The 72,089-nt window shown below is 35.7% G+C and overlaps 3 protein-coding genes, 1 long non-coding RNA gene and 1 pseudogene across 17 annotated transcripts in view; 3 read left to right on the top strand and 2 right to left on the bottom strand.

Annotated features, from left to right (window-relative positions):
* The first annotated feature begins 28,360 nt into the window (after positions 1-28,360).
* LOC112015037 (probable serine/threonine-protein kinase PIX13) lies at positions 28,361-32,386 on the top strand (annotated as a pseudogene).
* An 8,248-nt stretch (positions 32,387-40,634) lies between these two features.
* On the bottom strand, positions 40,635-45,260 carry LOC112015038 (putative disease resistance protein RGA3). Of its 8 annotated transcripts, XR_010628779.1 has the most exons (5): positions 45,148-45,243; positions 44,692-44,752; positions 41,969-44,571; positions 41,433-41,545; positions 40,635-40,864 (listed from the first exon to the last, which is right to left on the bottom strand). XR_010628779.1 is itself a non-coding variant. In XM_024047395.2 (2 exons), the coding sequence occupies exon 1, from the start codon at positions 43,872-43,874 to the stop codon at positions 41,973-41,975; it is 1,902 nt and encodes a 633-aa protein (XP_023903163.1). In that variant the 5' UTR covers positions 43,875-45,124; the 3' UTR covers positions 40,635-40,864; positions 41,969-41,972. The 8 variants fall into 8 exon arrangements, 2 of the variants coding, with proteins under 2 accessions (XP_023903163.1, XP_065629038.1); XR_002883135.2 differs by lacking the exon at positions 44,692-44,752 and having other exon boundaries at positions 45,148-45,260; XR_010628778.1 differs by having other exon boundaries at positions 41,969-44,752.
* Positions 45,243-50,157, top strand: LOC112015040 (probable serine/threonine-protein kinase PIX13). 2 transcript variants are annotated; one of them, XM_024047399.2, is made up of 7 exons: positions 45,243-45,353; positions 46,078-46,119; positions 46,263-46,600; positions 47,777-47,912; positions 48,030-48,172; positions 48,766-48,889; positions 49,405-50,157. In XM_024047399.2, exons 3-7 carry the CDS (start codon positions 46,343-46,345, stop codon positions 49,818-49,820), a joined length of 1,077 nt encoding a protein of 358 aa, XP_023903167.1. In that variant the 5' UTR covers positions 45,243-45,353; positions 46,078-46,119; positions 46,263-46,342; the 3' UTR covers positions 49,821-50,157. The 2 variants fall into 2 exon arrangements, with proteins under 2 accessions (XP_023903167.1, XP_023903164.1); XM_024047396.2 differs by having other exon boundaries at positions 45,272-45,353; positions 46,078-46,168.
* Positions 50,158-53,863: 3,706 nt separating this feature from the next.
* LOC112016130 (probable serine/threonine-protein kinase PIX13) overlaps positions 53,864-72,089 on the top strand; it is a 24,349-nt gene continuing 6,123 nt past the window's right edge. Inside the window, exons 1-6 of one of the 3 annotated variants that reach the window (XR_010628781.1) lie at positions 53,864-54,062; positions 54,208-54,545; positions 55,733-55,868; positions 55,989-56,131; positions 66,462-66,585; positions 69,730-70,129. Coding sequence is in view for 2 of the 3 variants with exons in the window: in XM_065772970.1 (XP_065629042.1) it covers positions 53,996-54,062; positions 54,208-54,545; positions 55,733-55,868; positions 55,989-56,131; positions 66,462-66,585; positions 69,730-70,036 (1,115 nt within the window). In the remaining variant the exon portion in view is untranslated. The remainder of the gene's footprint in view (positions 54,063-54,207; positions 54,546-55,732; positions 55,869-55,988; positions 56,132-66,461; positions 66,586-69,729; positions 70,130-72,089) is intronic. The other 2 variants (XM_065772970.1, XM_065772971.1) reach the window with 2 other exon arrangements.
* Positions 62,461-65,547, bottom strand: LOC112037057 (uncharacterized). Of its 4 annotated transcripts, none has more exons than XR_010628775.1 (5): positions 65,502-65,547; positions 64,102-64,192; positions 63,273-63,350; positions 62,972-63,070; positions 62,461-62,651 (listed from the first exon to the last, which is right to left on the bottom strand). It is a non-coding gene; the product is annotated as an uncharacterized LOC112037057 (long non-coding RNA). The 4 variants fall into 4 exon arrangements; XR_010628774.1 differs by lacking the exon at positions 65,502-65,547 and adding an exon at positions 65,212-65,495; XR_010628777.1 differs by lacking the exon at positions 65,502-65,547 and having other exon boundaries at positions 63,265-63,350; positions 64,102-64,293.

Below are 72,089 nucleotides of genomic sequence, written 5' to 3'. Positions count from 1 at the left end.
TCTAAATTTCCATGATGGTCTTGCAAATGAATAGTAAGAGCATCCACATCAGTCTGTGGAAAAATTTTTCCATTTTACAAGTCTAAAACCTACTTTTTCTATTTTACACACTTATTTTTACAAAACACCCACATCAGTTTGTCTATTATACACATTATTCAAATAAAATATTCATTTCTTTAACCCAATGCTACAGTGCTACAGTGCCACAGTGACAGGCAAAGACATGCTATAATACTGAAGAGAGAGAAAAAAACTATTAAAAAATCATATACACATGCTACAGTGCTCGTGTAAATTTACACGGGTACTGTAGCTCATTGATAATTTTAGAAGATTTTGCAAGATTTTAAACAGACTGATGTGAGCTATTTTTGAACAAAAATGTGTAAATTTGAGCTTTTTTTCTATTATACACACTTATACACGGACTGATGTGAATGCTCTAACCGTGGAAATATACACGGTTACTGTTCATCGTGTAAATGATTTTTTTAATTCTTTTTTCTCTCTCCTTTGTCAAACTACAACAAACTAGCGCGGCAAAAGGAAGAAGAAATCTCATACCAAGAGAAACCCAAAATCAACAACAACAAACTATTCCAAAATCAACAAAAAATTAACCCAAAAACATACTCAACGAAAAACACACCTGAAATGCCCAACGGAGCCAGATCTGCCGCCCAATCTGCTGCCGTCGGGTCTTCCATTGCTACCATCGGATCTTCCATTGCTGTTGTTGATTGGGGTTGGGAGGCGAAGGGTCGGTGATGGAGGAGAGAGGGAGGGCGAAAGCGAAAGAGAGGCCGAATCGACTGATGGCTGAGGCCGCGGTGGCGGCGAGTTGGGTCGGCGAGCTGGGAGTGAGTGAGGGAAAGAGAGAAACGGGTGAGTGAGCTGAAAAAGGAAAGGGAAGGGGAAAATAGATTATGAGGGAAGAGAGAATGGGTGAGGGAAAGAGAGAAACGATTATTAATAAATTATAATAAAAAAATAATAAATAATATTATTTAATTAGCATAGATTTGTAAAATAAATGAATTGATGTGGGTGTTTTGAAAATGTGGTAGTGTAAAATAGAAACAGTAAGTTTTTAGTGTAAAATAGACGAAAATTTTTAGATGAGCTGATGTGGTTGCTCTAAGAATGATTAATCGCATGATGTGCAATGGACAAGACGCAGGACACACAAAAAGCACCTTAAAAGCCTTGATTTGTCCTTAGATTAGAGTCTTGTGGTTTGGTAGATTTTTGCTGAACGAGTCCTTAAATGCCTTTGTTTTGTCCTTGGTCGCACCTTTAGGCTTTAGCCTTGGTCTTGCTTTTCCATTTTATAATTTTACCCTTTTGGACTCTCAAGGTATTTTTAGGACAAATATATGGCTTGATCTGACGATGTCTGGGCCAGGTGGGTGGCCAGGATGGGCCCACTTCATTAAGGGTGTAGTGTCTGTACATCTCTTCCTTAAATGGGGATTCAGAGGCTTTAAGCTTGGGTTGGGAAGTAATAAATTGGGATAGGGATTCAGGATGGGCCCACTTCTTGTTCTTTAGTATTTTTATTTTTTGGACTTTGTGGCCAAGCGGGTAATCTTCTCCGTGAACAGACAAACAAACAAACAAAATTCATTTAATGGGCAAATGGAAGACTTGTTGGGTAGTTGGACCCATATTGATTACCATTGCGAAGTTTCCGGATCTACCTGTGTTCTCCTGACTTTGAGTTTGACACAACAACAATGGTCTAATTATCATCATAGTTACTCCCATGTTCATTGTCCTCCCACTCGTTTGTATTATCGCCGAAGAGAATGCTTCATCTCTTCATAATACTAACAATATGACCAATTCATTTTATATTTGAATATTGCCTCTCCAAATAAAACTTAAACTAGCCACTGATTTCAATTCTTTTGGCCATACGCTTTTTTTTTTGCTGAATATATGCTACTTATTTTTAATTTTTTTTAGTAAACAGTAATTGTGCGCGCCCGATACCGAAACCCGTCGGACTGGGCCTCAAGTTGGGCTCACAACTTACTTGTATAGTGGGTTTGGATTTCCAACACTGGGTCGTTCTTCTCGCTGAGACCTAAGGCCCTTTCTTTTCTTTCCTCGTGGGTCTGGGTCACCTTCTCTTTTTACTCACTCTGTTCTTATACTCTCCATACTGCGCACCATTTTTTCCAACCCCCTTCTTCTCCAAACTTCCTGCATTTATAGGCCATAGTTTAGTGGAGAGGTCATAATTACTTGCCAACGAGTGCAACCGGCGGTCCGGCCCGGGGATGGGCTGCCGGGTATAAGGGGATTGGCCTCATGGGCCATATACCCAGGCCAGGGCCCAAGGCCCAATGTAGGATATGACGCGGGGCCGTACAAAACTATATGCATCAATAATGATAATCGCGAAAATGATGAAACCAGGCAAGTCAAACAAGTATTTATACTCTCCCTTAATTTTCCCAAATGAAACCGCTTTCTCATAAAGGCAGGAGATCATGCCGTTTAAAGTGGGAAACGTGGTGCCGTCATAAATTTAATGTGGGCACCCATTAATTCTCGAAACGCTAAAAACGCGCATCGGGCAGTCAAGAAGCCACCAGCATCAGTATAAACTAAAGTGAGGCCATTCGTCCAGTGGATCCGCATGTATCAAAACCCTCCTCCTCGTTCGAAGGAACGTGCAGCAGAGTTTTGAGGGCTATTGTGGGGTCCGTGGGCCTGATAGCCTCGGTCCATCATATAGCAGGCCCGAGGCTCATGCCGAGGAGCGCAAGCTATTTCTGAGGAGAAGGGGGAAGCCTATTCTCTTGAATCCACGCCGAGGATACCTTGTCCTCGGCCTGACAAGAGTGATTTCAGGGAGTGGCTAACCCAAAGTAAGCTGTCACTCTCGCATTTAATGCATTCAACTAACCCTCCTGGCCGCATTAATGGAGAGGTAACCCCTTGGCAGGATAACGTTGGTCAGAGTGAGCCACTTGAGTATCGATAAAGCCTCTGATGGGATGGACGACCAGAAAAAAGGCGAATAGACAATCAACAGATGGAAGCAAAAGATAGGAAGATAAAGACTATAAAAGAAGAGCTAGTAGAGCCAAAAAAAAGGGGGGGAAAAGAAAGGCCTCCTCGGCCACAGGCCGAGGAGCATTCCCTCATTTGTAAGAAAACACTTAGCCATTTTTAAAAATAAGTTTGGGCATGGTGATCAACGGCCAGCACCTAAGCCTGTCAGCCCACTCTCTATAAATGTATTGTTTGGGCTTGTTGGGCTGAAAACCCAACACTCAATTCAAATTGAGTCCTTACATTAATCAATGCAAAATTATGTGTATAACATCATAAGAATCTAATGTAGTGCCAAGGGCGGCCCAACAAATTTGGAGGCCTAAGGCGATATAATTAAATGGGGCTTTTTTGTTATCACTTAAATAATATTTAATTAGTATTTAATATCATAATTTTTTTAGAACAAAAATCTATTCCTTTCATTTTGTAATATCCTTTTTTTTTTGGGGGGGAAAAATGCTAAAGCTATAACAAATTTTACTAAAAAAGACTTTCAAATGATGTAGAAATGAATGTGATTAATGACACCTTAAGAAGATAATAAACAAGCATTTGAATGAATGATGTTAGAGATATTATAAATTTTATAACATGAAGCTTACAAAGATGTATCACTAATCACAAAAAATAATTCAAAAATGCATTTAATAGGTTATTGATGTCCATATATCATATTAATTGTCACATCAATTTATAAGGTTTTCAAGTAAAATTAATAATATTTCTAACATTTTCCTATCTAAATTATTTCTTGTGATTAGGGAAACATATATTTGTAAGGGAAAATGCTAGATATACAAATTCTTTTACAAAAACTTTTACAATCTGATAATGTGGCAAATGATTATAGATAAATAAAAAAATGATGTTATCGATGGGCCTAGATGAGAACCAGTAAGAAGTTGGCTATAACAACAATTTGTAAAAATGTTATAAAATAGTTTGTAACTGTATCATTACTCTATTTGTAAGACCCATATATTTAAAATTGTATTATCTCTAGCATTATTCAATTCTTTGGGACTTCTTAAAAGTAAAGGAAAAATATAAAACTATTTTTTTTTTTATATCTCCAATTTTTTTTTTTTTTTTTTAAATATATCAATTTTCCCCCCCAAATTTGGGGCCTTCCTATAATAGGGGGCTCTAGGCGGTGGCCTAAGTGGCCTAGGCGGCTAGGCCTAGGGCCGGCCCTATGTAGTGCATCCAAATAAGTAACCATATCTAAGTTTTGTCATTCTTAATTTGATGGGTGAAACTTAATATGGTTGGGGTCCAGATTTCCTAGAAAAATAAACCATCTCTGGGGGTTAAGATTGAATGTCGATGCAGCGATGACACAAAGCTTGCATTGCTGTGATAGCAAGGAACTACCATTAAATTATAAGCTTATCAAAGCATGGATTAATCACTTTAAAGCAGTGACAATGGAGGTGGCAGCAGAAGCTTTGCCTATCAAAAAGGGCGGTGGAGAATTTAGCAGTTTGTAAATATTGAAGGTGACTTGCAAGTTGCAGTCGGTGGTTTTTAAACCCGGACAGGACCGTACGGTCTGACTGGAAAACCTCGAACCGCTCGAAATTACGGTCCGTTTAACATCAAAAACCGCTCAATGCAAAAAAAAACAGGGACTCGTACGAACCGCGGTCCGACCGTGAGCGGTTCTGTGAATCGTGAGCGGTTCTGGCGGTCCAAATCAGAGCTATTTTTATTTAAAAAAAAAAAATTACAGACTCACAGCACCAAATCACCATTGTTGAAGCTTCAACCATAACATTCTGTCAAACGTTAAACTCGCATCAATGTTCTGGATATTTTAAGACGAAAATTTCTATTCAGCAATGAGAGTTTTTGCGAAATTTTTTTTGACAAAAAAAAAGAAAAAGAAAAGAAGAAGAAAGGAGTAGCCACTGCACGGTGACAATGTAATGCTCTGCAAGATTTTTTGACAAAAAAAAAAAAAACCATGATTGTTTCCGTGAGTGAAACTGAGAAGGAGGCAGAGGAAGAGTTTTTGTGAAGAAGAAAGAGTGAAGAGGTTAGAGGGCTCATCAAAAATGAGAAAGTCAGAAAGATGGAACACTCAGAAAGATGGAACACTCAAGAAAGTAAAAGAGCATTGGGAAGGCAAAATTTTTAAATGGGTGGATGAGAAAAATTGAAGATATTAGTAAAAAAATAAAAGAAAAAAGAAATAGATAAAGATGTAGAATTATTAACGTGGAGGAGATAAATCAACCAATCAAACGGTGGAGAAAAAAAGAAAGAAAAAATAAAAGACACAGAAAAAGGAAAAACAGATTGTACTTAGGCAATTTGAAAATGTGAAATGCTACGTCCACGATATTTTTACAATAAATTATAAATGATTAGTTATTATTGATTCAAATTTAAATTTAACATTGAAATTACTTTTTTTAACTTAACAATAACAACCAGTAACAATTTGCCACTTAGGGTTTGTTGTAAAAATATTGTAAAAATGTTATGGACATATCATTTCTCTTTGAAAAGTAAAAGAAAATTAAAAGAAAAATGAAATGTCTACAATATTTTCATAACAATATTATAGTGGATGATATAATGAATATAAAAGTTTTATACTTATTATATCATCCACTATAATATTGTTATATACTTATTTATTTGTTTATTTATTAGGTTTGCTTAAGATTTAATATTTTTTATGTGTCTTATGAAAATTATGATATGAAAAATATATTTGAAAGATAAATCTCATATTTATTTGGAGACTATTTTAGCTAATTTTTCTATTTTTACTAATTTAATGTATTTATTTATATTTAAAATAATTATTAAATTAATTATGACGTCATCACGGTTTGACCTCGGTTCGACCTCAAAAATCTTGAACCTCTCATTTTTACGGTTTAATGAACTGTCCGAGTTTCAAAACCTTAGGCCGGTGATGCAAGGAGTTGGTATTATATAGTAAACATTCCAAGCGAGTCAACTGGGAGGAGATGCAGCTGGCATGTCAAAATTCAAGGTTCAAATTTGTCTTAACTCTTTTAAATTTATAAATACTCATTGTAAAGACTTATGGAGTCAATAGATGTCGCTATTAAAATCAGTCATAATCGCCTTATTAAACACGATTTCATTATCCTCTTGTCTTTTCTTTTTAAAGAGAATGTCCTCTTTTCATCCATTAATTAAGATAAGGTCATTTGAGGTTCCAATTGATGATCGTCTAGATAACTTCTATGCAAAGAGTCTGTAGCTATGAATTGACTCATCTCCCCTTATTAATAACCTCTACTCATCTTAACAACTATGTTTTATTGACTATTGACTTGATAGAGAAGTTTGCTGGGATACCATATGGAAAATAGAAATTTGGCTTCCACATTAGCAAGCAAAAGTCTAGTATGGAAAAACTTTCAAGGACGAAGAGAGGACTTGGACTTAGGGGACGAAAATATATATATATATATATATATATATACATATATATATATATATATATATAAATTCATTATGAAACTTCAGATAAGTATTTATTTAATATTAACAATCTGTCAACAAAGAAGAAGATACTAAATTATTGTTTCTTAATACAATATGTAATGGTAGCGTTTTGGTTCTTGAGCCCAAAGGGTAGAAGGATTCAGGCCCAAAGAGCCCAACACAATAAATTTGTAGAGAGTGGGCTTAAAAGCTAGGCTTCAATGGGTCATGCAACACACATAGTGGGTTAAAGATATGAAGAAAGCGAAGAAAGACATGTTCTAAGTAAGGAAATCCTTCCTCGGCGAAGTCTGAGGAGTGTGATTCTTGGTTATAATTCTTTTAGACTTGAATACAATCTCAGTTCTTGTTGCTACAACGTGTTCTTTATATTTTACCAATCCCCTCTCCCTCGAGGATCTCTTACATTATATACTCCCCTTGGATGATCCTGAGCCTCCATTTGTTGATTGTCAAGGCCACTACTTGAGTGCTTGTCCCATTAGACACCTTTCCAAACTCCTTATGAGTTGGGGTAGCCAAGACAATACTATTCAGGGGTCTTATTCACATAAATGCAGCTAAAGAGTTTGGTGGATGCATTAATGTGGTGGTAGCACCATTCTTTCAGTCATGTTAGGGCTACCCCTCCTAAACTCTTTTCTACAGTATGACCTCCTCGATAATGTGCCACTGACGTGGCCTTATTGTCTGAGCTGTAACCTCCTTGGCGCGATAATGGCCTCCTGGCCATGGGTATGACACATGGTGCAAATAACTTATTTAAATTCTTGTACCCCACAATAGCCCTTCAAAACTCCCTTTTTTTCTCTTATCCGAGGAGGAAAATGGGGTTTTGACCTTGGATAATTAATTCCACACGTTTCTTTGATTTCCACATGTGAAAGTGTCACTTCGCATGCCCTGTAGCCGTTCTGGCGCTTCGGAGTCCGCAACGTCTCATTAAATGCTCTAGGCGATGCTTTGTTTCCCACGTCCTATGGTGAGATGGAGATCCTACGGTTGGCATTTCTCCTCAAATTTTGGGCGGGATAACTCCCACCCAATTCCGCCTCCTATATAAGGCGCCTGGGGGATTCATTTCTCTCCCTTTACCAATCTTCGAACTCTCAAGACTTCCTAAATCTCCAAACTCTCAAGACTTCCTAGATCTTCAAGCTTTCGAGAAGCTTTTGAAGTGACCCTTGTCCTTATTCTCGTAAGTTTATTTGTTCTTAGGCTATTTTCTCCTCGGCCAATCTTCTCGGCCAGTCCGTTTTCTATTTCTACCTTTACATAAGTTTCTCTTTTTTCTCCTTCGTCCACCTAGATGGGTAGGTTCACTCATTTAATAGATTCCCCCGCTGGTATGGAGGGATTTAGAGCCTTGTATCACATTTTCCAAGGCGTTTCCTTGCGGTATTGCCCTTTGGTGAGTGGCTTACCCACCAAAGGAAAGGGGAGGTCGTCATTCCTATGATTGCCTTCATAGAAGGGGGAATGAGGCTATCCATATGGAGGGTGACTAGGAACTTCCTGATAGCCCATAGGATTACCCTCAACAGTGCGCGCCTAACCTATTTAGAGTCTTGGGTAGCGTAGACGCTTTCAACGAGCAAATAGGGTTGAACCTCACTTAGCACGACATTGTTTGCACGTACGAGTGCCACTTGCTGGCAAACTCGAGCTACTACCTTAAGTCTAGGTCTTCAGTGGTTAGGCTTGTTTAGTGTCTTCCCAAGTCCAACAAGGGCATGAAGGATGACTACTTGATCACCTCTGGTAAATGGCACGACGGTCTTCACTGCCCAACTCGGGAGGGAGAACCAGGTGGGAAACCCTAGGTTTAGGTCTTTTAACATAGGCATTAGTTTCTTAGTTTTGCTGCTCTCTTCTTTTCTTTAATATTTTGTATCTTTCTAATGGAGGGCTTCATTGTTTTGACCATGGTTTTGCTTCTTGGCTATTTTTGTAGATAAAAGATACGTGGCCCCTAACATCAACTTCGTTAATGTTATGGACCTCAATAAAGCACTAAGGTCCAAGGTGTTTGTAAGCAAGGACAGACAGTTGAGAGTCGTCCATCTCATCCTCGACTTCCGACCCTTATCCAACAAGTTCCAGGATATAGGCCATGCAATTAGGGTAGGCGATGCTTGGCTAGCTAGGATAGACGTCTTGGTGCCCGGATTTTTAGCCTGAGAAGATATTGTGCTGGTTGAGTTGCCCTCCTATCACTCTCCCCACGAAACTATAGTCTTAAGAGAAGAGACAGCTTCATCGCGGCTGTCACTTGAGGCGGAGATAGATTAGTTTCGCCTCGAGGAAGAGGGAGAGGAGTAAGAAGAGTTTATGATTCAGGTCTCAGTTTCAGAAGACGAGCCCGATAAACTTTCAGGTGTTCGTACCTTCGGTCTCGTCATCGCACGCGTAGACAACAGCTCTGAGGAAGAAGAAGATGAGATGGCCCTAAACAGGAAGAAGGGCTTGCGTGAGCTCCTCGTAGAAAGGGCTAAGGGGTTAGCATCCAAGGACACCCCAGGGTCCCAGCCCCTTGCTACTCTCCCCCCTCCTTCTCCTATAGTTAACCCGTTTGCCGTGGCCAACCTGAAGAAGATAAAGAAGGAGAAGGAGGTGCCCGAGGAGGGGGAGGTGGTCCCCCAAAAGGAGTCTAAGTAGTAGAAGATGGCCAAGGGCTAGGGGAGGGCCTTCTTGGTTGAAAGTAAGGAGGCTGAGCACTTTGCTGACGTGCGCCATCCAACTTGGAATCCTCGGTTAGAGTTGGATGGTGCGGCAATACCCTAGAACTCTTCAATCAGGGAGTTCCAGAGAGGCCACACCTATCACATGGTCGAGGCTCTAGAGTGGCCTCTCCTGCTGCCCAAGGACATGGACGCCTTAAAGAACATGAGGCAGCCGAATATCTTCATGTGCTTGAAAAGGGACTTAGCCTTGGTGAGCTTCTCAACTTGGCCCCATTGATCTTGCGCTAGTCCTTTATTTACTGATCTCACGAAGTGTGTTTTTTGTTGTTGTTGTTGTTGTTGTTATTGTCTTTACGTAGGCCATCCAGGAGGTTTTCACCGCCGATGAGTGGGTGAAATATGCCCATAACGAGGCAAGGCTTGCGGATAACCTCTGTGCGGAGGCAAGCAAGTCCCTCGCTGTCGCCGAGGGTAGGAACATGGAGCTGACTCTAAAGCTAGCTACTGCAAATAGGGACCAGAGGAGTGCAGAGGATGGCTTTAGGAACGCCGAGGCACAAATGAAGGAGCAACGCCAAATGCTCCACTACATCGAGATAGAGTTGGCCACAACTAAGCAGCAGTTGTTAGAGTTGAAGGCAGAGCTGTTTAAGGCCAATGAGGCTTAGGCAGCTGTAGACACTATAGGACAGAAGTTTTATGACCTCGGAGTGCAGGAAATCGAGGCCTGGTTGACTGAAGAGTTGGCTGGGGTTTGTAGGAAGTACTGTCTCGAGGTCTGGACTGAGGCCCTAAACGTGGCTAGAGCTCCTGCGGACTCAAAGTAGAGGAACGCTGAGAACTTCTACTATCCTAAAGACCTTCAAGAAGCCACTGAGGCAACCCCCAAGGAAGCCGTCCCTACTCTAATTGCGGCTGAGTAGCCTCCTTCCACCTAGGCCCTTCTTCCCCATCCCGAAGCCACCAAAGGGCATGGTAAGGCTGGTGACCAAGGTAGTGGGGTAGAGGTGGCCAAGGGTAAAGAGGTTGGCTAGAGTAGAGCCCAACCAGAGGACAAAGGCAAAGGCAAAGAGGTTGCCCTTAAGGCAAAGGAGTCCGAGTTGGCCAAGCCTCAAGCCGTGGTCCAGGAGAAGAAGGTCGTTGATCCTTTCGTTCCCCCGCCGGTCAGCAAAGAAGACCCTCCTCCGGCGAAGGCTTAGCTTAAGATTTTTCTTTCTTTCTTTGTACTTTTTCCTTCAGATTTTTCTTTCTTTCTTTATACCTTTAGCTTAGGATTTTTCTTTCTTTCTTTGTACCTTTAGCTTTTTCCTTTGGTTAGGGCAGTTTTCCCTAGTCCATGATGTACTTTTCCTTTTGTTGAATGAAAAGATATTACTTTTTTACCTTTGTGAACTTTTGTTTTTCTTGCAATGTTTGTCTCTGGTTTGCTGTAGTTATTGTTTTGCCTTGTGCTGAGACTTTAAATTGATGGTGCTCCTAAGGGTGAACACCCCTGCTTTGACAAAAACTAACAATAATGACTGGTTGTTAACTCAAATAAATTGCTCCCTTGTAAACAGTGAGGAAAATGATTATCACCTTGATTAAGGTATATTCTAACCCCTAAAGTTAACAATTGCTCATGTAATTAACAATTTGACTATTACCTTTCATGCAGTTAGCAGTGTAGTTGGAAAACTTTACCTTGTTTGTGGCACTTGGCATCTAGTAACTAAATCTAAAAAACAAACTTTGTATACCTTAAGTAAATAGCTCAATAGATGAAGTGTACTTCTGGATTTTCTTTTTAACCTCAAATGATAGTGAAGTTTGTGTTTATCCAGAGTATATGATCCAAGACGGCCATCATACTTAGAATTTCACTTAGCACTCCATTCCATCGTAGGCTTATATAATTATAAGTGTTTATTTACCCCAAAGCATGTGGTTCGAGGAACCCAACATTACCAAGGTCCTGTTTAACACTTAAAAGAATAATGGGCAGAATTAATTTACCCAAGGCATGTGTCTAAGGAGCCAAGCATGACCAAGATTCTGTTTAACACTTAAGTAAATAACCAAGAATATTAATTTACCAAAGGTACATAATCCGAGGAGCCAGGCATTACTAAGGTTCTGTTTAATATTCAAACAAGTAAATAGAGAGTGTTAATTTACCCAACATGTAGTCTGAGGAGTCAGACATAACTTAAGGTTCTGTTTAACACTTAAGCAAATAACCAAGAATATTAATTTACCAAAAGTATATGATCCAAGGAGTTAGACATGACTAAGGTTCTGTTTAATATTCGAACAAGTAAATAGAGAGTATTAATTTACCCAAGACATATAGTCTGAGGAGTCAGACATAACCAATGTTCTGTTTAACACTTAAGCAAATAACCAAGAATATTGATTTACTTAAGGTATGTGATCCAAGGAGCCAGGCATGACCAATGATCTGTTTAATATTCAAACAAGTAATAGAAAATGTTAATTTACCCAAGGCATATGGTTTGAGGAGCCAAGTATAACCAAGGTTTTGTTTAACACTTAAGCAAATAATCTAGAATATTAATTTACCCAAGGCATGTGGTCCGAGGAGCCAGACATGACTAAGGTTCTGTTTAATATTCAAACAAGTAATAGAGATAACACGTAATGCTAGAAAGGAGAACATGGTAGATCTGCCTTTCATTAATAATAGTACCTTTGCAGTTTACTTACATTCTAGGAGCGTGGTACAACATTTTCATCTAAGTCTTCCAAGAAATACGCACCTATGCATGCTACCGAGGTAACACGGTATAGCCCTTCCCAATTGGGCCCCAATTTTTCCCATGTTGGGTTTTCGTAGTACCTATAACCTTTTTTAGCACTAAGCCCCAGGTGATAATGGCCTCAATCTCACACTTGAGTCATACACTTGCCTGAGCTTCTGTTGATAGTATGTCATCTGAACCATGACATTTTTTCTCTGCTCTTCAACCAAATCCAAACTCTTCTCCAACAAGTTGTCGTTGCTGCTTGGGGTGAACGAGTTTGTCCTCAGCGTTGGGAATCCAGTCTCTAGAGGAATCAGAGTTTCGACCCTATAAGTCATTGAGAAGGGTGTCTCTTCTGTTGAACTACGAGGAGTGGTGCGATACGTCCAAAGAATATGTGGCAGCTCTTCTACCCATTTGCCCTTTGCCTTCCAACCTCTTCTTGAGTTCGTTCACTATGACCTTATTGACAACCTCAGCTTGCTTGTTCCTTACGGATAAGTCGGAGTTGAGTACCTATTCTTGATGCCTAAGTCATAACAGTATCTTCTGAAAGCTTTACTATCAAACTGAAGCTCGTTATCCGAGATGAGGGTATGAGAGATCCTAAACCGAGTGACAATGTTCTTCCACACAAACCTTCTGGCATCCACATCCTTAATGTTCGCCAGTGGCTCAGCTTTAACCCACTTGGAAAGTCAGTAGTCAGTACCGACCAAAAGCCATCTTTGGTTTCCTGCTGCTTTAGAGAAGGGCCCTACAATATCCAAACCCCTTTGAGCAAAAGGCTAGGGGCTGGACAGAGGGTTGAGGACACCCCTTGGCTGATGGATATTCAGAGCAAATCTTTGACATTGGCCACACTTTTTCACGTATTCTTGTGCTTCTTTCTTCATATTTGGCAACCAATACCCTTGAGTGAGGGCCCTATGGGATAGTGACCTGCCCTGTATATGACTCCCACAAACCTCCTCATGTAACTCTTCTAAGAGTAGCTCCATCGCTTCAGGATGAAAACATAGCAAATAAGGCCCAGAAAAGGAGCGCTTATACAGCTTTTGATCCTCAGATAACTAGAACCGAGGAGCCTTTCTCTGCACCTTATTAGCTTCCCCTTTCTCCTCAGGCAAGATATCAACTTTAAGAAAGAGCACAATATGGTCTATCCAACTAGGCCTCGCCTTAATTTGGTGAATAGGGATCCCCTGCTCTTTGACCTCAACAGGCTTATACAGGTCTTCAACCAGGATGACTCGGGATAAACACTGCGCCAAGAAGGTTGAAAGGGTGGTGAAGAAGTCGGCACGCGTGTTTCTGCTCCTTGGGACTTGTTGTAAGGAGAAGGATTCAAACCCTGATTGCAAATGCTTGATTTGACTCAAATAGTTCGGCATTCTCGCGTTCTTGGCCTCTAATTCTCCCTTTACTTGGCCTACAACTAATCTTCAATTGGAGAATATTTCCACTATCCTTGCTCCTATTCTCTCCAGCAAAGCCTCATACTCAGCTTCATTGTTTATGGCAGAGAAGCCCAGTCTTAAGGATTTCTCGATAATGATCCCTTTGGGAGACGTCATAACTAGCCCCACTCCAGATCCCCTTTATTTTTCCGCGCCATCGACGTACATCTTCTAGGATAAAGGCCATTGCAGGGAGATCATGCCAACTAACTTTCCATCCATGCTTTGCTCTTCCTTGTCCTCACCTATCGGGGACTTAGCAAACTCGACCACCAAGTTCGCGAGGACCTAGCCCTTAATGGAAGTGCGAGGCATATATTTGATATCAAAAGCTCCTAAGATCGTTCCCCATTTTGCAATTCACCTCGTGCAGTTAGCCCTTCGAAGTAGTGATTAAACGGGAAGATGGGTGAGGACCACAACGATGTAAGCTTGGAAGTAATGAGGGATCTTTCGCGTAGCGTGCACCACTACCAAATAGCCTTCTCCAAGGGTAAGTAGCGAATCTTTGCCTTATGTAGCGATTTGCTCATATAATAAACTAGCCTTTGTACTCCATCATCGACTTGGATCAGTACCAGATTCACTGCATGTGGGGCTGTGGTGATGTAAGCAAATAGGACCTCCTCCTTGTCGGGCTTGGATATAATAAGTGGTCGAGAAAGATATTCCTTCAATTTTTGGAAGGCCAAGGAGCATTTTTTCATCCATTCAAATACCTTCTACTTATGCAACAGTTGGAAGAAAGGCCAGCACCTGTCTGCTGATCGAGAGATGAATCGATTCAAAACGGCGATCATTCCTATCAACCTTTGGACTTCTTTGGGGTTCTGAGGAGGTTACAGATTGTTGATTTCTCTAACCTGATCCGGATCAACCTCATTTTCGCGATAGGTGACCATATAGCCCAGGAATTTTCCAGAGCTGACACCGAAAGAACACTTAGAAGCATTAACGCTTAATTTGTGTTTCCTCAGCATTCCAAAAATATTCTTGAGGTCGTTTACGTGCTCAAACCCCACCTTACTATTTAGTATCATATTGTCTATGTAGACCTCAATATTTTTGCCCAGTTAAGGCTCGAACATCCTGGTCATTATTCTCTAGTAAGTAGACCTTGCATTCTTTAGCCCAAAGGGCATCACTTTGTAATGATAATTCCCATGGGCATAACGAAAGACGTCTTCTCTTGATCATCTAGTACCAACGGTATTTGGTGATATCCTTGGAAAGCGTCCAAGAAACTCATCCGAGGGTGGCCCACGGTCGCATCTACCAGTTAATCTATTTGAGATAAGGGAAAAGGATCCTTTGGGCAAACCTTATTTAAATTCATGAAGTCCACACACACCCGCCATTTCTCACTTTTCTTCTTTACCACCACTGTATTGGCCAGCCACTCGAGGTAGAACACCTCATTTATGGCACCAGCCCGCTTAAGTTTGAGTACTTCATCCTTGACAGCATCAGAATGTTCCTTGGATGAGCATCGATGTGGTTGCCTTTTGGGGATGACAGATGGATTGAAGTTTAAATGGTGACAAATGAAGTCTGGATCCACCTCAAGGGCCTCGTATGTGCTCCGTGTAAATACGTCGATATTTTTTCTAAGGAAGTCTATCAGCCCTTCCTTCTCCTGAGGAGGCAGTTGAACTCTGACCTGGAAGAATTTCTCCCCATTGTCGCCTAGGGGTGTGTAGAAAACCCACTGACCTGCCAAACCAGACTCGACCCAACCCGACCCGTCGGGTTGGGTCGGTTTTTAGGGCTTGGTGGGTTGGGTTGGGTTACAAAATTTTTTTTATAGCAGGTCGGGTTGGGTTGGGTCATAAAATTACAAACCTGCCAAACCCAACCGACCCACCTATATTTAATATATATTTAAAATATATTATATATTTAATATTTTTTAAAACCAGCTGTAGGACACTTATATATATATTATATTTAATAATTAAAAAAAAAAACTAGCTGTAGAGTAGCACCTCCTTGGTTCCTCAAGCTAATACTAATTTAATATATAATATTATATAATTAATAAATTTTTTAAAATAACCAGCTCCTCCTATTTTATATAAAAGCTAATTAGTTCACACAAACCCTAGTAAATTACTATTGCTGTTTAGTCATTAGTGTTGTTTGCCTTTAAGGAATTACATTGATACTAATCTATGGGTTTTTTAATATATTAATATTAATATTTTTTTTTCTACTCAATTTAATAATAATAATAATAAATTGTCAAACCCATAGGTTCAACCCGACCCAACTTAACCCATGTGGGTTGGGTTGGACTCAAGTGATGGGTTGGGTTAAATTTTTTTTGACCCAACATGGGGGGTTGGGTCAAAAAATCCCCTCAACTCGACCCAACCCGACCCATGCACACCCCTATCGTCGCCAATGACAACTCTTTCCAATTGCTCGTATTTCACCTCTTCTTCCTCCACCTTTATGGACAGCACTGGTGCCTTTGATTGTTATAAGTCCCTTCCTACAAAAGCTGAGGACTCACCCTCGGTCTGATGTCTAATTGTGGCCACCATGCATTGTCTGGCCATAGATTGGCTCCTCGCCAGCTCCTCAACCCGATTCTCAGATGGATACTTCACTTTCAGGTGCATGGTGGAAGGCATGGCCCCCATGGCGTGAAGCCAAGGCCTTGCTACAATAGCCGTGTGGGGGTAGTAGGCATCTACCACGATGAAGGTCACCTCCATGACCTCTGTCCCTGTCTGAATGAGTAGTCGGATTTGGCCTTTTGGAAAGACAACCTTTTCGTCAAACCCTATTAGAGGGGAATCATAGTAGGTCAGGTCCTTGGTAAGGTAGTCAATACCGTACTGGTACCGGTCGTACTGGAATATGTACCGGTATAAAAATATCAACATTTCGTACCGGTTAAATNCTTCTAAGAGTAGCTCCATCGCTTCAGGATGAAAACATAGCAAATAAGGCCCAGAAAAGGAGCGCTTATACAGCTTTTGATCCTCAGATAACTAGAACCGAGGAGCCTTTCTCTGCACCTTATTAGCTTCCCCTTTCTCCTCAGGCAAGATATCAACTTTAAGAAAGAGCACAATATGGTCTATCCAACTAGGCCTCGCCTTAATTTGGTGAATAGGGATCCCCTGCTCTTTGACCTCAACAGGCTTATACAGGTCTTCAACCAGGATGACTCGGGATAAACACTGCGCCAAGAAGGTTGAAAGGGTGGTGAAGAAGTCGGCACGCGTGTTTCTGCTCCTTGGGACTTGTTGTAAGGAGAAGGATTCAAACCCTGATTGCAAATGCTTGATTTGACTCAAATAGTTCGGCATTCTCGCGTTCTTGGCCTCTAATTCTCCCTTTACTTGGCCTACAACTAATCTTCAATTGGAGAATATTTCCACTATCCTTGCTCCTATTCTCTCCAGCAAAGCCTCATACTCAGCTTCATTGTTTATGGCAGAGAAGCCCAGTCTTAAGGATTTCTCGATAATGATCCCTTTGGGAGACGTCATAACTAGCCCCACTCCAGATCCCCTTTATTTTTCCGCGCCATCGACGTACATCTTCTAGGATAAAGGCCATTGCAGGGAGATCATGCCAACTAACTTTCCATCCATGCTTTGCTCTTCCTTGTCCTCACCTATCGGGGACTTAGCAAACTCGACCACCAAGTTCGCGAGGACCTAGCCCTTAATGGAAGTGCGAGGCATATATTTGATATCAAAAGCTCCTAAGATCGTTCCCCATTTTGCAATTCACCTCGTGCAGTTAGCCCTTCGAAGTAGTGATTAAACGGGAAGATGGGTGAGGACCACAACGATGTAAGCTTGGAAGTAATGAGGGATCTTTCGCGTAGCGTGCACCACTACCAAAAGCCTTCTCCAAGGGTAAGTAGCGAATCTTTGCCTTATGTAGCGATTTGCTCATATAATAAACTAGCCTTTGTACTCCATCATCGACTTGGATCAGTACCAGATTCACTGCATGTGGGGCTGTGGTGATGTAAGCAAATAGGACCTCCTCCTTGTCGGGCTTGGATAAATAAGTGGTCGAGAAAGATATTCCTTCAATTTTTGGAAGGCCAAGGAGCATTTTTTCATCCATTCAAATACCTTCTACTTATGCAACAGTTGGAAGAAAGGCCAGCACCTGTCTGCTGATCGAGAGATGAATCGATTCAAAACGGCGATCATTCCTATCAACCTTTGGACTTCTTTGGGGTTCTGAGGAGGTTACAGATTGTTGATTTCTCTAACCTGATCCGGATCAACCTCATTTTCGCGATAGGTGACCATATAGCCCAGGAATTTTCCAGAGCTGACACCGAAAGAACACTTAGAAGCATTAACGCTTAATTTGTGTTTCCTCAGCATTCCAAAAATATTCTTGAGGTCGTTTACGTGCTCAAACCCCACCTTACTATTTAGTATCATATTGTCTATGTAGACCTCAATATTTTTGCCCAGTTAAGGCTCGAACATCCTGGTCATTATTCTCTAGTAAGTAGACCTTGCATTCTTTAGCCCAAAGGGCATCACTTTGTAATGATAATTCCCATGGGCATAACGAAAGACGTCTTCTCTTGATCATCTAGTACCAACGGTATTTGGTGATATCCTTGGAAAGCGTCCAAGAAACTCATCCGAGGGTGGCCCACGGTCGCATCTACCAGTTAATCTATTTGAGATAAGGGAAAAGGATCCTTTGGGCAAACCTTATTTAAATTCATGAAGTCCACACACACCCGCCATTTCTCACTTTTCTTCTTTACCACCACTGTATTGGCCAGCCACTCGAGGTAGAACACCTCATTTATGGCACCAGCCCGCTTAAGTTTGAGTACTTCATCCTTGACAGCATCAGAATGTTCCTTGGATGAGCATCGATGTGGTTGCCTTTTGGGGATGACAGATGGATTGAAGTTTAAATGGTGACAAATGAAGTCTGGATCCACCTCAAGGGCCTCGTATGTGCTCCGTGTAAATACGTCGATATTTTTTCTAAGGAAGTCTATCAGCCCTTCCTTCTCCTGAGGAGGCAGTTGAACTCTGACCTGGAAGAATTTCTCCCCATTGTCGCCTAGGGGTGTGTAGAAAACCCACTGACCTGCCAAACCAGACTCGACCCAACCCGACCCGTCGGGTTGGGTCGGTTTTTAGGGCTTGGTGGGTTGGGTTGGGTTACAAAATTTTTTTTATAGCAGGTCGGGTTGGGTTTGGGTCATAAAATTACAAACCTGCCAAACCCAACCCGACCCACCTATATTTAATATATATTTAAAATATATTATATATTTAATATTTTTTAAAACCAGCTGTAGGACACTTATATATATATTATATTTAATAATTAAAAAAAAAAACTAGCTGTAGAGTAGCACCTCCTTGGTTCCTCAAGCTAATACTAATTTAATATATAATATTATATAATTAATAAATTTTTTAAAATAACCAGCTCCTCCTATTTTATATAAAAGCTAATTAGTTCACACAAACCCTAGTAAATTACTATTGCTGTTTAGTCATTAGTGTTGTTTGCCTTTAAGGAATTACATTGATACTAATCTATGGGTTTTTTAATATATTAATATTAATATTTTTTTTTCTACTCAATTTAATAATAATAATAATAAATTGTCAAACCCATAGGTTCAACCCGACCCAACTTAACCCATGTGGGTTGGGTTGGACTCAAGTGATGGGTTGGGTTAAATTTTTTTTGACCCAACATGGGGGGTTGGGTCAAAAAATCCCCTCAACTCGACCCAACCCGACCCATGCACACCCCTATCGTCGCCAATGACAACTCTTTCCAATTGCTCGTATTTCACCTCTTCTTCCTCCACCTTTATGGACAGCACTGGTGCCTTTGATTGTTATAAGTCCCTTCCTACAAAAGCTGAGGACTCACCCTCGGTCTGATGTCTAATTGTGGCCACCATGCATTGTCTGGCCATAGATTGGCTCCTCGCCAGCTCCTCAACCCGATTCTCAGATGGATACTTCACTTTCAGGTGCATGGTGGAAGGCATGGCCCCCATGGCGTGAAGCCAAGGCCTTGCTACAATAGCCGTGTGGGGGTAGTAGGCATCTACCACGATGAAGGTCACCTCCATGACCTCTGTCCCTGTCTGAATGAGTAGTCGGATTTGGCCTTTTGGAAAGACAACCTTTTCGTCAAACCCTATTAGAGGGGAATCATAGTAGGTCAGGTCCTTGGTAAGGTAGTCAATACCGTACTGGTACCGGTCGTACTGGAATATGTACCGGTATCAAAATATCAACATTTCGTACCGGTTAAATACCGACTGTACCGGCCATATCGGCCAATTTCAAGCCATACTAGCCGATACCGGGTGTACCGGCCGGTATAGAAATTTTTTTTTTTTTTTTTTTTTTTTTTGTTTTTAAGTTTTGTAATTTTTGAATTTTTGTTAGGGTAGAATAATAACTTATTTGCATTAACTTATTAGTATTATTTGTTTTCTTAGTATGCAATGGTAACTTTTAAACTTTCTATTTTTTATATTGTGTTTTTCTTTTTCTTTTAATTGATACTAAAGTCTAAAACTATGAATAATTAGTTATGAATTGAGGAAATGTTTTATGGTAAACTTTTATATTTATTATAATACACACACACACACACACACACACATACACATATATATCATACCGCTGGCCAAACCGGTACAGTCTTTGGTACGATATTGACTCCCTTAGACTCCTCAGACCTCAGCTTCAGTCTCTTATATAGATCAGGATACATGATCTCTGCGCCGCTACCCTGATCCACCAACACTCTTTTCACATCGTACCCACTTATCCTGAGGGTGACCACTAGGGCATCATCATGTGGCTGTAAGGTTTCAATCTTGTCCTTATCCGAAAAACTCAAAGCCTGTTGGACTTCCATTCTACTCCTTTTCGGATCAGGGTATGAGTCATTCGCGGATGGCTGGGCTATAGACATCACCCTGGATGGTTGAGAACCAGTTTTTCCGAAGCTGCAAGAATGATACTGATTGTACCTAAAGGTGGTCTTGTGGAAGCATCTCTCTTAGCCTTGACCTTGCTTGACCACCCTGTCTATTGGGTTAATATAGGAATTTCTTCAATTTTCTCACCTTGACTAATTGCTCCAAGTGGCTCCACAAAGTCCCACAATCTTAAGTAGTGTGTCCCCGCTCCTGGTGGTATTGGCAGTGAAGACTTTGATTGCGCTTTGTGGGGTCTTCTTCCATCTTGTTTGGCCATTGAAAGTGTGACTCATTCTTAATTTTCTCCAGGATCCGGTGTACTGGCTCTCGGAACACGGTATTGACTACTTGAGTAGTAATAGACCCAAAATGCCCCGTGAAATCTCTCTGAGGTCGGTTGTTATTGTATCTATTCGACCTAAAATCCCTTCTATCCTGAGGGACTGCTTTAACTTTCCCCTTTCCTTGTTGTTGGTCCTTCTCGACTCACTTATACTTATTAATACAGTCCATGAGCTGACGCATACTTCTAATCGGTTACCTGGTCAAAGACTTTCTCAGATCATGCTCGGTGGGCAGGCCAACCTTGAAGGTCCTTAAGGCTACATCATCAAATTTCCCATTTATCTCATTGAACACCTCCCAGTACCTATCCGGATACGTTTTCAGGGTCTCCCTCTCTCACATGGTCATGGATAGCAGGAAATCCAAGGGTCGAGAAATTTTACTGCAAGTCACAAAACGAGCCCCAAAGGCCCTAGTAAGCTCCTTGAAAGAGCATATAGAGTCTTCTTTCAGACCGTTGAACCACCTCATCGCCACGGGCCCCGAACTGGATAGGAATACCTTGCACATCAAGGCTTCGTTCTGGGAGAGAATGGCCATTCTCTGGTTGAAGTGGTTGCTGTGCTTCACAGGGTCCATCCTACCATTATACATGGTGAATGTTGGTTTAGTAAACTATCGAGGATGCTTTCTTCCTTCAATTCTATGCATAAACGGTGATTTAGATATCTGGTTAAGAGCCCTACTCATAGCATCATTGCCTCGTCCTTCGTGAGATGGACTCTTACTCCTCCGTCAGTAATGACGGTCCTCATCATACGAAAAAGACCCACTAGGGGTAGTCCTGGACCTGGGCCTGCAGTTACCACCTTCATCATCATCAGAGGAGGGGTCAGAATTTGGGGAGTCTTTCTCCGTTGCTTACGGTGTAGCCTCTTGCGAAGACGGTCAATCTCCAACTGCATGCTTCTGGTATTTTCCTCATGGCAGATATAACTCCCACCTTAAGACTGGCTTCTGCTAGTATGCGTGGTGTGCACACTAACCTTGCGGTCCCTCCTTTGCTTAAGGTTGAGGAACTGGTCCTGGCTTTGGGAGCCAATAGACTCCTTCCGGTCTTGGCTTAATCCTACCATGGTTGGACGTTGAACTCACTATAGCTCAAGCTTTCCAACAGACGACGCTAATTGCAAGGGCAACGTTTTGGTTCCTAAGCCCAGAAGGAAGAAGGATTTAGGCCCGAAGAGCCCAACACAATAAATTTGTATAGAGTGGGCTTAAAAGCTAGGCTTTAATGGGTCACGCAACATGCATAGTGGGTTAAAGATATGAAGAAAGTGAAGAAAGACATGTTCTAAGCAAGAAAGTCCTTCCTCGATGAAGTCCGAGGAGTGTGATTCTTGGCTATAGTTCTTTTAGACTTGAATACAATCTCAGTTCTTGTTGCTACAGTGCGTTCTTTACAATTTTTCTTATCCCCTCTCCCTGGAGGATCTCTTACATTATATAGCTCCCTTGGATGATCCTGGCCCCCATTTGTTGATCGTCAAGGTCACTACTTGAGTGCTTGTCCCATCAGACACCTTCCAAGCTCCTTGTGAGTTGGGCCAGCCAAGGTAGCATTGTTCAAGGTCTTATTCACATAAATGCAGCTAAGAGATTTGGTGGGATGCATTAAATGTAGTGGTAGCGACCATTCCTTCAGTCATGTTAGGGCTAACATCCTCCTCAAAACTCTTTCTCTATTGTATGACCTCTTCTGGTAACATGCCACTGACGTAGCCTTATTGTCTGAGCGTGTGACCTCCTTGGCGCGATAATGGCCTCCTCGGCCATGGGTATGACACATGGTGCAAATAACTTATTTAAATTCTTGTACCCCACACAATACAATGCATTGATTTATGAAAAGGGAACTTGAATTTTTTTTTTTTTTTTAAATTTCAAAATTGTTTATGTTTGAATCAATACTAATTGTCACAATGATGTCCCTTTCAATGAATAATATCATAGCGTTCATCAAAAACTTATCTTACTTTTTGTTGCAAAGCTCAGTTTTGGTGATATTCATAGTTGAAAATGCTAGCTTCGTAGTTGTAGTAGAAACTAGAAGAGTAAGTATAAGTATAACCACTCTACAAACAAGTGAGTAGTATTCTAATTTTCTAGTTCTCACCATCCACTCAACAAGTATGACCACTCTAGTTCTATTTAAAATTTTCTGAAGAACTGGGTTGTTTGTTTTGGGTAAAATTAGTTGATTGAATTTAATTTTTTTAGCTTTGCTATTGGTAATTTTTGCTGTTGGGTTAATTTTTTTGGGGCTTATTAATTTTGTTTTAGATTTTAAATCTATAAATTTTTTATGGCCTTTAAACTGATTAATAATATTGTTATGCGGCTAAGTTGTAATTTTATTGAACCTAAAATTAATATCTATATATAATAATACTTATTAAAAAAGGGGGGGGGGTGGGGAGGGGGCGGCTAGGAATAGCTCCATCCCTTGGTGCAGTCTAGTTTGGGAATTTAATAAAGTCTGGTGATATAAAAATGTTGAGTTTGAGTTACACCTAGGGTAACTTTAAGATATATTACACAACTCAATATTTCTTTATGAAATTAATATTTCAAAAATCTAATCATTATTCTCTATATTCTTAACACGCATATCCAATTTCTATGCTAATCTAATGCTATTTATTATTCGATCTGGAAACCAATCTTTTATGCACAATTTTCAATATAAAAAATTGACATTTAGACACTAGATTGATGACATATATAGTTATTGATCTCAGATCATTTTGAAATTTTAAATTCATGTAGAGTGTACCAAAAAAAAAAAAAAAAAAAAATTCTAATCTAACAGTAGATTTGTTGAAATTTGCTCCCAATAAAAAGCTATTAAGTGGTATAATAATGCTTAAAGTTACATTAGATATAACTTAAATCTAACCCGATATAAAATATTTCATAATTTTTAGGTGATATATTGTGATTAGTGTATAATAAAAAATATTAATGATGAATATATGTAAAAGTAATATTACTTTAATCTTAATAAGTAGCAAAAAATTTGAAGGAACTGTAGCATCATTCTGAAAATTTTTGTTTATTGAACTTGAAACTTCTATAGTTTGCCTCACGTCCTATGAGAAGGAATTATGCAAAAATTTTATTCAATTCTACGAGAAAGCACCAAATTCAATCCTTTTCTTTTCCTGAATGCCAAGTTGATGATATGATAAAGAGATTTCAATATGCCTTGGGCTTCAAGTTAGCCTGACTTGGACATTTCAACTGTCACTGAAGAGACCTTGTTTCCCTTCTAAATGCAAGTTCAATGACAAAGCTACACATTCAGCTTCCAGATAGTTTTTCTAGTCTATGTTGGGAAATTACCTATGATCGATGTTTTTTCTTTTCTAAATTATTTAGCCATTTGGTTTGAATATTTTGCCTTCTTGCTAGCCTGTCAGAAGACTCAGAACGATAATTTTTTTTTTCGTCTATTTTTTGTGCAAAGAAAAAGAACGATAATTGGTAATGCTTGACAGCTTGAGGACTATATTTCTTCGGTGACCTTTCCATTTGTCCACTAAATTGACAATTGATAAAGCAAATGCACACATGACACAACTATAAGGTCAACACCCTGTGTACAAATATGCGGTTTTCTTTATCTTTCGTGCTGGTTTCAATGCTTGATCATGGCAATGGTTTATTAATTTCAGCCTTTTCAATCCTATCAGTGAAATCATGAGTTCATTGATTGATCTATGCATCTCGAGTCCTCGACAAAGTACCTTTTCTTCAAGGTAATGTGCCTCAGAATTGGTAAGATGTAGCAATGCAGCAATATGTTCTTTTCCTAATATATATACATACTTACCCAAAAAAAAAAAAAACACAGATGGTGAAATTTAACATGTTTAGGTGATGAGGATGTTCCCAACTTTCCTTTCCTTTTCATCATTCCTAAAATTTGCAAACAAATGCAAAAGCTGACTGATTCCACTATTGGAAATACAGTTGGATAGTGAAATGTCGCCAAAATTGACAAATTTGGAACTAAATCGGTTAGTCCCTTGAGAAGTAGTGGGTACAGTACGTAATTGTACCCTTTCCTTTTATGAAGTTCACAAAGAAAAGGTCATCTTTGGTTCATCCCACTATCAGTAGCATTATAAGAATTTTTCTTGATTCTTATATAGGCCTCTTTCTTACGTAAATGTATACACATAAATAGATATTGTTGACCAAGAATTTTATAATTTAATTAATAACTTTTGATGTTTCAATTGACACGTTCGGGAATTCAAATTCTCAATATTCCTTCAATTATTGAACTACTAAAAAAAAGCACATTGTTCTTGCAGAACTAGATTATTAATAAGGTTGAAACCTGGGAATCGGAGGGCTTGAGTCTTTAACAAATGTGTTCTATCGAGCTTCAAGTAGACTGGGTCCAGCACCCAAGTTAGATAAATATTAAAGCCAGTGGGGTATCCATCTATTTATTTTTTTCATTTTCTCTTTGCATTGGTAGATATATAACAGTGAGCCAGACCACTACAGCTAACATTCATTTGGGTACTTACTAGGATAGAGGCCTCTCTAAGCTTAGAATTCACATGTTCGTCACACTAGCTGCTAGGTGGCAGGTGCCATCTGGATCTCCGTTCTCATAAAGCTATAAATTTAATATTTTATAATGTTTTTCATTACTGATGAAATAGTGTTTGTAATCTATTCATAATAAAAGTGGTATCAATGTAAACCGTTTAAAAGTGACGTTATTTGAATCAAAATTTGTCACGATATCAATATGTGAAAAAGTTTTGCGAAGCTCATGCATCAAAAGATACTATGATACTGACATAAGAGAAAGAGCTTTTGTCTTTGCAAGTAGGGTCGAGTTGGTGAAAAACACTGCAAGACTAGAAGCTAAATAAAATAAATGATATTCATCAAACTGATCAAAGTCAGTGAAACCGTGTATGAAGGTTTTGAAGTTCCACAGAGGACTTCGGATCTGGACTGGCCACGTATGTCGTTATCAATTATTTATCACGTTTCCACTACTTAAGCAGAGACGAAAAGAGAGTGATTGTGTGACTGTGTTTTTTTAATTAATTATTTCTTTTATGAATGGTAAACCCTTTTTTTTTTTTAAAGAAAAAAAAAAGACCAGCTTAGATAAAGAGTACTGGAAATCTGGTCCATCTGGATGGCCGCTGATTTTTTTTTTTTTTTTTTTTTTTTTCCCCCCTCCTTTTGAATCAGATGTTGATACTGTCAAGGTTTAAAGAACTAGCCTCTAGTGAATCTAATAACAGCTAGTATGGAATTAAAAGATGATCAAGCAATAACAGGACATATAGGGTTTGATAAATTCACCGTCTGAAGAGACGATTTTGAGTATAAATCAATATAACTGTTTATAAATGCAACTTTGATTGCTACAACATTTCTTTTCTCTATTTTTCCCTATCCCTTTCTCATGGGAAGTCTTTCACATTATATAGTTCCTTTTAGACTATCTTGATCCTACACTTGTTAATCATCTAAGCCTTCACTTGAGTGCATGTTCCATTAAACATCCTCTTTGGCTTTCTGTGAGTTGTGGTAGCTGAGACTGCACTGTTCAGGAGCTTTCTCCACATAAATGCGGCCAGAAAAGTAGCTACATTGCATTTAATGCGGTGGTAGCAGTTTCTCATTTAGATATTTCTGAGTTCTTATCACTCCTATACATGCATGAAGCTCATCCTTATCGTGGAAACCTCCTGGAAGGTCACCTAGATTGCTGAGATACATATTTGAACGGTATTTATCACATCCGAGGAGTAGTTCCCCCTCAGGCTGGCCTCCATCCGCTCCTTCCTTCTATGACTCTAAACTTGGGATCTCTCTCGATTATTTACCCCTCCTCGGACATGCCCACGTCCTCAGATAAGACTCAAGGCCCAATATACAAATTTGGGCCTTTATCCCTACAAAGGATATTTTTTAATATAATATAAAAAGAATAAAGCTTCTTTCATTATCAAAGTTATCATGCACAATTAGCATATTTTGTTCAGGACAAAATTTCAGTATCTTTGAACACAATTTTACAACTTTTTAAAATTTGCTATCTTAGAAATTATGTTTTCACGATTTCAAAACTATAATACATTCCTAAATATTTGAGTTCTGTACTTCTACAAATACTTTAAAAAAAAAATTTTTTTTGTTTTTTTCGCAAAAGATCTGATGTTATTTGGTACTTGGTAGTAAATTGTGCTGTGGTTCATGTGGATTTGGTACTCCCTAACCAATACAAATAAAGTACTAAATTATTCTGGGTTTATGAACTCCTTGAAATTGATTTTCAATAAGAAATAGATTATTTTGTTAGAGATAACAAGATAGTCCTCATTGTTCTATGCCTACGGTTAGAATTTGAAACCCTACCTCCCCTTTCCCTCACAATCTACCTAAAAAAAATCTCCAAAATCAGATTGATGAACTTACATTCAATGTGCGGTATTTCCGTTTTCCTGACCAAAACCAACTACGAAGGGTAAAAATCTCACAGGTGAGCTTAAACGTAGGTAATAGTTATGGAATATAATTAAAGGTTTTTAATAAATACCAAAACTATAAAATGTTATTCATTAAATTAAATTTGACTTTGAGAGGTTGATTCATAAAATTGGAAAGCACCAACGATTGCTTAAATCATGCAAATTTTTTTAAAAAAATGTTATAGTTTAGTAAAAAATTACCTTTTATTCTAAAAAGAAAAGAAAATCATGGACGTACCATGGTATCCTTATATTAAAATTTAGATAGATCCTTTGCAGAATAAGAGATTAATTAGTGCCCTAAGGACACTAATTAATAATCCATTTAAAGAAAGTTTTTATGGGAAATAAAAAAAAAATAATTAATATTTTGACAGCTTTTTTCATTTCCCATAAAAGTGTTATCAAAACTTTCCTAAAATGGATTATTAATGAGTGTCGTAAAGACACTCGTTAGCATGACCCATATCTCTCCATATACATCTAACAATTATAAAAATAAAAAATCATAAAAAATAATACATATCTCTCTTAAATTTAAAAATAACAAATTTTAAGGAGATATAATTGTTTGTGTAAAATATTTCCTAAAATAAATGTTAAGTTTCATTCTAATGTTATAATTCACAATCAAACTAATGAATAGGTTTAATTATTACATTACAACATACTTTATTACTAGTAATAAATATTACAATTTTTGTCGTAATCCTCATTCAGTGTACCAAACGTACCCATAGTTGTAATATATTGTAAATCTCTCGACTCGAACCTTTTGTCTCTTAGACCCTCAAGCACTTGTGAACGAGAATGCGTCAATTAAGTTGCAAGACTCTTAGTAATGTTAAACACTTTAACTCACACAAATGGCTATAAAATGAAAATTTACTTTAATTTTAATAGGGTCTCGTTGACTACCATTTTACTGCAAAAATAGGGTCAACCATTTTACTTCATAAATAGCTGCAACCATAAGTAGAATGGTTAAGACTTGAGAATAGAAACTAACACATGCCTATATTATATAAATTGGACCAACCATAAAATAACACAACATATGGTGGATTCCTAGTAGGAAGCAGAAACTGAGACGGAAAAGGTCTCATCAAACAAAGAGAAGGCCTCCTCCATCGTCTCCACAAGAATTTCAAGTCCACTTTTCCAATTGTCTCCAACATATCTCCCTTTTATCTTGCTAGCTTCCACCTTTTGATAGTCTATTAGCATTATTAGCAAGCCTGTTGACCTCAAACAAAATCATAGGTTGACATGGGTCTTCGCTTGGGATCTCTAGCTTATGATACAGAAGATACTACAACCTCAACAGCTACTTCATGTACAATTCCACAGTAGCTATTAATTACATGTTCATCACCTGGGTTCTTTTTATTTTTAATATTTATTATGTTCTTTTTATTTCTACTGATTATTAGATTTTTTTTTTTTAATTTTTTTTTCAATTTTATAGTGACACCTTCTAGTAAGATCACACATTTTCCAGGCAGCAGCAGCGCCAGGAGTCAATTTTCAGAGGAAGCAAGTAGAATAAGCATGGATAATTCATATCCTGATGGGAAAATCTTAGAGGCACCCAAATTGAAAGAATTCAGTTTCACAGATTTGAAGACTGCCACTAAGAATTTCAAGTCAGATTTTGTGTTGGGTGAGGGAGACTTTGGCAAAGTTTTCAAGGGTTGGGTGGATGAGAAGACCCTTGCACCCTCTAAGGCTGGTACTTGAATGGCAGTTGCTATCAAGAAATTGGATTCAACAAGTTTGCAAGGTCTTCAAGAGTGGCAGGTATTAATTTCAACTGCGAATTTCATTTACAAAGTCTCTATTAAGCATTTATTAATTGATTTTTTTTAAAAAATTCAATTGATACCGTTGAGCTACAAAGTTTTTGGTACTATGATCTTGATTAGTTTTATTTCTATATTTTGCTGCAGGCAGTCAAAATTATTTTTCATGCTCTTTCATTTTTATGAACTAACTAGTTGCAAACCTATGCCACACAACGCGGGGGAATGAATAATTATTTTGTATTGTAATATAATATATAATTTTTTTCTCTAAAATTTGTTGAAAATAATTTGTTCTCCCTAAAAATGATAAAAATTAAACAATTTCTATTCAGTCCTATTAGGTCTACTTCAGTCCCATTCGGTCCAATTAGGTCTCTAATTTAATTTGGTTCCAATTCTTTACAAGTTACATTAATTTTGATATGCGCAAGCAAAGTCTGTATGAGACAATTAGGTTTGTGTTTGGAACCCAATTAATCACAACAAATGAGAGATAGAAGTTCTACTAATCCTTAAGGACATGCAATCTTCTAATCCTTGGGATACCAAGCAATAATTGAGATAAATCAGTATTTTGAAGTCATTATTAAAGTTTAGTAGTTTGTAATACGTGTTTTAAAGTGCACATATACTGAAGATCAGCTTGATGCCTTTGAGTGAACTAATAATCCATTTGTGACTTTAATTTCTTTCAACTGCTCAATTGTCACTTTGTAAAACAAATGCATAAACAGGCTACATTATATGGTGGGAACCATATTGTGTGTACTTTAGAAAGTTAAGACATTTCTTGTGTTGTGATATAGAAAATGACATTTAAAATTCGGTTTACAACCCTAATAGTGTATGGTTTAGACCTCTAGATTTATGCTTAACCAGTTTTCTTATTTGAAATGGATCCATTTCATGAATCAGATTTAATATTACAAATTTAAAGATGTATCCAGTGTTGTGTTATTAAAATTTTGAATGACGTGCCTTTGTACACTGTTTAACCTAGGAGATTAAATCTTGAGCATGAAATGGAGAGGATCATGTTCCTCAAATATAACCATTCTACTGATACTAATAGTGTTTTTCCATTTCAATTTGATTGTGCAGTCGAAAGTAAATTTTCTAGGAAGACTATCTCACCCCAACCTGATCAGGCTATTGGGATACTGTTCGAAGGATAAAGAGCTGCTTCTTGTGTATGAGTTCATGTTGAAGGGAAGCTTGGAGAATCATCTTTTTAGAAGTAAGAATCTGAGAAGAAAATTGAAATTCTTGATCATGAATTAGTTGTGTTAACTTAAGGAGTTTTATTTATTATTCAGCAAATAAAATAAAAACTAAAGGAGTTTTTTGGTTGAGCAGGGAACCCTATTATTGAACCAATTTCTTGGGACATAAGACTCAAAATACTTATTGGAGCAGCTTGGGGCCTGGCTTTCTTACATATTTCAGAAAATAAAGTCATATACAGAGATTTTAAGGCCTCACATATACTGCTTGATGGAGTTTGTCTTTCTTGACCCATATCTTCTTCTTAGTTACTTCTAGTTTTAGCATAATGCTCCAATTTGTTCTTGAGAGTATAAGAACTAAAGAGTGTGTTTGGATGCAATTTTTGGCTGGCAACTTATTTACTTTTTTGTTGAAAATTGGTTTAAGTATAGCGATACCTAGAAATAGTGTTGTACATAAATAATTAAGCTAAAAAACTAAAAGAAATGTCGATGCCAAACATATAAACTCATAACTACATAGGAAGGTAGCTTATTCCAAATATCGTTTTGTTTCCTTTAATGTTTATAAATGTCTCCATTTTGCTTTGTTTGATTAATGAGACATAAATGTAGTTTGAGGTTGGAGCATAGAATCAAATAGAGCACTAGTATTCTAGACATGAAAACTGGTTGAAGAAACTCACTTGATTATCACCCACCCTCACTCACAAATAGATCAAATCTCTTTTATAGCAAAACTCAGGTGCTGCTTTCCAAGATATAGGAATATAAACTCATCACCTATCTTGCATAGATATTTTAACAACATTGCATACATGATAGTGATATATTCCACTTTTTTGTTTCTTCTCCTATAGAATTACAATGCAAAAATCTCAGATTTTGGCTTGGCAAAATTAGGGCCTTCTGGTGGCGACTCACATATGACAACCAGGGTTATGGGCACATATGGTTATGCTGCTCCTGAATATATCGCAACAGGTAATGCCGCCTCTAACAAATTTTATATATGAATTCTGAAGTCCTGCAATTTACTTAGTCGGGAGCAGCAATGAAATCTTTGTAGTTTTATGTTTGAGATCAAGTATTTCTAAAAACATCCTAGTCGTGTTTAAAAAAAAAAAAAAAAAAATTGAATGAATACGTTTTAAATGAAACAAAAAGAAATTTGGGCCTTAAACTTCTCTAGCTTCCTTAGAAATAACACTGCTTGGGAGCTCTAAGAAGTTTGAAAGAATCAAACTTGTTACAACAAAAAAATCCACTTAGCTAAATTGTGGGCAACAAATTAGCTTCTTTTCTAACCATAGACATCCTAGCCATTTAAGTGTGCGAGGAATGATTATAGCAAGTGGATTGATAAAGGATACAAGAGAGCTTAAAAATTCAAATGAATGCTTAATAATATGGTCATTTGAAAAGATAATTATGCCATAATTTAAAAAATGGCAGTCTACCAATGCTTGTTATCAAGGAAATCTGCTAACACGCTTGCCATTGTATCATTCTTCAACAGGTCATTTGTATGTAAAGAGTGATGTCTATGGTTTTGGAGTGGTGCTGCTCGAAATGCTAACCGGCTTGCGAGCAATTGATGAAAAAAGGCCTAGAGGGCAGCAAAATCTGGCTGAGTGGCTCAAGCCATCTCTCTCTAGTAAAAGAAAGTTGAAGAGCATTATGGATATACGGATGGAAGGCCAATATTCAACTAAGGCAGCATTACAAGCAGGACAACTCTCTCTAAAATGCCTAGAATCAGATCCTAAAAACCGGCCTGCCATGAAAGAAGTGGTGGAGGCATTGGAAGGGCTTGAAGCAATCAAGGAAAAATCATAGGATTGTATCATAATAATGAAGGAAATAACAGATTATTGTTAGAAGAGAAGACTGAAGAAAGCAAAGTTTCTTGTAAAATGAAGAAGAAGTAGCAGTGAATGACTGTAGCTTTCTATCATTACATTGAAACTACATGTAGCTTAGCTGCTAGTAATAGTTAGTTTTAATAGTCACGTGTTTTACTTAAGAAGTTAGTTTTGTTAGTTTTCAGTGGTTGGTTAGTTTTTCTTGATTTCTGTATAAGTACAGATAGTGTATGTATTATTATCAATAACAGGATCATTTTTCTCCAAATCTCTCTCTTTTAGTTTTGATATGGTATCAAAGTGAAATATCTAGAAGCTTCTAGGTTTTTCTTTTCTTTTCTTTCTCATTCTCATTCTCATTCTCAGAAGCTCGAACCTCTTCTATGGCTACTGCTGCTACAATCAATGTTTCAAGTTCTCAATCTCTTTCACATATACAAGATTCTTCTATGTGACCCTCTGTTCTTGCATAATGGAGAAAATCCTGGAGTTGTTCTTGTTTCTCAGCCTTTGATTGGAGAAAATTATCTAGCATGAGCTTGCTCAATAAGGAAAGCTTTGATTACAAAGAATAAATTAGGGTTCATCGATGGTTCTCTCACTTTGTCTTCTTCTCTAGTAAAGACACCTTCAACTTTTCAAGCTTGGATTCGTTGTAATAACATGGTTGGCACATGGATCATCAACTCGGTTTCACCCAAAATTCAAGCTTGTATCATATACAAAGATACAACTTTGGACATTTGGAATGATTTGAAAGAAAGATTTTCTTGGGGCAATGGACCAAGAATTTTCAATCTACAAAAAGAAATAACAGAGATTACACAAGGTGAACTCTCTTTCACTGATTTCTTTACTCAATTGAAGGTTTTGTGGGATCAATTACAAAATTATAGCCATTTTCCTATGTGCACTTGTGGTAAATGTGTTTGTAGTGTGAATCCAAAACTCACTGATCAGCAAGTAAGAGAATCAGTAATGAAGTTTCTTATGGGTCTCAATGAATCTTTTGCCTAAGTCAAGGCTCAAATCTTGTTAATGGATCTACTTCCATTTATAAATAAGGTGTATTCCATATTGATTCAGGAAAAAATGCAAAAGGGTGTTGGTCATGGATTTGGTTTTAGGGTTGAATCAACTGCTTTGGCTACAAAAGGTCAATCTTTACTCCTAATTCTGGGCAAAACTTTACTACTAAATGTAAAGAAAGATCTGCTAATTCTAGGTAAAACTTTAATGCTAACAGTAAAGGAAGACCACAGTGTACACATTGTGGAAAATTGGGCACACAGCTAATAAATGCTATAAGTTTCATGTGTTTCCACCAAGTTCAAAGGAAAGGGTGCAATGACTCATTAGGTTTCTTCTTATAATCTAGCTCAAGAAACAAGTAGTTTTGCAGTCCAAAATCCTTTTTCCTTCACACTAGACCAATATCATTAGCTACTAGCATTAATCGATGCTCACATCTCTTCAGCAAGTCTAAACTTTCAAGGGAATGAATCTCACATGGCTAATAATGTAATTTCATCCACATTGCCATCCAATATAGTTGTAGGTATCTCTCCTTATCCTTCAAATATAAATCATTTTGTTTTTTGCAAAGATTATCAACAAAAATGCTTTTGGGGCTAATACATGGGTCATAGATACTGGAGCTACTAACCACATTGTATGTTCTATGAGTTTCTTAACTAATATTACTGCTATTGTTTAATATGTGGTTGAATTGCCTAATGGGGAAACAACTAAAGTAACATACACAAACACATAGGCACAGTCACTTTATCATCTCAATTAACCCTCACAAATGTTCTATGTTTGCCTTCTTTTTCCTTTAATCTTTTGTCTGTTAGCACCATTACAAAGTCATAACCATGTTGCCTTGTCTTTCTTTCTTCTTACTGCTTTATATAGGACCTTATTTGCTGGAAAACAATTGGAGTGGGCCAAGTTCTTGATGGCTTGTACTTTTTGCAAAATTCCAATTTGTCTCAAGAAAAATCTTTTTCTTAATGTCTCCAGTTCTAGTTCCAGTTCTCATCAAAATTTGTCTTTCCTATAGCATTCAAGATTAAAGCATCCATTTGATGTTAAACTTCAATCTTAAGATCATATTTTACCTTCTTTACAAAATTGTTATAATAAAGATTGTGTTGTCTGTCCTTTGCCCAAACAAAAGAGATTACATTTTCCTTTTGATAATAAAATATCTGAATGTTCATTTGATTTGATTCACATGGATGTGTGGGGTCCCTTTTCTGTTCCTACTTCAGAAGGTTTCAAATATTTCTTAACCATAGTTGATGATGCAACTTGAGCAACGTGGATTTTTCTTATGAAATCTAAATCTAAAGTTAGGCCTATTTGTTATCTCTTTTCATGAAATGGTTCTCACTTGGTTTGGAATCAATATTAAGTGCATTAGACTAGAGAATGCCCTAGAGTTCAACTTGATAGATTTTTATAATTCCAATGGGATTATCCATCAACAAAGTTGTGTTTATACTCCTCAACAAAACTCAGTTGTTGAGAGGAAGCATCAACATATATTGTATGTTGCTAGAGCTTTACAAAGTCAATCCAATCTTCCTTTAAAATTCTAGGGTAATTGTGTTCTTACAGCAGTCTACCTCATCAACAGACTTCCATCCACTCTTCTTGCTAAAAAAACACCTTTTGAACTACTCTTTCATAAAACACCACACTCTCATCTTAAAATCTTTGGTTATTTGTGTTTTACTTTCACAATTGCTCAAAACAAGTCCAAGTTCTTACCTAGAGCTAGAAAATGTATTTTCATTGGTTATCCTTTTAATGTGAAAGGTTACAAATTACTTTGACCTTCACACTCATTCCACTTTAGTTTCTAGATATTTTGCATTTCATGAACATGTTTTCCATTTTCTGTTCAATCTCCTTTTTCATCCACTTCAAATGATTCTTCAATTCCAATACATTTTGTTCCACTTATTACATCTGTTTTCTTAGATGATTCTTTCCCTTCTACAAAGCCTAGTTCTCCACAATCCAATTCTTCACATTCTAGCCCTTTACAATCACATTCTCCACAATCTAGTCACTCCAATTCTAGTTCTACGCATCTTGATATCTTTATCATTCAAGTTCATCATGAGCCCGATGATGAATTTCTTCAAGATGTCCTTGAGGTCCAGGATGATCCTCTTGTTCTTGATCTCAATCTTAGAAGATCAACTAGAGTCCATAAATCCCCTTCTTATCTTAAATTCGACCATTGCAATCAAGTGACATCAAGCAATTCCACTTCACTTCACCAACCAAGTATTGCCTATCCTCTTTCTTCCTTTCGTTCTTATGACCACCTTTCACCATCTTATAAATCTTATAGTAATTCCATTTTTTCAAATATTGAATCTACCTATTATCACCAAGCTGTTAATGATCCAATGGTAAGAGGCCATGACTAATGAGATAGCTGCTTTAGAGGCTAACAACACATGGACTTTTATGCCTCTACCTCAGCATGGAAAAATCATAACATAATAGTTAATAAAGCCCAAATCTACCCAGTATATGCTCAATGTGAGACTTAGTGCACACCCACACGACACAAACTTGAACAATATCCAAATCAAATTTGGGACATCACAATTTCCCCCACATAAATCCCTAACATCCTTTAGCTAAGGCCCCACTTTGTGGGGTAGTGTTTCTTAACCCACTTGGGGTTATCGGGTTGGCTCTAATACCACAACCCAAGGAAAAGCATCTACCACATCTGCGCTATACCTCAAAAGGATTAGTTAAGTTACAATTAGAGCTCTTCATAATTACATATAAACCTAAAATCCATTTAGCAAACACCCAATATGAGACTCAATACACACTCGCACAACACATACTAACGCAGGACAAGGGAGAACAACCAAAAATCTGATTTAGAATACCAAGGGCAAATCTGGTATAGCTTGGGTTTTAAAGAATTAGGGTTAGGTTTTGGTGGGGAAATGCTAGAAAATAATAGGGATTATAGGGTTTTCAAAGGGGGCAAGGATTAATAGGCTTTGAGAATGAAAGTAAAGGTGAAAATCAAGATTTGGGTTGCTGTGAACAGTGATGTGAACAGTAATCGTGAATAGTAAAATTAAGAAAATAGATAAATTCTAGGAATCACACCTAGATTTCCTAAACATCACACCTATGGTTCCTTGGCATCACACCTCAGAAAAGGTTGCATCACACAAACAATAAAAGAAAACTTCACAGCTCTTAAATTCTGAAAATATTCATTATTAACCAACTCAATAGAAAGTACTACAATTCTTTAAATAGAAAACTAATACATAATCCTAGTAGAACTAGGATTTCTTTAAACCGTAACAAGACTTGGACTTGGACTCCTTAGGCTTTTACTACTAAGCCAAACTAAATAACCAAACTTAAAATAAAACCCAAAAGAATATCTAATGGATTGTTAACATAGCTCATTCCAAAGTATTATGAAATTACAAAATTGCCCTTGATACTTAAAATCAAATAAAATATAATAAATTGGTCTTCTCATTGACTCCTACATCATTCTCCCTTGGTTGGAGAAAACTCAACCTCGAGTTTTGAAGTGTTTAAGTAAAAATAATCTTGGTTTCTTGAAGTGCATCCTTGACATTGAATAAACACTTTGAATTCGAATTTCCTTTTGTTTCTTCATTTGTGGCAGCAATGATGATAATAATACATCCACCAATTCAATTGACCCATTAAACTTTTTAGGAATGACAAAATCAATATCTTGAAAAGTTGGTGTAGGCAATAGAACACTACTTTGGCAGGCAACATGAAGTTGGGAAAAAGATACTTCTATTGTTATAGTCTTCACTTCTTCCTTGTAATTTTGATACGCTGCCTTTTCAATTTCAACTGCTTCATCAACAATTTCCATCTTTTTAGAGTCTTGTTATATTACTTCAAGCTTCCCTTGATCGCTTGCATCTGCCTTCAACTCAGCATCTCCTATGTTGCTCACTAGACAACTTGTACCTTTGACAAAGTCAGTAGAGTACTCATGCATAGGACATAAGGGCTTTGATAAATCTTTCAAAGAGAAATCAGTGCAATCTTTGGAAAAATTCACCGGAATTTGAGGCACTTTTGTAGGCTGGTCAGGTTTTGTTTTGGTAGCTTCTGTTGCTACACTAGAATTTTTAGTTTCTTAATCTTTTCCTTCAATAACTTTTGGCTTTGATACTTTAAATTCATCCATCTCAACTAAGGTCATAGGTTTCAAAACAACCTCTTCACCAACCATTAGAGTGATTTCTTTCCCATTAAGTTGGACATTTTGATCAAAGAGCCAAGGTCGACCAAGAAGGATATGTGTAACTTGCATAGGAATTATATCACACATGATAGAATCACTATAAATACTACAAGGAAAAAAAAAACAAGGCATCTATGAGTTACCAGAATAGAGGTGTTGTCTATCCAAGCCACTTTGTATGGTTGAGGATGAGATTCAACCGGAAGTTTAAGGCGTTCAATCGTGGAAGATGACACAACATTCATGCAACTTCCCCCATCAATAATAAGCTTCTTTGCTTGGTTTCCACAATGAACCAACATCTGAAACATTGAAGTTCTCCTTCAATCCTCTTCATCTACTTTAGGAGCTGCTAAAATACGTCTCACTACAGAAACGAGAAGTTTTTTCCTCGTCCTCCTCCAAGTCATCCGTAGCAAAATCTCCATAATCAAATGCATCCTTCATATGACCTTCATCTTGCTCACAATCACTCAATTTCCCTTAAAAAATCTCCCTTATTGTGTAGACATGATGCAAAATCCTTGCTCTGATACCAAACAGATGTAGGACAAGGGGGAATAATCAAAAATCTGATTTAGAACACCAAGGGCAAATCTAGTATAGCTTGGGTTTTGAAGAATTAGGGTTAGATTTTGGTGGGAAAAGGCTAGAAAATAATAAGGAGTACAAGGTTTCCAAAGGAAATAAGGATTAATAATTTAATAGGGTTTGGGAATGAAAACAAAGGTGAAAATCAAGATTTGGGTTGCTGTAAACAGTGATGTGAATAGTAACCATGAATAAAAATTAAGAAAATAGATAAATTTTAGGAATCACACCTAGAATTCCTAAGCATTACACTTAAGGTTCCTTGGCATCACACTTCGGAGAAGGTTGCATCACACAAACCATAAAAGAAAGCTTCGCAACTCTTAAATTTTAAAAACATTCATTATTAACCAACTCAATAGAAAGTACTACAACTCTTTAAATAAAAAACTAATACCTAAACCTAGTAGAACTAGGATCTCTATAAACCCTAATAAGATTTGGACTTGAACTCCTTAAGCTTTTACTACTAAGTCCAACTAAATAACCAAAATTAAAATAAAACCCAAAAGAAAATCTAATAGACTGTTAGCATAGCCCATTCCAAAGTATTATAAAATTACAAAATTGCCCTTGATACTTAAAATCAAATGAAATATAATAAATCTGACTTCTCATTGCCTCCTGCATCACACACTCAATCAATCAGATCCACACAATTTGGGTATCACACCACTGTACCCCGTAAAGTGCAGAAGAAACCTCTTACCATAGCTGTACTGAGTCTATTGACACCACACTACTTTGTAACTAAACTGAACTTGAGATCAAGTCATTAAACATACATTCATCTAGAAGCAACTGGATCATAAGTAGTAAAATGTAAAACTCTCTTCATATGTTGATAGGCTGTAATTCCAAATTTTCATCGAGAAACACTCATCAACTGTGTACTCATAAGCGTGGCGACAAAGAAATCCCAGTCATACATCTACAACATTATCCACGCAAGTAAAAGCAAAGAAAATAACATAGTAGAGCGTGCATGCAAGAAGAAAGACATTACTCAATGTTAATTTTTTTTCTCCACATCCCAGCTTAAACAGCTACTAAGGAATTTCTAAAGGTTGAGCACGATAGTAATAACCTACCAGGAGTACCATAAATCAAAACTCTGATCCTTGAACATGACATTTATAATCTACGGAGAGTACCACATATTAACCCCCTAGAGGAAGTATGCAAAAACCTTGAACGTGATAGTAACAACTAACTAGTACCTAAATCTAGAAGTCAAAAGAGTTCATTTAATGGATTTAGCCTAAATAATATCCAAGAGGAACCAAGGTTTAAGTGTGAAATGAGATTTTAAAAAAATATAGCCTTCAAACCCAAAACTATAAATACCTTCTATGGCATTCAAATAGTACAAATAAATAAAGTTTGTTCTTTTTGGTTTACAATAACTATGGAATTAATAATAAAGGGCTTGGAAAATTTTTGAAGTAGCCATGCAAATGCTCATACCAAAAATGTGGCAAGAGGAAAATTTTGCCTTTTCAAATATTCACCTTCGGTAATCCTCCAAACCTTTGGGCCATATATATCAAGTTTTCATGAGCCAATAGATACCACTCAAACCTTTGGGCTATATATATCAAGTTTTCATGAGCCGATAGATATCCCCGGTGCATGTCGTTAGCCAAAAAACCGTTGTTGCAATGACAACATAGATTCTATACCAAAATCACTAGCAAGTCTTGAGAGAGAACCATGCATCATGCGTGCCCTACGAGAAATACTCAGATTCAAACAAAAAATGAGAAATACTCACAGATTCAAACAATAAATCGCAAACGAGCAACTAAGCTAATTTAATGGTTAATTCTGTGTCATTCTTTGTTGCTTTGATATCATCTTAGATTTTGTTACATTAAACCTCTGAAATCTCATTAGGAAAAGATGTTTTAAGCTAAAGGAATCCCTTTTTCTTTAACAAAGCGATTATCCATGAAAACCTGACACTCAGAAACAATAGGTGTCGAGTATATTTAAAATTATGTGAATCTCAGAAAACTATGGAGACCAAATTTACATGGTAATATGATATAAGTGGAAAATTATACACAATACTCACCAATATCCCCTGGCATTTCCAATTTGATTTAGAACAATCTTCTTCCCCTTAGGGCATTGAGGCCATGCATCTCCCTCAGTAGATAAGACAATTTTGGAAGGTATCATATACCAGATTTTCACTAAGAGCCTTGTAGCTCAATTAACACTTCCTAGTGTTTTCAATATGTCGAAGATTCAAACCCCCCCTTTTTCCCAATTATCAAATTACCAAAAAAACAAATTAACAAAATTTTAAAATGAATTGACATCCGGAACTAGCAATTGATGGCTAAAGCAAATATCTTGGTGGTCTTCCACTTCAATCAAATTAAACTTTTCACATTGTTAGCTTAACAAATATTCCAATGCTGTTAGGTACTTCATACAAATAACAAAAATATCAAACTTCAAACAAAATTGAATGAATTAGTTTATCAAAAGATCCAAAACTATAAAGCTCAAAAAGGAGTTTCATTTCAGTAACTCCAATAACCAAAAAGCAACGAAAAAACAATCAATAATACGTGACTCAAATTATGGAAATATTGTGCATATTAGATTATACATAATATATGAACGAAGTCATAAATATAAACACACATCACTCCCTTTAACAGCACACCACTTAATTCACGCCACACTATTATTAAAATTATTTAAAACACAAGAGAAATGCAAATCTCTTAAATGAACTAGGTTGAGACCTTCTTTGCTGCATCTTGTTGCTGAATTGATAAGCTGCAGTGTTTTAAACCAAGAAATCATTAGATAAGTATAAAGTGAAGAAAAATACATTGGTAATAAGAAATGGTTCTCTAAATTTTTTATTAGGCACCATACTTTGTAAATATGGGAACAATATGTTCACTCTGCACACAAGAGATGTACAGTATAATAGGTTACATTGGTAATCAAGCTTTTGTTCAAGAAGAACAAACCATAAGGACAATTTAAAATCACATTCTGATGGCCTAATGATATGTCCTGATGGCTTAGAAATATGTCCTAGCTCCTTCCAAAGGAGTGAGTGAGGGTTGAAACCCCTTGGGGCTTGAGCCAAAATGTGTATATATACATAATTTAAAACCAGAAGGTATGTCTATCAATTTTTTTATTTTTTATTACCTATGTGTGTGGTACATCATACTAAAAAGATATTGAAAAAAATTAGGATTCTCATAGATTTTACTATTCCCAAAACATCACATTTAGAATGCATTTAATATTGCTATTGCAAGATATTGTTAAGAATCGGCAATAAGATGGATTGAACATTTGAAAATTAGAATTGAAATTAAAAACTCACCAACAGCGTTTTTAAGTGCAAAGAAATATCCCATTTTGGGAGAACAATCAAGAGCACTTGTCAATTGAAATAATAAGAATCACACGTGCACGCGCGAGAACAATCAAGAGCACCTGTCAATTGAAATAATAAGAATCACACGCGCGCACGCGCACACACACACATATGTAAACAATGCCAATCTTACGAATTACATAGATTTCATACTTCCTTTATAATATGACTACAAATTGCAACTTATGAATGGTTTAGGTTAATCCATTTTTCTTTCTTGTTTTTGGGTCACATCCACCCTTAGTAGGTAAATACATGCCCAATAAATTATTTAACACCATATTCAGTTCACCTTCAGAAGGATGAAGTTAAAACATTACAAAATCTTTAAATTATGTAATTGATTTGTTGAAAGGAAGAGAAAGAAACGAAAAAAAAATTTGAATAAAAATTTTATTCCTTCAGAATAAGTTAAATTTGAAGAGGGAGTTCTGAAGAAAAACAGAGCATACCCAGAAGATTAAGAAGATTTTAGCCCTTACCCAATCATTCAGTCAATTTGACAAGAGGGATGTGCGCTATCTGGAGCCAATCCTTGCCAACTCCTTTCTTGCAATTTCTACTCAATCCAGGACAACAATGAATATTCAGTTCTCTCAGGACAGTGAGGTGACCCATCCCCTCTGGCAAAGACAATAATTTTGGGCAGAAATGAATCTGAAGTTTTCGGAGTGAACTAAGATCTGGAAGCCACTCTGGCAATATTTCCAAGTTTTGACAACTAGAAATATCTAAGAACTGTAAAGTGTTGGCAGATCCTATAAGCCATTGAGGTAGAGTCACTAATTGTGGCAATTCATTGATTGTGAGTGATCGAAGCCTTGTCGGGTAGTCATCCCCATCAATAAAATTGAGCTTCCAACAATTTTTAATTACCAGATTTTCCAATGCAGTTAGGTGTTTTGTACCTTGCGGCAAAGAGATTAGGCTTTCACAATTTTGGAAGCCCAACCTGTGAAGGGTGGTGAGGCGTTGGTGCCCTTTAGGAAAATACTCTAGTTCGTGACAATCTAGAAAGAACAAATTTCGAATAGAACACATACACTCGATTCCATTGTCACGTAAATGCATTTGTGTAGTGGTTACCCACAAAAATCTGAGGCTAATCATCTTTCTTATATCTCTTGGCAACTCTTCTAGCTTTTCACAGCCAACTAGTATCAAAGTTTCTAAATTTTGCAGATCGCAAATGGAGTTAGGCAATTTCTTAATTTTCTTATTCCATCCTAGGTTGAGATATCTTAAATGCTTTAAAGTACTAATTGAGCTCGGCAACACCTTCAACCTTGAAAATCTTAAATCAAGCAGCCGCAAGTGCTTAAACTTAGAGATGCATGTTTCCACCGAGGATTCTTTAATATTAATAACAGAGCGTCCAAATTGTACCCAATCTTCGCATGAGAATTTCATAGTCCGCATGTTATTACTCAACTTATGTAAAAAAGTTTTCATTGCATGAACACCCAAATTATGGTCCAAAATTGACACATGCCTTGCTTTTTCAAAATTGTTGGTGTTATTCACGTTTTCAATTAAGCAATAATCATGTTGTGCAACATATAAGGAAAGATCATTTAACAAATCATGCATTTTAAATGTCAACAAAACACCAATGTCTTCAACTTCTTGAAAGAAAGATCTTGATAATAACTCTTTTATATATTGTTCTCCTATATCTTCCAACTCTTGAGTACTTTTGTTGGACTTTTGGAGGAGTCCATTTGCCATCCAAGATTGAATTAATTCTAGATTATTATATCTAAAATCCTTGGGATACAAAGAGCAATACGCAAAACATGGTTTCAAGAATGATGGCAAATGGTTGTAGCTCAATCTTAATGCGGGTAAAATGTCATCTTCCTTTTGCTCAAGCTTCCATATCTCACTATCCCTTATAGAGATCCAGTCACGCTCCTCGGTTTTCGAATAAAGTAAGCTTCCTAAGGTCTTCACAGCCAAAGGAACACCTTTGCATTTTTTTAAGATTTGTTTTCCAATATCTACTAGTTTTGGATGGTGTTTCGGCTCTCCTTCATTGAATGCGCATCTTAAGAACAAGGACAAACAATCATTCTCGGAAAGACCTTCAATGTCATGGATTGGTCCAGGAGCCATCACTGAGACAACTTTGTGACTACGTGTAGTGACAAGAATTTTACTTTCTTGGTCACCTTCTATTAACAAATTCTTCAGACTAATCCATTTGTTACGATTCTCATTCCAAACATCATCTAAAACGATAAAAAATCTTTTTTTCTTTAAAATACTTCTTAAACTAGCTTGCACTTCATTCATACTCATATTCTCACTAATTACACCACCAGCAGATTTACTGATTTCTTTTGCTAATTTTAAAACATTAAAATCTTCTGACACACACACACCCATATGTTGGAGTGAAATCTTTCAGCTACCCTTTTATCATTATACACCCACTGAGCAAGTGTGGTCTTGCCCATACCCCCGATTCCCACTATAGAAATCACAGAAACGTTACCACCAACATCACCTGGCTGCATCAAAAGATTTATTATCTTTTCCTTGTCAAGAGCCCTCCCAATAACATCAAAATCACGAACAAAGGAGTGGGTCTCCCTGTACACAATACGCTCATCATTGAGTCGCATTTCAAGTTGGAATTGATCTCTATCCTTTGCTATCAAATCTAACTTCTGCCTGATCTGCTTGACTCTATGACCCATTTTATTACGGAAAGCAAGCGGGTTAGAAGGCGAAAAGAATTGGCATACCTTTCTGCTGGTGCTCCCATGTGTTTTCATCACCTGCTTCCGTAGATCCTCACACTCAAATTCATCCAGCACATCCATGGCATCATGAAAGACATCTTTGAGTTGCTCCAGCCAAACACTCAGCCCTCGGTTTTTCATTTGCTTCTCCTCGGCATCAAGCAGCACGGCTTGAATGGTGGACATGGTGAGCTTAAGCTTTTTGAGATCGCTTGCAGTTTTCCGTGTCAAGGAAATCTCTGAGTAAGCAAGGGAGCCTAGCTTCTCGATGACTTTTTCTGCAACGGAAAAGGCCAACTCCGTCATTTTTTTGGAGATGACGTCCTCTGCCTTTTATCCTGATTAAAGATGGAAAGTAGGAATGGCGAGAAGAGAGAGTTACAGAGGGAACGGAGAGGGAGAAAATCCAAAGAAGAAGAAGAAGATGAAGAGGTTTGTGAGAGAAGAGCAATAATCACCAGAATTGAGAAATAAACATAAGAGTCCGTTTGCTGAATCTGAATACTGAAAATCCAAATCCTACAGTAAAATAATTTTTAAATATTTACATAATGTAAATAGTATCGTGATTTATTTTTAATAATTTTTATTATATAAACAGTATATATACTGTTTATGTACAATTTTTTTTTTCTCTCAAAGTCAAATTATGAAAAAAAAAAAAAAAAAAGAGGGAAACGCAAAACGTGGATGCGCAGACGCGCAATTCAAACGCTCTCAAAAAGTACAGCTACATTTTTATTGAAGTGATAGACTGATAGTCACGAGGGTAGGCTAAGTAGTCAAGAGGGGGAGCTTCTTGTGAGGTGAGTGGTTTATAAACGAAGCGGCGCCGACACGCCAGCAGTGGAAAACAAAAAACAAAAAAAAAAAAAACAAAAATTCAAGATTTTGACAGATGGACAAATCCTTACGGTTGATTTTGTGAGAACTTGGACATTTCACTCGAGTGAGAAGTGAGAAATCTCAAATCAGAAACCCACACAGCCCAACCGTTGATTTCCCTCTGCCCGCTGCCCTCTGTCCCTCGCCGGCACTACATTGGGCCGATCGGCGAGCTCCTTCTGTCCCTGTGTCCCTTCCGATCTCTCTCTCTCTCTCTCTCTCTCGGCATGGACAGGTCCGAGCTTCTCTTCTCTCTCTCTGTTTCGCGATTTTTTTTTTCTTTCTGCTGACTGCTTTGGACCTTTGGTTTGGTGTACTGTGGCGTGTTATATTTATAACACCCAAAGCTTTTTTTTTTAATCCCACTCACTGTGTTATACTTTACTGTGTGTATATATATATTTATTTATTTATTTATTTTGTTTCTTTACTCAGCCTTGCCTTATAAATTATAATGTTCATTATGTATTTAGTAATTTTTGTTTTTGTGTGTCTTGCTATACTTTTATTTATTTATTAAAGTTAAATATTGTAGTTGATTTTACTAAAGTTTGTTTTTGTGATTTTTGTTTTTGTGTGTCCTGCTTGTTTTCCTTTCATGTTTTTAGTTTGATGTTGAATGTAGCCCATTTAAACTTTTGGTTGGTACTCTAAACGTTTTATGTGTATTATTTTACTACTTTTGATGTTAATTTACATATTTGTAGTTCTTACGTGATTTAAATAAATTCTAGACGTAAACGTATTTTATGTCTAAATATAAAATATAGTTAATTAATTATTTAATTACTGTATTCACGCCATGTCATGTCCTTGTTTTTTTAAAATTGCTGTATTGCCGTGTCCGTGTCCGTGTCCATGCATCATAGAATTTGATAGTAGTCTATTAGCATTATCAGCAAGCCTGTTGAACTCAAACAAAATCATAGGCTGATATGGGTCTTTGCTTGGATCTCCAGCTCATGATACAGAAGATACTACAACCTCAACAGATACTCCAGGTACAATTCTGAAGTAGCTATTAATTACAGGTTCCAAGTACATGTACAGGTACATGTTCATCGCCTGGGTTCTTTTTGTTTTTATGTTTGTTATGTTCTTTTAATTTCTACTAATTATTGGATTTTTTTTTTCAAATCTATAGTGATATCCTCGGATAAGATAACACAATTTCCAGGAACAAGCAGCAGCAACGACAAAAGTCAATTTTCAGAGGGAGCAAATATGTTAAGCATGGATGAGTCATATCCTGATGGGAAAATCTTAGAGACACCCAACTTGAAAGAATTCACTTCTACAGATTTGAAGACTGCCACTAAGAATTTCAAGTCGGATTTTGTGTTGGGTGAAGGAGGATTTGGCAAAGTTTTCAGGGGTTGGGTGGATGAGAAGACCCTTGCACCCTCCAAGGCTGGTATTGGAATGACAGTTGCTATCAAGAAATTGAATTCAGAAAGTATGCAAGGTTTTCAAGAGTGGCAGGTATCAATTTCAACTGCAAATTTCATTTACAAAGTCTCTATTAAGCATTTAATTGATTGATTGTTTTTTAAATTCAATTGTTACCATTGAGCTACAAAGTTTTTGGTACTGAGCACTTGATTAGTTTTATTTCTATATTTCGCTGCAGGCAGTTAAAATTCTTTTTCATGCTCTTTCATTTCTATGAACTAATTAACAAAAAAAAAAAAGAGCTAGTGTTATTATTGGTTGCAATGATGATTATGCTTTCAGCCTCATATTCAATTGTGGAATCCAGCATATACAGATTGGGTCCCACTTGTATCACACGCTATTTTGCTACAGATTCCAAATCCACAAATGAAGAGAAAGTGATGATGTGGTGTTTAACGTCGCCAGATATTGGTCAGTCTGTCACGCTACTATAATATGGCATGCATTAACTATTAATCCCGCTGTGTGGTGGCAAATTTTTGAATCTTAACCATCCAACCTGTCTCTAATTTGGTTCCAATTCTTTACAAGTTACGTTAATTTTGAAATGCACAAGCTAGTCTGTATGAAACCATTAAGTTTATGTTTGGAACCCAATTAATCACAACAAATGAGAGAGAGAGAGAGGGGTTCTACTAATCCTTAAGGACATGCTATCTTCTAATCCTTGGGATACCAAGCAATAATTGAGATAAATCAGTATTTAGAAGTCATTAAAGTTTAGCAGCTAGTAATACGTGTTTTAGAATGCACATATGCCTTTGAGTGAACTGATCATCCATTTGTGATTAAATTCTTTCAACTACTCAATTGTCACTTTGTAAAACAAATGCATTAACATTATATGGTGGGGACTGTATTGTGTGTACTTCAGAAAGTTAAGACATTTCTCATGCTGTGTAATAGAAAATGACATTTTGAATTCGGTTTACTACCCTAATAATGTATGGTTTAGGCCTCTGGATTTATGCTTAACCAGTTTTCTTATTTAAAATGGATTTGTTTCATGAATCAGATTGAATATTACAAATTTAAAGATGCATCTAGTGCCATGTTATTAAATTTTGAATAACGTGACACTCTATACACTATTAAACCTAGAAGATTAAATCTTGAGCATGAAATGGAGAGGATCATGTTCCTCGAATATAACTATTTCTACTGATATTAACATTGTTTTTCCATTTCAATTTGATTGTGTAGTCGGAAGTAAATTTTCTAGGAAGACTATCCCATCCCAACCTGGTCAGGCTATTGGGATACTGTTGGGAGGATAAACAGCTGCTTCTTGTGTATGAGTTCATGTCGAAGGGAAGCTTGGAGAATCATCTTTTTAGAAGTAAGAATTTGAGAAGAAAATTGACTTGTCCATGAATTAGTTGTGTTAACTTAAGGTGTTTTTATTTATTTATTCAACAAATAAAATAAAAACTAAAGGGGTTTTTTCTTTGAGCAGGGAACCCTAACATTGAACTACTTTCTTGGGACATAAGACTCAAAATACTTATTGGAGCTGCTCGGGGCCTGGCTTTCTTACACACTTCAGAAAAGAAAGTCATATACAAAGATTTTAAGGCCTTAAATATACTGCTTGATGGGGTTTGTCTTTCTTTGACCTATGTCTTCTTATCTACCTCTAGTTTTAGCGTAATGCTCCAATTTTTTTCTGAGAGTATAAGAACTAAAGAGTGTGTTTGGATGCAATTTTTTGCTGGAAACTTATTTACTTATTTGTTGAAAGTTGGATTAAGTATAGCAATACCTAGAAACAGTGTTGTACATAAACTCATAAACTGGATAGGAAGGTAGCTTATTCCAAATTACTTTTTGTTTCCTTTAATGTTATAAATATCTCCTTTTAACTACTTTGGCTACTAAGTCTGCATTTTGCTTTGTTTAATTGATGAGACACAAAAGAAGTTATGTAAAACTGTTGTTTTAGCGGTAGTTTGGGGTTGGAATATGGAATCAAATGGAGCACTAGTATTCTAGACGTGAAAATTGGTTGAAGAATTTCACTTGATTATCACCGACCTTTACCCACAAATAGATCAAATCTCTTTTATAGCAAAACTCGGGTGCTGCTTTCCAGGATATAGGAATATAAACTCATCACCTATTCGCATAGATATTTTAACAACATTGGATAAATGACAGTGATATATTCCACTTTTCTGTTTCTTCTCCTACAGAATTACAAAGCAAAAATATCAGATTTTGGCTTGGCAAAATTAGGGCCTTCTGGTGGTGACTCACATGTGACAGCCAAGGTTATGGGCACATATGGTTATGCTGCTCCAGAATATATTGCAACAGGTAATGATGTCTCTAACAAAATTTATATATGAATTCTGAAGTCCTGCAATTTACTTACATTAATGAAATCTTTGTAGTTTTATGGTTGAGATCAAGTATTCTTAAAGATATCCTACTCGTGTTTAAAAAATAATTGAATGAATACGCATTAAATGAAACAAAAAGAAATTTGGGCCTTAAACTCTCTAGCTTCCTTAGAAATAACACTGCTTGGGAGCTTCAAGAAGTTTGAAAGAATCAAACTTGTTACAACAAAAAATCCACTTAGCTAAATTGTGGGCAACAAATTAGCTGCTCTTCTAACTGTTGACATCCTAGCCATTTAAGCGTGCGAGGAATGATTATAGCTAGTGGATTGATAAAGGATACAAAAGAGCTTAAAAATTCAAATGAGTGCTTAATAATATGGTCATGTGAAAAGATAGTTAAGCCATAATTTAAAAAATGGCAGTCTATTAATGCTTGTTATCAAGGAAATCTGCTAACACGCTTGCCATTGTATAATTCTTCAACAGGTGATTTGTATGTAAAGAGTGATGTCTATGGTTTTGGAGTGGTGCTACTCGAAATGCTAACCGGCTTGCTAGCGCTTGATACAAAAAGGCCTAGTGGGCAGCAAAATCTGGTTGAGTGGCTTAAGCCATCTCTCTCTAGTAAAAGAAAATTGAAGAGCATTATGGATATACGGATGGAAGGCCAATATTCAACTAAGGCAACATTACAAGCAGGACAACTCACTCTAAAATGCCTAGAATCAGACCCTAAAAGCCGGCCTGCCATGAAAGAAGTGGTGGAGGAATTGGAAGGGCTTGAAGCAATGAAGGAAAAACCAAAGGATTGCAAAACCAAGTGTACTCATTCTACACCTCATCATCACAGCCAACATCCTATTCATCATCGGTACACCGGACACCATGCTGCTAAAATTTGATCAAAACATAAGCAAGGTGAAGAAAAATACTTCACATACAAAAAAATTGTTTGCCTCGTCCTTTTTTTTTTTTTTGGGATGGGAGCCTTGTCAAATATGGTTTCATTTTTTTATTTTTTGGCCAAAGTAATGTCTTTAGATTCACAACAATTTTTTTTGTTGTTGTAAGTTGTAACTGGCCATTTTATGTTCAACATGATGATTATAGTGTAATACTAGAAATTGTAGGGTTTTTTTTCCTGATGTAGTCCTGAATAGAAGGGAAAATGTCTCAAGGGTACTTAAATGGTATTCTGTTTTTTCAAGCAATATTAGAGATATAACTTTTTTTTTACAATTTTCTAAGGTGACATTTTGCGATTGGAACTTCACTTTCATATATAGACTAATGACTGATACCACTTTTATTATGCATTAATCACAATAAGTTACGCAATTAGTATGAAAAAAGTTAGTAAAAAAATGGTCATAGACTCAGCTCATGTAAGAAGTTATTTACCAGTTATTAAAATACGTGATTAGTTGAACCGTAAATTAGGTTCTGCCCTGATGATGAGATTGGGCCACTACTTCTTATTCTTCTTTCTAATAGGCTTGTGGGCCACTTCTTTAATTAGCTTATTATCCGTGTGATGGACAACCTGGCTAAAGTTATAGGCCTTATGACCTTTTAAAGTAATATTTTTATTTTTATCCAATGAATAAAGCCTCTTTCACCTTGTCACCATCGAAGTTATCATCGTGCACAATCTTTTGTTCAAGAAATGATTTCTGTATCTATGTGTGTTGCGTTGGCCCAACGACCCTAGTCTGTTTTGGGCACAAGCCCTCAATTTATTTGATCTTTGGTAATGATCTTGGCCCACAATGGGAAATCTTAGGAATAGTCCATCACTATGATGGACTGGGCCTTTGTATTGATCTGCTGTTGTGCTGCAAGATTCTAGCCTAATCGAGGATGTATCCAATTGACTGAACTTCCCTTCCTAAGTTTTGAGCAGGATCTCAGTCTCCAAAAATTGTGTTCTCGTCTTTCTCTCGTGTCTCTCACCCCAATTTTTTCAACCCCCAATACCATATCCTCCTTCCCCTTTTATACCCTCTTCTTGGTAGAGCTCTCATGATGGTAGAATCTTCCACACGTATTCGGGACCTACCGCTTTAGAAGTAAAGGTGAGACCCGATTTTCTTACATTGAAAAGATTATTTAGTAACTTGTGCTTGACACCAGTTAGGTGCTCGGCCATATGTCCATATTCGGGCCTCCTCGTGTCCTCAGCAGAGATAGTGGATCTTAACATTTGGTCCATCTAATTTACTTACCCTTAGGCCAAGCCCAATCTTCAAAATGGCCTCCTCATCTCCTCAGCCCAACTTCGGAATGGGCCTGCCTCCTTTCCCACCACACTGAATATGATTTTATAACTCTATGAAATTTTTTGTCTTAGAAATCATGTTTACACAATTTCAAAACTATAATGCATTCTGTTAGGACATATTTAGACACCGGTTATGCCAAATTACCTATTTTAAAACCGAGTTGATAAAAGAATTATATTTGTTTACTCAAATCTCAAAAAAGCTTGTATGTAAACCGAGTTGAAGGATATTTTTTTAATATAATATAAAAAGAATAAAGCCACTTTCATTATCAAAGTTATCATGCACAATTAGCATATTTTGTTCAGGACAAAATTTCAGTATCTTCGAACACAATTTTACAACTTTTTGAAATTTGCTATGTTAGAAATTATGTTTACACGATTTCAAAACTATAATACATTCCTAAATATTTGAGTTCTGTACTTCTACAAATACTTTTAACTTTTTTTTTTTTTTTTTTCACAAAAGATCTGATGTTATTTGGTACTTGGTAGTAAATTGTGCTGTGGTTCATGTGGATTTGGTACTCCCTAACCAATACAAATAAAGTACTAAATTATTCTGGGTTTATGAACTCCTTGAAATTGATTTTCAATAAGAAATAGATTATTTTGTTAGAGATAACGAGATAGTTCTTGTTGTTCTATGTCTACGGTTAGAATTTGAAACCCTACCTCCACTTTCCCTCACAATCTACCTTAAAACAATCTCCAAAATCAGATTGATTAACTTACATTCAACGTGTGGTATTTCCATTTTCCTGACCAAAACCAACTACGAAGGGTAAAAATCTCACAGGTGAGCTTAAACGTAGGTAATAGTTATGGAATATAATTAAAAGTTTTTAATAAATACCAAAACTATACAATGTTATTCATTAAATTAAATTTGACTTTGAAAGATTGATTCATAAAATTGGAAAGCACCACCAATTGCTTAAATCATGCAATTTTTTAAAAAAGGTTATAGTTTAGTAAAAAATTACCTTTTATTCGAAAAAGAAAAGAAAATCATGGACGTACCATGGTATCCTTATATTAAAATTTAGATAGATCTTTTGCCAAAAAAAAAAAAAGCCACCACGCCCCATTACTATATATCCATCAGTCCATGGACCATGGTGGTGGTTTTTTTCGGGCCTCCGCAGTCACAAGTAAAAAAAACAACAACAACTATATTAGTAAAATTAACAACAACTAGGAATCTAAAACAACAACAACAACTACTACAGCCACTCTAGTCACTACTCTTTCTCCTTGTCCTCTCTCTAGTCACTACTACAACCTTCCTTGTTTACAATGTCGTTCCACTTCATTTTTATTCCTGCTTTTTGTTTATATATCTGTGAAGCACTAATGCCCATGACTTTTTTTGCGAGTAACTTATTTTTCCCCCCCAACTTAACTATCAAATAGATGGTATGGTGTAAGGTGTTATACAAGTATTAGTTTAGAGAGGTGATCCTGCATTTTTGTAGTTCAGAGGAATAAGCGTAAACAAGAATATAGTTTATGGAATGAAGTGTAATTTTCTCCGATTTCAATTTTTTCATGTTATACACATTTTTTGAGATATATAGTTATAACATATTAATCCTACGACTCGAACCTTTTGCCCCTTAGACCCGGCCCAAACACAATGTCACTTTAACTCACACAATTGACTAAAATGGAAATTTACTTTAATTTAAATATTGACCATATTATTGTTGAAATAATAATTTAAAATTAAATTTATACCAATTAGGTCTAGCTTGACTGGAATTAAGATCCTTTAGAGTTTTTGGGAAACTCCACTGTAAGAAAAACACCATCCAAGCATTGAACAAACATGTGGTCTCGTTGACTACCATTTTACTGCAAAAATAGGGTCAACCATTTTACGGCATAAATAGCTGCAACCGTAGGTGGAAGGGTTAATACTTAAGAATAGAAACTAACACATGCCAATATTATATAAATTGGACCAACTATAAAACAACACAACATATAGTGGATTCCTAGTAGTAAGTAGCATTGTTATTGATTCCGTTTCGTTCCGGCCGAATTTTTCGTACCGGTATGCAAACTGGTACCGGAATACCCCACGTTTTACCTCGGGTTAAATTTCAGGCCATTTCGGGCCATTCCGGTCATTCCGGCCAATTCCGGCCAATTTCGGCCGGTACCGGATTTGGCCTATTATTTAAAAAAAAAAAAAAAAAAAAGTAAAGGTCCAATGGGTGCTGGTAGTTCTTGGGAGTTCTTTTGATGATAAATTTGATCCTTCTCTCATGGATGATGATGAGGAGGAGGAGTAAATCTTGTATTTTTTTATATTTAGTTATTGTCTTGTTAATCTTCTTATTGTGTGATGTTATATTGATGTTTAAGACTTAAGAGTTAAGACTAAATGATTTGTATTATTTGATATTTAGTTATTTATTTATTAGAATTGACAATTTTATGTTCAACAAGAATATATATATATATATATAAAAATTATTTTTTAAGAACCCCGAAACACTCTGAAACGGTACGCTAAAATCGGCCGGTACCGAAATATTTCATTCTACTGGACAAACCAAAACGGAGTCCGAATCGGTATTAATAACAATGGTAAGTAGTAACTGAGACGGAAAAAGTCTCATCAAACAAAGAAAAGTCCTCCTCCATCATCTACACAAGAATTTCAAGTACACTTTTCCAATTGTCTCCAACATATCTCCCTTTTATCTTGCTAGCTTCGACCCTTTGACTGTCTATTAGCATTATTAGCAAGCCTGTTAAACTCAAACTAAATCATAGGTTGATATGGGTCTTTGCTTGGGATCTCTAGTTCATGGTACAGAAGATACCACAACCTCAACAGCTACTCCAGGTACAATTCCAAAGTAGCAACTAATTACATGTTCCAAGTACATGTACATGTTCATCAGTCATCACCTGGGTTCTTTTAGTTTTTATGTTTGTTATGTTCTCTTAATTTCTACTAATTATTAGATTTTCTTTTTTCAATTTTATAGTGACATCTTCTAGTAAGATCACACAATTTCCAAGAACAAGAAGCAGCAACTGCAGAAGTCAATTTTCAGTGGGAGCAAGTAAAATAAGAATGGATGATTCATATCCTGATGGGAAAATCTTAGAGGCACTCAACTTGAAAGGATTCAGTTTCACAGATTTGAAGACTGCCACTAAGAATTTCAAGCCGGATTCTGTGTTGGGTGAGGGAGGCTTTGGCAAAGTTTTCAAGGGTTGGGTGGATGAGAAGACCCTTGCACCCTCTAATTCTTGCACTGGAATGGCAGTTGCTATCAAGAAATGGAATCCAGAAAGTATGCAAGGTTTTCAAGAGTGGAAGGTATTAATTTCAACTGCAAATTTCATCTACAAAATCTTTATTAAGCATTTAATTAATTAATTATTTTTTTCTTTATATAATTCAATTGTTACAACAATTACAAAGTTTTTTTGTTTTTTTTAATTGTGTGAATGCTGAAATTTTCATTCAGACAATGATCTTGAGCTAAAACATGTTCAATTATACAGGAGTTTCCTCTATCCAAATGACAAAATCTGAAATGTTTCTAGCATATTGGGCTAAACCATAAGATGCCTAATTACTTCCTTGTGGAACACGCAAATTGCAGGCTTCTGAATTGATTGAGATGCTGTAGAGAACCAGAAATAATATTCAAGATACTAGTTGGAGGAGATAATAAACCTAATAGTGAATGTATCACAAGCTGAGAATCACCTTCGAACTGTACTTCATAAAAGCCCATTTGCCAGGCGAATTGAATGGCATCTTCCGTAGCTTTAGCTTTGATTTCCAGTGGTCACAAAGGCACAATGAATTTCTTATTCTAGGGCATGCAATCTTCTAATCCTAGGCCTACCGAGGAATTGTTGAGATAAATCATTGGAAAAGTCATTAGAGTTCATTAGTTTGTAATACCTGCTTTAGAGTGCCCATAGACTGAAGATCAGCTTGATCCCTTTGTGTGAACTATTACCATTGCACTCAAAACCATTTGGGATTTTATTTCTTTCTACTGCACAATTGTCACATTGTATTCCTAATCCATTCAACATGAAAACTAATGCCTTAACTTGCTACATTATCTGATGGGGACCATATTGTGTGTAATTCAGAAAGCCAGACATTTCTCATGCTGTGAAATAGCAACTGACATTTTGAATTCGGTTTAGTGCCTTAGTAGTGTATGGTTTAGTCCTCTGAATTTGTGCTTGACCTGTTTTCTTATTTGAAATAGATCAATTTAATAGTTCATATTAAATGATACAATTGTATATACTCTTTGCTATTAGATCTAGGAAATAAAATTTAACTATAAAATGGAGAGGATCATGTTTCTAGAATATAATCATTCATGGTTTTTATTAAATATTACAATTATATATACTTTACACTGTGAGATCTAGGAAATAAAAATTTAACTACAATATAGAGAGAATCATGTTCCTAGAATATAATCATTTCTACTGATTATAATATTATTTTTCCCTTCTAATTTGATTGTGCAGTCAGAAGTATATTTTCTAGGAAGACTATCTCATCCCAACTTGATCAGGCTATTGGGATACTGTCAGGAGGATAAAGAGCTGCTTCTTGTGTATGAGTTCATGTCGAAGGGAAGCTTGGATAATCATCTTTTTAGAAGTAAGAATTTGGGAAGAAAATAAAATTGCATGTCCATGAATTATTGTGTTAACTTAAGGAGTTTTATTTATTTATTCAGCAACAAAAATAAAAACTGAAGGAGTTTTTTTGGTTGAGCAGGGAACCCTAACAATGAACTGCTTTCTTGGAACATAAGACTCAAAATAATTGTTGGAGCTGCTCGAGGCCTGGCTTTCCTACACAGTTCAGAAAAGAGAGTCATATACAGAGATTTTAAGACCAGAAATTTACTGCTTGATGGGGTTTGTCTTTCTTTGACCCTTGCTTCTCATACCTTTAGGGTGCATTTGTGTAACGGCTGCGTTTGCGTTTGTGTAGGTTGCTTTATTTTTTTGCTAGTTCATGGCACTGTTCATGGACCAGCCAAGTGATAAAAACGCATAAATAGTAATATGCAGCAATAAAAAATATTTTGCTATAATATTTTCAACAATAAGTTTTCAGTTTTCAGCAAAATAAGCAGTTTTCAAATACACACTTAGTTTTAATTTGTTGCTGAGATTGCAAGAACTATAGGGTGCGTTTGGATGTAGTTTTTCGCTGAAAACTTATTTATTTATTTGATGAGAGTTGTTTATATATAAATGAAGTTTTGAAGAGCTCTACATAAATAAAGAAGCTAATTAAAAAGCTATAAGAAAATATTGATGCCTAATAGATAAACCAGACAGGAAGGTAGCTTATTCCAAATTCTTTTTTGTTTCCTCTATGTTTTATAAGTGTTTTCTTTAATTATTTTGGCTAAAATTCACATTTCACATGCAAAAATTCATATTTATTTTAGTATAAGAATTTTCTTTTTCTCATTTTACATACTCGCTTTTCAAAATATCTTACATTAGATCATCTATTTTGCACTATATTTCATTAAAATATCAATTTTTCTTGATTTTTTTAATTGTTTCTCTTTCTTCATATACAACAATCATCATCCAATTTTTTTCTTTATCCTCGAGATACGTAAAGAAAGAATAAAAAATAAATACAAAATAAATAGTGTCATTGTAAAGTTACATAGTTTGTGTAGCAATTATGTATATTTACAAAACTTTACATGAACTTATATGGGTGAATTTTGAGCATAGTTGGCTAAAATGTGCTACTTTTTATATTAAACAAGCACTAATGCGAGTGATTTAAGTACAATATTTTGCTTCGATTGATGAGACACAAAGACGTTATGAAAACTTGTTGCTTTAGTAGTAGTTTGGGGACCAAAATAGCCAAATACTACTATTTGGCAAAATATGTAAAGATCTACAACTGTTTTGGAAATATATATATATATATATATGGATGTATCACGCTTTTAAAACTTGAGTTCTTTGAAAAAATAGCCTTCAAGTTTGCCATGATATTTTTTATGGAACTCTAGTTCCTCGAACTTGAGTTACAAAAAAAAAATTGGTGGCTATTTTTCATGGAACTCGAGTTTGTAAAACTCAAGTTACACAACAAACTCAAGTTTCACAAATTTGAGTTTTAAAAAAACTAGTCGCAGACCCGTGGGATGTGCGGAAAAATATGATATGACTATTTTTTATTGGATAATTATTGAATTAATATATTAGATTGTAAATTATTAAAAATTCCATATGTGTTATTTGAAATTATGTTTTAAATTAGAATTTTTTTGTAGTGTAACAAAATATATTTTGTAGTCAGGTATTATATATAGTGAGATATGTATGAAAGCACAATGCAATAATTTTATTAAAAAAGAATTGATAGTGTGAGAACTATTAGACCAAGTTGTAACTATGTATAGTTTGTTTATTACTATATAGATGTATGAGATTTAACTCTCATATATATATTTTTCTCAAAAACATATATCCACATCTCTTTCTTCCTCACAATTGAAACTAAGTGAAGAAGTAAATAGAGATAACTATACAATAGATCATTATCAATAAATCATATATTATAAAGTGGAAATATAAAATAAAATAAAATGTAAAAAGAAAAAGTTCCTTAAGTATCTATACATAAAAACATTAATAGCATAATGATGCTATAAAGTAAATTATATTTTATCTTATTCTCTTTTTGGCATTTTTAGTAAAGATGATCAACTAAGCAAAGTAAAAGCTTACCAAGAAAGTTCAGATTAACTAAAAATTTGATGGTGGAGATGCTAATTATTTGTAATAAAATGATCAAAATAAAAATAACAAATAGATTTGAAAAAAACATATAAGATTTCTAAAATAAATTTTACCAAACACATGGGATGCAACAATACAAAATTACTACCTTGAATTTTTTTTTTTTTTTTTTTTTTTTACTTTTTTGACACTCTACAAATAAAAAAACTTTATTCACTTTTTGTCACAATATAGACTATAGAGCAATTACAAACTAACAAAAAGTCAAGGAACTTATAAAAAAAGGCTTTCTATACTAAATTCTAGTGGATTATGAAAGACCATACATCCCTTACCTACCCTTTTCTCTTTCTCAAATTCACATTACCAAAGAAGTATATGAAGCTAAAAACATTGTAAATACATCTCTTTTCAGTGGAAGTCCATTGGTAGGCACATTCAAATTCATAGCCATGTATATTTTGTTTTGATATAAACTCAAAATTTTATTAAAAAAAAAAAAAAAAAAAAAAAAAAAAAAAAAAACTACTTGTTAACCCAAACCAAAATTCAACCAAAGCTATAAGAGTGATTTGTGACAGGAAATTTAAAAAATACAACACAAAAAAATTAAATAAAAAAACCATCAACCTAAATTAGAGTTATAAGAAAGAACAAAAATCGAGAGAGAGAGAGTACTTACAGTTTTTGTGTGGAAAAAAATATGGATTGAATCGAATAAATAATATCAAATTTATACAAAATAAGATGGGAAGAAGAATAGTTAAAATATAAGAAAGAGGAAATGATGAAGAAAGTTTAACGGTAAAGTAAAGAGTAGTAGGGAGATAAAGAGGCAAAGAGGGAGATAAATGTCGAAGGAAGAGAATGAAAGTTTTTTTTTTTTTTTTTCTTTTCTTTAGAATAGAAAGATGAAAAGTTTATATATTCAATTACTTGAAATTAGAAAGAAGAAAACGAAAAATTGAAATCAATTTGCATAGCTAAATATAGTTAAACATTTTCATCTAATGAATTGTAACATTGGTAATGAATAGTAAATATATGCATATATCCACTAAATGATAATAAATTATTTAATTTTAACAATTACTTGAAATTAGAAAGAAGAAAATGAAAGTTGAAATCAATTTGAGTAGCTGAATAGTCAAATATTTGCATTTAAAAGAAATGAATAGTAACATGTTGAATGGTAATGGAGTGCATTAACAGGTTTGTCTGTTAACTATATTTAATTATTTTATATAAAATAAAATAGAAAAATCCTAAAGGAAATTAAAAAAAAAAAAAAAGTATGATGTGGCTGATAAGATAGCTCAACAGGAATACAGCAACATTAAATTGTAGGGTAATTCAACAGTACTCCCTATCTTTTTTAGGGGGTACGGTACCCACTCGTAGGTAACCTGCTATATTAGGTTACCAAAATATCACATTTGATGGTACCATCCTCACATTGTATAGTACTAACATCACATGTGATTGTACTTTTATCACATTCGGTAGTTCCCTTATTTTTTTCTTACATTTGATAGTACTATCCTTACATTGTGCAGTACCAACATCACATATGACTATACTTTTATCACATTCGATGGTTCCTTTATTTTTATCTCACATTTGATGGTATCATCCTCATATTGTGTAGTACTAACATCACATGTGATTATACTTTTGTCACATTCGGTAGTTCCCTTATTTTTCCTCACATTTGATGGTAACATCCTCACATTTTGCAATACCAACTTAGATGTGACTGTACTTTTGTCACATTCGGTGGTTCATTTATTTTTTTTCTCACATTTGATGATACCATCCTCACATTGCACAGTGCTAACATCATATGTGATTGTACTTTTGTCATATTCGGTGGTTCCTTTATTTTTTTTCTCACATTTTATGGTACCATCCTCACATTGTGTAGTACTAATATCACACGTGACTGTATTTTGCCAAATTTGGTGGTTCTTTTTTTTTTTTTCTCACATTTGATGGTACCATCCATACATTGCGCAATACCAACACCACATGTGATTGTACTTTTGTCACATTCAGTAGTTTTCTTATTTTTTTCTCACATTTTATGGTATTATCCTCATATTGTGCAGTACCAACATCATATGTGACTGTACTTTTGTTACATACGGTGGTTCCTTTATTTTTTTTCCTCACATTTTATGGTACCAGTCTCACAAAGCGCAATACTAACATTATATGTGATTGTACTTTTGTCACATTCGGTGGTTTCTTTTTTTTTTTTCCTCACATTTTATATCAACCTCACATTGCGCAGTACCAACATCACATATGACCGTACTTTTGTTACATTCGGTGGACTCTAATTTTTTTTCTCACATTTGACAATTTTATTGTCACATTGGGCAATACCAACATCACATCTGATTGTACTTTTGTCACATTTGATGGTACCATTATTCTTTTCTCACGTTTGATAGTTCTAACGTCACATTGGGCAGTACCAAATCACATATAATCATCTTTTTGTTATATTCAATAGTACTATTATTTTCTTCTAAAAAAAGAAAAAAGAAAAAAGAAAAAAGAAAATAGTCCTATTATTTTTTAGTCACATTAGGCAATACCAACATCATATATGACTGTACTTTTATCGATTCATAATAATCTTGATAATAATTAAAATGTTAACAATGAATTATACTAGGTTACCAAATGCTCACATTTGATAGTTCCATTCTCACATTGTACAGTTCCAATATCACACGTGACAATTCTTTTGTCACATTTGGTGATTCCCTTTTTTTTTTTTCCCACATTTGATAGTTTCATCCTCATATTATGTAATTCCAACATCACATGTGATAGTTCTTTTGTCACATTTGGTGGTTCCCTCATTTTTTTCTTACATTTGATGGTTCGATTGTCACATTATGTAGTTCCAATATCACATGTGACTATTCTTTTGTCACATTTGGTGGTTCCCTTATTTTTTTTTTCTCACATTTGACAGTTTCATCCTCATATTATGCAGTTCCAACATCACATGTGACAGTTTTTTTGTCACACTTGGTGGTTCCCTCATTTTTTTTTCTTCATATTTGATAGTTCCATTTTCACATTATGTAGTTCCAACATCACATGTAACAGTTATTTTGTCACATTTAGTGGTTCCCCTATTTTTTTTTCACATTTGATAGTTCTATCTTCACATTATGCAATTCCAACATCACATTTGACAATACTTTTGTCATATTCGAAAAAAAAATTTTTCACATTTGATAGTTCCATTGTTACATTAGGCAATACCAACATTACATCTGACTGTACTTTTGTCACATTTAGTGGTACCCTAATTTTTTTCTCATATTTGACAGTTTCATCGTCACATTGGGCAGTATCAACATCACATCTAATTATACTTTTGTCATATTTGGTAGTATCATTATTTTTTTCTCACATTTGATGGTTCTAATGTTACATTGGGCAGTACCAAATCACATATAATCATACTTTTGTTATATGCAATAGTTTAATTATTTTTTAGTCATATTAGGTAGTATCAACTTCACATATGACTGTACTTTTGTCGATTCACAACAATCTTGATAATAACTAAAATGTTAACAATGAATTTTTCCAAAATAGTTATAAAATTGAAAATTAAGAAAAATACCCTGGAAATTAAGGATTTTAAAAAATAGTCTTAAAAATATATAAAATTACTAAGATACCCCAATGCCTCAAATATTACCAAAATACCTATATTAACCTATAAAATGACTAAAATACTTTTTTAAACTTTCAAAATTAATAATAATAAAACATTGAAAATGAACAAAGTAGCACTAAAAATACCTAGAATGATTAAAATACTAAATATTTTGAAAATTACCATAATAGCATCAAAACCACTCAATTTGGCCATGTTAGAGTGATATCTTGGATTTTTTTTTTTTTTTTTTTAGTTATTGTAAAGATATTTTGGTCATGTTAGAGGTTTTCAAGACAACTTGATGATTTTTGACATCTCATTGATATTTTAATCAAACACATCTCAGCCTTTTTGGTGCCTTTATGGTGTTAAATTTTCTCAATGAAAAAAAAGGTGACCCAAAGCAAACGTTATTTGTTAGGAAACATTTGCTCCTCTAAATGATTCCAAACAAGCTATATATTTAGGCCACACAATGCTGTGGCTGTGAACTCTAAGGAAGAAAACAATTTAGGCCTTAGTGTGTTTTCTTGAAGAGCTTGAAATTGAAACCTAAAATAAATTTAGGCCTTAGAGCGTGTTCTTGAAGAACTTGATATCCAAAATATGAAGGGAAAGAGAGAGTAAAATTGAGAAGCAAATAAATTATGCATTCTAATGAAAATAGTTAATGATATTCTTGTCAGGAAAAAACAAAAGGAAGCAACCACGCAAAAGCAAAAACACACCAAACCAGCGGCAAGCTATGACTACATTTCAAAGTCTGACAAAATGTGATGCTATCAATACTTAAAAATTACATTCAATATTTCTACAATAATTTTCTCGTCAACTACTTGGTAATTTTACAAATAAAGATCATAGTTGCAGCCAATTAGCTCAAATAGTTGCTCAGAAGCTATAGAAACTTATAATGCACTGAGATTTGGTTTGAAGGAAGCTCTCCATTATCAAATTTAGCTCCTGTAAATTGATAAAGCAAAGGAAAAAAGATTAAAAAATTTCCAAGTAATGTGAATACGAACAAAGTTAACTAATAATGCAAACCTAAAAGAAAAAACAATTGGTTGGATTTGTTGCTCATACAAAACCTTGATGATTGTTTCGGCATGGAAAATTTTTTTGGACCTATAATTAGGCCAGGTACTAATGAATAACCAACATTAGTAATTTCGTATTCTCTTGAGAACTTTGTAAACACTATGTCAAAAGAGAAACAAAGCAAGTGACTTTAGGATATAAATTAAAATAATCATAATGGGACTAAATCCTTTATACCATACCTCCATTTGTGGATTGAGGAAGGGTGCTTGCCAATGGTAATATAGCAGATGCTAATATGACAAGGAATGAACTAGGTTTGATGGCTGGGAACTTGACCTCTGCACATTAAATAAAAAAGAAAAATTAATGTAGCCACTACATGAACAACTAACTATATAGGTAGGAGGAAGGGTATTTAGGGAATGTTGACATGAATTTTTCCTAATCTTTTTTTTTTTTTTTGACAAGGCTCAACTACATAACTTGTTTATACTGAATGTTGACATGGTTGGTGTGCATTAGGAGAATTCACCTCATTACCTTTTCCTCATATACTTCCATCTCCTCTCTACTACGTTTTCATTGAGTGGAAATATCTCTTCCATCTCATTTTTGTCTCTGTTTATTTTTTAAAATACAAACTATAAGAATCTATAGCTAATAAAAAAAAAATTCATGCATGTTATGTCACTATAGCAATCTCGGAAACTAATGTCACTTCAACCCAATAATAACAAGGACAACTAAGAATCCTAATTGGCAAATATTAATCTGTACATAAAAATATCTGGCTTATTCAACTAAAACAAGATAATATTTGTAAATGCATGGCAACGTGCTTTGTAAATCTACAATGTCTTGCCAATAGAGTAGTCACTGTACCATCTCAATGTTTCATAAATTTTAAATGCCAAGGAATGGCTATTACATTTTACTTATCAAAAGAGAAAGATTTCTAAATCCAAGGTATATTACACAAAGATGTCTCATTAAAGATATAACCAAAATGGTTCCAGAAATTATCTCTTGAAAAAATGAGAATTTTTTTTTTTTTTATTTTTTCTACAACTTTGAATTACAGAATTTCCACAACTAGAAAGATTGCATTTTATTTTCCTCGGAATTTCTCAGTACCTTTAGAAGAGTGACAACAATCCAATCCACTAATAATAGGGACAACTACCTCTTGATTGACCAAGGGATAGAATTGATACCTCAAAATTGAAAGTGCAAAGTACAGTAAACCATTTCTAACTCATTCTAGTAATTTAATCACCATTTCCAGCAACAAAATTATACAACTGATACAACCTAACCAAAACAGTCAAACACAAACACAAAGAATATATGTACATGTATATGTGTATACCTTGCCTGTATGACTCTGCAGTGTTCTACAACAAACCAAAGGAGTTTGAAGCTAACTAGGGTCCAAGCCTACGACCTAGCATACCCGGAGCCTGTAAAATTTAATACAAAAACCAACCAAATCTAAGAAACAACCAACACACACACACACACACACACACACACACACACACACACACACACACACACACACACACACACACACAAAGAAAAGAAAAGAAATTTAGTACCACTTTCAACCACACACACACACACACACACACACACACACACACACACACACACACACACACACACACACACACACAAAGAAAAGAAAAGAAATTTAGTACCACTTTCAACCTTAGCAAGCTTAATGGGAAAACTATCTATATTTTGTAGTGGTAAATTCTCCTTGTTATTTTAGAATTTGCGTGTTTTGGCTTTGAGTTAATTGTCACAAGCTTATTCTGAATATCCCTCATTGCGAATTTTGTGACCAGGCTAGTAACAAAATTACCTGATGTCTACCTTCAGTCAAGATTAGATTCAATCACAATGGTGTACCACCTTTACATTATCATCATGAAGATTATAAACAACTAAGAATATGATAAATTATGACTATGGAGCACTTAGATGGATACAAATTATAGTCAGAGAAAGGGGTGACAATTTGGACTACATCATTTACTTCGCATAAATTCAGTTTGAAAATTTTTCAATGCAGTTTGAATGGAATGGTTATATTGATGCTTTGAATATGTAATCTGGACATTAAATTAACTATAGATAACAAAATTTAAGATTTTGATAATTTCTTGGTCTAATAAAAGGAAAAAAAAAATGTTAAAGTCTGTATTTTTAATATTTTTATAGCTACAACTTTTAAAATTTGTATCACTGACTCATACAAGTATCTCCTAGAAATTCCAGCTCATAGAAGCATTTCATCAAACACTTTGCACTTCAACAATTTCTTAACAAAACTAAACCAACCCAATTCCCAGCCGTACAAGCCCACAAAAAATAAGAAGCAAATCAAACAAAACCCACAAACAAATCAAACAGAACCAACAGAGGCATAGATAAACCTAGACAATCCTATCAATATTTTGTGATTCAGATTTACAATTGATGGGAGAGACAAATAGAGACGTTTAAGGGGACAAGATGAATTGAGAGAGACAAGCCCTGGGAACGATGGTGGCTTCAGTTTCAAAACGTAGAAGAGAGCGTTTCCTTGAAGAAAAACGTGAGAGGCTTTGAAATCAAGGTATTTGGATGCCTCAAATCTTGGATGGATTTGGATCAAATCCAAATCCATCTCTTTTTAGGATATCCAAACAAAGGATTTGGATTTGGCCCTCAAATCCAAATCCAAAGATTTGGGAATGCCAACAAATAGATTTAGTGATTTACCCAAGAACATCAGCGATGAAGGTTAGAAAGAAAAAATGGCGAAAGAGAAGAACCTACTTCAGATTAGATGTGATGCGAGAGAGAAGAAGAATCATATGTTTTTTTTTTTTTCTATTTTTGGTTTTATATGTTAACTTGATTGATCGGTAACTGATATCCTGTTAAAATGATACAAACGGCTAAGATTAAAACAAAATAAATCTAATGGCTAAAATTCAGGTGGGTACCGTACCCCCTAAAAAAAAAGAGGGGGTACTGGAAAATGACCCTAAATTGTACGTCTCAGCTTTTAGAGATATATATAAATAGATATAGATATATATATAGATTTTAACAATTACTTGAAATTAAAAAGAAAAAAATGAAAAGTTGAAATCAATTTGGGTAGATGAATAATCAAATATTTGCATTTAAAAGAAATGAATAGTAACATGTTGAATGATAATAGAGTGCATTAACAAGTTTGTCTATTAACTATATTTAATTATTTTATATAAAATAAAATAGAAAAATCATAAAGGAAATTTAAAAAAAAAAAATATATGACATGACTGATAAGGTAACTCAAGTAGCATTAAATTCTACATCTCACCTTTTAGATATAATAATATAATATATATATATATATATATATAGATGGTAGATCCCTAATAGATCTGCAAACAATAATATATCCCTACATATTTTGTCCATACATATTTTGCGGTAGTCGACCATTTTGGCCGTAGTTTGGAGTTGGAGTACAGTAGAGCACTAATATTCCGGACCTGAAAACTGGTTGAAGAATCTCACTTTGCTATCACCGTCACCCCTAAATAGATCAAATAACTTTTATAGCAAAACTGGGGCTGCTTTACACGATATGGGAATATAAACTCATCACCAATATTGCATAGATATTTTAACAACATTTCAAGCATGACAGTGATATGTTCCCCTTTTTGGTTTTTTCTCTTGCAGAATTACAATGCAAAAATCTCAAATTTTGGCTTGGCAATATTAGGGCCTTCTGGTGCTGACTCACATGTGACAACGGGGGTTGTGGGCACATATGGTTATGCTGCTCCCGAATATATTGCAACAGGTAATGGCATTTTTAACAAATTTTATATGTGGATTATGAAGTCCTGCAATTTACTTACATTAATGAAATCTTTATAGTTTCATGGTTGAGATTGATTCACTATTCAGTTATTTCTAAAGATATCCTACCTATTAAGTCTTCATTTGTGTTAGCGATTCTGTGTCAAATTTCTTCTAATTGATTTCAAATACGCTGTATTTTTGCTTTTTGTGGGTTCATTTGAAATTGGGTTAAGGGTTCAAGAGCTAAAAGTGAAGTTGTTGAGAAGCTGTTTTTGCTTGAGCAAATTCGAAATTGGATTTTTGATAGGAACAGAGATAGAAATTAATAAAAGGCTTCCCTTGGGTGGAAGACAAACCATAGTACAATAGCAAAATCTTCAACACCCGGCCTAATGCCAGAAACGTTTATTTAAAGAGCAACAATAGGGACTCTCAAAGGTTTGGGAATAACAAGCCTCTTGAAGTTGAACCTTGTCCACAAGGTTTGTCATCCCAAGCCGTATCTCCACCACCTTCTAAGAATTCTTGATGTGGACAAACTTCAATGACAAAAGCTTGTGAAGTTGCACAGCGATGTCCTGGTGTGAACTTCTCAGTGCAATTAAAGCATAACCCTTTCTCCCTCCGCCTTTGTATTTCCTCCCAATAAATTTTTTTGGTACTTCCAGTTCCATTTGTTTGACTCGTTGGTCTAAGTGTGTTGGTTGGATTGACACTCTGTTCTGACAAGGCTGCCTTATTTGTTTGTGGCTGATCTGCCTTGTTTTGTCATCGCTATCTATCCACACTCTCATCCCTAATTCTAGCTAACTCAATAGCCTTTAAGAATGTTTTTGGTTTGAAAATCTAAATTTCTGAAGCAATGTCATCCTTCAGTCCACCCATGAATGCTCCCACCAATGCCTTTCGAGGCCAACCATTGACCTGATTAGCAAGTCTCTCAAACTCCCATTGGTACTCCCTAACCCTATGTGTCCCACTTTGACATATTCCAGACAAAGCCTCATCAAAATCCTTCGCCTCAGTCGGCCCAAATCGGACTGGCAACTCCTTTTAAAAATTTTCCCAAGTGACTTCAATCTTCTCCTTGCAATACAGCTTCTTCATCCATTGCCACCATTGGTTCGCTTCCCCTTCCAAATGAAAGGCTGCCAACGTGACTTTACAATCTTTAGATGTCCCTTGGTAGTCAAAATATTGCAGTATACGGTCAAGCCAAACTATTGGATCATCACCCAAATACTTTGGAAAATCCGGTTTGGTGGGTCGTGGTTGATCGTGTGTTGTAGTTCTGAATCCAGTTGACTAATCTAATTTCTCTCCAGTGTGTGATGAGGTCCCCTGCTCATCTGATTTTAGGGTTGCGAGAAAATCTAAATTATCATGGGATTTGGACAGCATCTCTTTAATTTCACGCATAGATGAACCAAGAGATTGGGACTTTGTGGTCATCTTTTATGTGCTCTCTTTCAGCTCTTGCATTTCACTCTCTAATTTCTCAATTCGGTCCTTGTTGGTGGCATGCTCAGATACCAAGTTGATAGGAACAAAGATGGAAATTGATAAAAAATAAAAAAAAATAAAAAAAACTTCCCTTGGGTGGAAGACAAACCACTTTATAATAGCAAATTCTTCAACACCTGGCCTAATGTCATAAACGTTTATTTAAAGAGCAACAATCTCCTAAGATAACTAGATATAATTACTAGATAATTATTCAAATATTCAAATAGAGATAAGATACCTAGATAACTAGGACTACTCAAATAAAGATAAGATAACCAATAGAAAATATAAGAAGAAACAATAAGGACTCTCAAAGGTTGGGCAGCAGCAGAACTCTCATGAGACATTTATGTAATACCCCCATCAATTTTGCTCAGTAAGTTTGGCACGTGGCAGCTTTTTGAATTTCAGTTGAGAAGTAACTCGTGGGACCTTGGCGGGATTCTTGCTCAAGCGAAATGGTCGAGCCTATGAAAATTCAATTAAGATCCTCTTTGTTGTAGCAGCCTATACCTAGCCTTTATGTACATCATTTCCCATGAATTTCAACCCAAATTTTCCTATGAGAGTTGAGAGAAACATACCTTTTTGTGAGAGACAAACACCTACCCATTCTCACTACTCTCTCCTTCTCAGCATAGCCAAATTAATCGAGAGGAGATCATTTCCATCACAATCATCAATACCATTGACTGTTGAGAGTTGATGGCCTTCTAGGAATCATTGGAGTATACCCGTATTTAGCCATGGAGGCTTGAAGATGCAATTAGTGATTGATTGCAAATTTAGTAGCTAGATTGAAGAAAGGAATCGGCAGAGTCGATTGCTAGCAATTTGGATGGCTTCAGTACATAGATAGCACTAGAGTTGGAGGGTTTTGTGTATATCGTGTAGTGCAACTATCCATATTAGTGGATCATTTCATTGATGGTGCCGCAGATAGATTTTTCTGCCCATTTCTCAGGTCTTGCTCTTCGATAACACATCCAGTGTTATCTTGTGATTTGTTTTTTGTAGACTGCTCTATTTAAATATGTGCTTTGTATACTTATGAATGTTTATCTTGATGTCCATGCATACTTTTTTTTTAGGGGAATGTCCATGCATTCATGAACTAGGTAATTACTTAAATTCAGTTCAGTGTTAATTTTTAGTTTAGCTTAAAAGTGATTAAGTCATAATTTTAAATTTTGGGTTTAAATATTGACCAAGGTTGGATTAGGTAAATTTCTCGCTAGCCTTTTTTTTTTTCCTTACTAAATGAATATGCTTTTATTGAAACAAAAAGAAATTTGGGCCTTTAAACTTACGTAGGAATAACACTGCTTGGGAGCTCCAAGAAGTTAAAGAACCGAACTTGCTACAACAAAAAACCCACTTAGCTAAGTTGTGGGCAACAAATTAGCTTCTCTTCCAACCATAGATATCCTAGCCATTTAAGGGTGGGAGGAATGATTCTATCAAGTAGATTGATAAAGGATATAAGAGAGCTAAAAAATTCAGATGAATGGTTTATAATATGGTCATTTAAAATTATAATTAAGCCATAATTTGAACAAATGCAGCCTGCTAATACTTGTTATCAAGGAAATCAGCTAATATGCTTGCCATTGTATCATTATTCAACACTCAACAGGTCATCTGCACGTAAAGAGTGATGTCTATGGTTTTGGTGTGGCCCTGCTTGAAATGCTAACCAGCAAGCGAGCAGTTGATGCAAATAGGCGTAGTGGGCAGCAAAATTTGGTTGAGTGGCTTAAGCCATCTCTCTCTAATAAAAGAAAGTTGAAGAGTATTATGGATATACGGATGGAAGGCCAATATTCAACTGAGGCAGCATTACTAGCAGTACAACTCACTCTAAAATGCCTAGAATCAGAACCTAAAAACCGGCCTGCCATGAAAGAAGTGGTGGAGACATTGGAAAGGATTGAAGCAAACAGGTAATAAACAAAAGATTCCAAAATTAACTCTGCTCATTCGAAACCTCACCATCGTAGCCAACAGCCTATTCATCATCGATACACCGAAGCAAGGTGAAGAAAAATGCCTCCACAAAAAAAAAAATATATATATATATATATTTCATGTGAAAATAGCTTGAGTGAATCCCAAGCATTGAACACAACTAGAGCTTGCAATGGTGTGATTGGAGTTGAAAGGAAAAAAGGAGTAACTTTGCATGCTGTTCAAGGATCCTGTGAAGATAAATGGGATGAAGCCAGAAGTAGAACTTCCAATGGTGTGACTGAAGGAGTTGCGGATAGCAAAAAGCAGTGGATGCATCCTACTATAAAGCTGGTGGACATTGAGAAGAACATGTACATGGGAGTGGCACCTGACCCAGATATCCTTATCCGAACTTCTGGAGAGAACCGCCTCAGCAATTTCCTCCTTTGGCAGACTACTAATTGTCCATTGTACTCTCCATCTGCACTGTGGCCGGAGATAGGTTTATGGCATTTGATATGGGCAGTATTGAACTTCCAACAAAGTCACTACTATTTTGAGAAGAAAAGGAAGCAGTTATAAATTCTTTAGGCCACACAAACCTTACTAGTTTAGTTTGTGCCATAATCACACTGGGACCATATTCGAATAGCTATCTGAGCTTTGGAAGCTTGAGCAGTGGGTTGCATTGATGCTGATTGTAAGAATTTGTTTAAATGGCCAGGCCTGTAGAATTGTGTTTGCTTATAGAACTTAAATAAAGCATCCTTACTTTTTTTTTTTTATCTCTCAGAGATTTCATAAAATGGGCCTGAAGAATTGTAGTTGCTTATAAAACTTAAATAAAGCATCTGCACGATTTGTTTCTTTTTTAAGTGAAAATTGAAAATAGTAGATAAAACTTACAAGTGTTAATCTCAAACCCTTCTTAAAATAATGTGAATATTTTTTAACAAAGTATAGTTTATACAATATATTAGATTTTTCAAATTAAGCTATTTATATTTGTTATTTGAAAGTGTTTTAAATTTAGTAATAATTTTTTCAATGAAATATAATGCATTTTACATTCAATTATTATATAAGGCGAGATATTTTGTAAATAATGTAATGTGTAGTTGGAATTTATTTCTAGTGTCCCTTACAAATATTTTTTCCTCTATACGTCTTGAATGACCTAAAAAGAAATCATATATAAGTAAATGGTTCAACTTTTATACGTCTTGAATGTCCTAAAAATAAAATAAAATAAATATAAGTAAATCCATCACCTATATTACCAAAAAAAAAAGACTTTAATAATATAAGAAAAATATAATTTTATCAAAATTTATCAACATTATGTTTAGGAAGTGACATAATTGCCAATGAAGCAACTTATCTTTTCACACAAACCCCTCCTCCTAAGCATCATCAAAGTGGACTGAATGAACTGAAATGAACCAAATGGATTGAACTGGACCGAATTGGTCTGAAATTGACTGATTAACTGAAATAGACCAAATGCACCGAATTGGACTAAAATGGACTTAATTGGACCGAACTGAACATAAATGGACCAAACTAAACAAAATGAACCGAAAACCAAAATACTACGTTGATGTAGCTCAACAAGTACGTGACAACAATAAATGTTACGCTTTAACTTTTAAATATATATAGAATATAGATGAAATTTGAATCCATGTCCTTTATTCAATGATAAGAGACTACTAATTTTAGTTTAGTTAATTAGAATCCACTACTTTGTGCAAAAGACTTTACCAATTACGCTAATTAAATCCAAAATTATATACACTACCTTAGCTATAAACAAGTATGGAATTAAAAATATCAATTTCAAGTTTAGAGTTTGACATTAACTGCAAATTTGATTCCAGTGAGCTTTGCTGCCAATGCCAGCTTACTAATCTAAATTCTTTTGTTACATTTACAATTGGTTTTACACAACATTTGTAAGAAAAGTAAAATGGTGGTTTAAGAGATACAGCATAAAGTGACAATATACAGTTGTTACACAAATGTGAAATAAACACATAAAGTGGT

This window comes from Quercus suber, unplaced genomic scaffold, assembly GCF_002906115.3.
Source record: "Quercus suber isolate HL8 unplaced genomic scaffold, Cork oak 2.0 scaffold_67, whole genome shotgun sequence".
Lineage (NCBI taxonomy): Eukaryota > Viridiplantae > Streptophyta > Magnoliopsida > Fagales > Fagaceae > Quercus > Quercus suber.
Note: the sequence above shows the minus strand (reverse complement) of the source record. Positions and strands in the feature narration are given on the sequence as shown.

Excerpts from the sequence above, each read along its gene's own strand:
- LOC112015040 (XM_024047399.2), top strand. The coding sequence starts at position 46,343 with ATGTTAAGCATGGATGAGTCATATCCTGATGGGAAAATCTTAGAGACA. Across the intron at positions 47,913-48,029 it reads GGAGAATCATCTTTTTAGAA|GGAACCCTAACATTGAACTA; the intron begins GTAAGAATTTGA and ends TTCTTTGAGCAG. Across the intron at positions 48,890-49,404 it reads TCCAGAATATATTGCAACAG|GTGATTTGTATGTAAAGAGT; the intron begins GTAATGATGTCT and ends ATTCTTCAACAG.
- LOC112015038 (XM_024047395.2), bottom strand. The coding sequence starts at position 43,874 with ATGGGTGTGTGTGTGTCAGAAGATTTTAATGTTTTAAAATTAGCAAAA.